The sequence below is a fragment of the Melopsittacus undulatus genome, chromosome 1 (genome assembly GCF_012275295.1).
Source record: "Melopsittacus undulatus isolate bMelUnd1 chromosome 1, bMelUnd1.mat.Z, whole genome shotgun sequence".
In the NCBI taxonomy this organism is placed as follows: Eukaryota; Metazoa; Chordata; class Aves; order Psittaciformes; family Psittaculidae; genus Melopsittacus; species Melopsittacus undulatus.
The window spans coordinates 123532754-123595215 of record NC_047527.1 but is presented as its reverse complement, the minus strand read 5'-3'; the positions used below and the strand labels follow the sequence as shown (position 1 = coordinate 123595215).

The 62462-nt window shown below is 47.8% G+C and overlaps 2 protein-coding genes across 2 annotated transcripts; one reads left to right on the top strand and one right to left on the bottom strand.

The window, feature by feature from the left end:
• Positions 1 to 14849: 14849 nt before the first annotated feature.
• DLX5 (distal-less homeobox 5) lies at positions 14850 to 17658 on the top strand. Its single transcript, XM_034070167.1, has 3 exons — positions 14850 to 15392; positions 16536 to 16720; positions 16951 to 17658. The coding sequence occupies exons 1-3, from the start codon at positions 15038 to 15040 to the stop codon at positions 17281 to 17283; spliced, it is 873 nt and encodes a 290-aa protein (XP_033926058.1). The 5' UTR covers positions 14850 to 15037; the 3' UTR covers positions 17284 to 17658.
• Positions 17659 to 25066: 7408 nt separating this feature from the next.
• On the bottom strand, positions 25067 to 29493 carry DLX6 (distal-less homeobox 6). The gene is made up of 3 exons (XM_034063919.1): positions 29097 to 29493; positions 28012 to 28205; positions 25067 to 26207 (listed from the first exon to the last, which is right to left on the bottom strand). The coding sequence occupies exons 1-3, from the start codon at positions 29455 to 29457 to the stop codon at positions 25956 to 25958; spliced, it is 807 nt and encodes a 268-aa protein (XP_033919810.1). The 5' UTR covers positions 29458 to 29493; the 3' UTR covers positions 25067 to 25955.
• Between the last annotated feature and the right edge of the window lie 32969 nt (positions 29494 to 62462).

Below are 62462 nucleotides of genomic sequence, written 5' to 3'. Positions count from 1 at the left end.
TAAGTAACCAGTTTGCTTTGCTGTGAGGTAATCTGCTCTTCAGTACTCAAAGAGACAGGATTGAGGATTTACACTCCTGAACTGTTTAGGCCTTTGGAGTGTAATTAAAGCTGTGGCTGTAGCTTGTTATTTTTCAGCTATTTTATCCTGGAGTATGTTAACAGCTTCCTAATTTGCATGATATAATAATATTTGTGATGTAATTAGAAAGTTCCATTTGAGGTCAAAATATGGTAGCAATAGAGAAGCAAACACTTGGCAGTAATCCCAGAGGTAGGGCTTTCCAGAAAGTCTGACATATTTTTTATCAGCAAAAACTCAAGAGACATCATTTTAAGTTTTATTTTTAACCATGGTTTCATAAACCTAATGAATGTAAACCGACTTTAATATCTAAAAAGCTACATTCTTAGTTACAGCTCATTTCCCAAGCTAAAGAAGAAGCACAAGATGAACGGAGGGTGAAGTCAGCTTGCAACATCCACACTGGAAATGGCACACAGAGCCAAATTCCCCGCTGGCAACAACCAGCGAGGCTCTGCTGGCTCTAAGAACACAGGAGACCCTTGACAGATTCAGCAGAGAACTGGCCTTTTGCAATGTGTTTTGAGTCCCAGGGGCCGGCCACAAAACTGAGTGAAGTCAATGGAAATCTTTTGCTTGCTGGCAATGGGCTGTGGATGAAGCCATGAATCAGGTTTTCTGGAGGCTGGGTACAGCACATCTGTCTTGGGGTGAGGCAGTTGAAAGGCGCAGGCTTGGATTTGAAAAGGATGAGCTCTATCTTGAGTCTCTGCTCAAGCTTTACTCGCTCAGGAATAACCTGAGATGATGCTGTGATAAACGATGTTCTTCCCATGCAACACCTATGGGAGGTATGATGAGAGTGGCTCATTCTCTTACTTGCTCACAGAAATGTTGAAGCCTCTTCTGGTTTGGGAGACTTTTGCACAGGGAAAAATCAGACTGGTTTTCATTGGAAGGGACCTTTAAAGATTATCATGTTCAGCCCCCCCTGCCATGGGCAGGGACACCTTCCACTGGACCAGGTTTCTCAAAACACTGTCCAGCTTGGTCTTGAACACTGCCAGTGATAGGGCATTCATAGCTCTAGATGGGAACTGTGGCTGTTTCCAAGTTTGGATATGAGGTGTATGCTGTATATACAGCAACCCTATAACTGCAAATAGAGGAACCATCTACAGAGCAGAACTTGTCATTATATTCCAATACCATCCCTTATAATAAAGTAATTTCATGACAAAACAGTTCATCACTATTCATGGTCAGGCTGCAGGTGACATACCCATTTCCCACGCAGCACTCCACACTCATGTTATACATCCTGCTGCTGTTCACTCTTCAAAGCACGCGGAGGAAACTGCCCTACTCAAATGAGACTGGGCTCAGACTGCTGAGCTCCCATTGCTATGCCTCTAGACTTTCACATTTACCTGACATTTCTCATTGGAATAAGATAATTGAGACTTGCTCCCAGGTAACTTTTTTGATCCACATCAGCTGAGCCATAAATATAAAATAAGAAACATGCATCACTGTCTCAAAAAGCTGTATTCCCAGTTGACTGCTTTCCCATCTGATTCCTCAGTCCTGCTCCCTGTCCCACATAGCCTGGGCTTGCTGGCACATTTAGGTGACTAAAAGCACCTCAGGAACTTCTCTCCTTTCAGGTGCATGCTATTTCCAGGCAACCTACCACATCATTACAGTATGATACTGTTAAACATACACTAAATGTAAAGGAGAAGAAAATAGAGCCCTGTTTTTCCATCTGCCTGAGGACATCCACACACAGGTGGAGAGAATGGCATGTACACTGGTGGGATGGATGTGGGAGCTGACTGTAATCTGGACTCCAGCAAGTCTCCTCTGTCTCATTTTTCCCTCTCAGACAGGGGAGGTAATGCTATTCATTATCTCATTTCACCTGAGGAAAAATGTTATCAGGGTTGGTAAGGCACTTACATGCTGCAGAGACTAGAAAATTCCCACTCCTGCAAAAGATCATGAAGAAATTACTGACTCTACTTGTTGTACCAAATGAAGTAGCTAAGGGAGAGGATCGCTAATTTAAAAATTACAGTGAAAGTACTGACCTGTCTCACTTCCTAAGCATGCCCTGGATATCCGCGCCAACACAAATGTGCCAATTAAAACCAAAAAAAATAAAAAGGTGGTTGATGATGTAGTTAGAACCTGTGTTAGAACACACTTCCAGGAGGGAGATGAATGAAGATTTTCTCAATATCATGCATTTGGATGAATCCAAGGTTTGCTGTATTTATAGAAGCCACTACCTTAATATTCCTTAATTTTTCATGTTATTGTGCATGAGCTTGCATCTCTTTCCTTGCTTAGAACAGATCCAAGCATGGGAACAGTCAGATGCAGTGGAAGTTTTGCAGCAGGCCTCAAGGAGCCACACCTTTACCTGTACTGTGAATCACAGAATCATAGAATAGTAGCATGGAAGGGACCTTAAAGCTCATCTAGTTCTAACTCCCCTTCTATGGGCAGGGACACTTTCCCCTAGACCAGGTTGCTCAAAGCCCTGTCCAACCTGGCCAAAATATCAAACTTTGCAACAGCTGAAAATTTAAGCGAGAAAACATGCTCATTTTCATGCATAATGATTACTCTTCAGCAGGGTTATTTTGCAATCGAGTTAATAATCTATTTGTTCTAACTGTTCTTAGTATAGTGTCATCACAAAACTCTCTTGGTGTGCTCACTGTGGAAAGTCAGTTGAGATGCTATAATGATGTCAAAATGAAATGCTGTCAGTGCAATCCATAAAATGACATAATGATGTCAGAAATGAAAGGGAATCATATCAGTGTGTTCCAGCACCACTCAAAAATTTGTGAGAGGAAAGGGTGCCACAATTTGGGGACAATGTTTGTTATGACAGAATCGCTCAAACGGCTTAAAAGAGAAACTGCATTTGCCAGCGCATCACTTTTTAATCCAACAGATTTATCAAGAAGTTGTGCTAATTTCCTCTATAAATGTCTCTATGAGCAGAACGTGCTTTGTGTTGCAGAAAGTGGTTTTTAAGTAGTGGCAACTGCAGGTTTCTTTTCTAAAACAGAATAGGAAGGTTTATTGTATTGTTTGCTTAAATAAACAGTCATTTCTCTTTTGAGAGACAGGAAAACAAAGCACTTCTCATCCAGTTATCCTCCTTAAGGAAGCCCACATCCCCATGTCTGTAATACCTCCTAAAGAAGGGACTCTCTAGGCATCACAGGTAGGACAAATCCCTGTACCTATTTTTCCTACTTTGTAATGCTTGCAAGTGTCTAGAAATTCTTACACCCTTGGAAGAAGGATCTGTATTTTGCTGCTGTTCACCTCCCTACCCTGTAATATCAGGCTCAGCCACAAAACTTGAGCAGAAGAAGAAGGGGTGGGGAGCTGCCTTTCAAGGTTCCCTATGTTCAGCAACTGGCTGGGAATCGGTCTGCCCATGGGAGATGGTGAGTGGTTGCCTTTGCTTTGCTTGCTCTATTTTGACTCTTTCCTTCACCTACTAAACTGCCTTAATCTCAACCCAGGAGTTTTCTTGCTTTTGCTTTTCCTGTTTTTCCCACTGAACCATGGGGGCTCAGGAGAAAAGCTGGCCAGCTGGGTGAAACACAGACCTCCCAGGCTTCAGGAATACTTCGCATTTACCTGATTAAGGCTGTGATACAGGCTTTGCCAAGCTATTTCATAACAAGAACTATTTCTAAATACTTATTTTGAAGTATTAGTTTTAATTTTTAAGTATTTAAAAGTTAAAGTACTTGAATTTTAAGTCCTCATGAAAGCCAAATGCTGCAGGAGATATAGCAAAGGGTGAAATAGCATGCTGCAAGAGCAAGCAGCCAGCCTCACCTGCTGCAGCACACAGATATAAAACTTCAACTATCCCCACCCCATTTGGCAACCAAGCTAAAGCACATCAATGTAAGCTGAGAATTTGCAAAGCCTTGGTGCTGACCTGACTTGGTTTCTGGGGAAGCCTATGATAAATCTCCTTGAGCACCAGTGGAAGCAGCTGGACTCCAAAACAGTTGATTTGCGGGTGGTAATGAATTTGCCATGACCTTCACTATAGTGTCTGAGGCTTAACTTTGTTATTAAAAAGGAGTGGTGTCACTAATGTTCGGAGGGCTCTGACTTCAGCTTCTTCTGGCCCCATACTACACTCGTCTCTGTGTTAGAATACCCATCCATAGTGATAGGAGTGGCAGGAGTGCCAGGGCATGCTCTGGTTACCTACCAGTTTGAGGAGTCAAACATTAAAATCATGGCATATGCACACACACACAGAGCAAAACCACCTTTATCTGCTGGTTCTTGGTGGATCTCCTGGACTACATGCAATTACAGGGCTAAATATTCAGATAGTATTATGGATGGTCTGGAAAGTGCTCTTGAAAGTCAAACTAATACAGCTTGCAGTGCTTATATTAGCATCTACTTGTATCCTAAATACTTGAGTTTGACAGTATTCTTGGTAGAAGCAATAGATCAGGTATGGAGGCACACAGCTGCCTCATAGTGTCTCCCCAGGAGAGAAACATCCATCTTTCTCCACCTCAGCAATAGAGGCTTGAGGGTGCTGGCCTGGAATGGAGGCAAGCTGCAAAGATCATGTTAGTGGAGCTTACAGACCACATTGTGTCTGATGTTCTTGGGTAGACTCTTCAAACAAGACAAAAGAGGTTGCCTAACATTTCAGCTGATGAGAAGAATTCTTCTAAGTGCCTATCTGCCGCAGGGGCTTACATTACATTTGCCAGTGCTTGATTTAAAAAACAAAGTTGGTTCTGATTACTTCTTTTCAGCCAAAGTTGCCTCTTAACAAAAACTGTAAATTGGGTTACTCAGAAATATTCCATTACTTGATTTGAGACGTTTTTATCTTCAACTGCCCATACTGAAAACAAAAGGATAAAAAAAGGCAAAATAGTATAGAAGTCTAAAGGCAACACTGATGTTTTACAACACATTCGGTTTTTGCAATCATGATTGCAAAATTTCTTTCATTTCCTTTGCATAGGACCAAAGACCTTAAAAAAACACTCAAAGCTGAAGTAAAACATTTAATTTCAGGTCAAGAAAAATGTATGTTTTAAATGACCTAAAAAATTTATCAGCACTTCTGATTTCTACAACATTCAGAATAATTATTGAGTGACCATTCAAAATAAGTTTTTAAAAGATCCATCAGACTTTCCACTGAAATAAAATCCTACATAAAATGCCTGGACTTTTTGAAAAGGGGTTACTTCATGTCAGCAATGGCTGAAAATTGGAAAGCAATATTGTTAATTTCAAGGGAAAGGTATTTTTCTGCAATGATTTTCCAGCTCATTTTTGCTGTAGAAATGATAGCAAGAAAAAATTCAACTTCATTTCTAAATAGATATTCAAGCAGATTAAAACTCCTCAGGAAATCTCTGAAGGTGCTGCTGTTTTCAACTAAATAACATTCTTCAGATATTTGCAGTTTTGACAAAATATTTCAATCCAACTAAGAATCATAGCTCATTAGGCTTTCATTTGGGTAAAACACGCTCCTCAAAGTAGTAAAGAAAGTAGAAAATCATGTTTCACATTGTGGTAAAATAAGGATATGTTTTAAAGCTTTTCAATTAAAATTTTGATATCTTCAAGGAAGGTTGAATATTCTTTTTTCCCTGTAAAAACAGGATTTTCACTCAAAAGAACACTCCAAGATCTTCTGTAGATTCACACATTTAAAAAGTAGGTCTATTACTATGTCAAATGTGTCTCACTGGAAAAAGCTATTGACTTTTCCATTCTATTGCTTTAATTTTCCACTACTCTTGTGCATTGGAATACTCCAGGTGGGTGCTGCGTGTGCTTCTGATTATGCTGTGTTACACAGCAGGGAAACCTCTTATCTCAGACTGGTTGCCTGGTTGAGAAAAAAACACATTTAAGGTAGTAAACACAGCTGTGGAAGAAGTATTTTCTATTTCCTTGGTGTTTGTTTTAATGTACTAAAATGACATAATTATGGAAGTTTGCAAAAATGCCAAAATGTAAAAACACAGTAATAATTTGGTCATGTGTTTCTATTATAGTCTATATGTCTTCAGATATAGCTTTAAACAGTCCAAGAAAATCTTTAGAAATGCCTTTTCTGCTTTATGCTCTGGTTTGCCCTGATAAATAAAACACAGAATTTCAGGGAAAAGGAATTTAAAAGTAATCTCGTGGTTACGCTGGTATTAAGAATTGTTCAAATCTTGTTCTTGCTATTTTTCATGCCAGCTTGGAACTCTTGGCTTGAAGATTTGTGTTTCTATTGTTTTCTTTTTGACTCTATGCAAACACTTTAAAGATAGGAAATTTGCAGATCTGTGAAAAGGAAAGGAAAAAAAAACTAAAAAAGAATAGAGGTTTTGTAAATCTAACCACCGCAACTTCATTTGAAGAAAATGAAATCTGAACTCTGAAAGAGGACAATGCCTTTTATTTTTCCTTTTTTTTTTCCCAGCTTGCAAAGAAATAGAGCAATGCAATCCCTTTTATTTCCTATTTAAATGAGACTGAAGCATTTTCATCTGTGGCATGTAAATTCTGCTCTGCAAAGATTCAGTGGACACACATTGTAAATATTTGCCGAGAGCACCAGGCATAAATATTGGTTGGGCAAATAGAGCGATATTGTTACAATTATAGAAACAAAATGTGCAAAAACACGTGACTGTCACTTTTCTGTCTTTCTATTAGTTTCTGAGTCCTAGTTGGTTTTCCCACTAGGGGTTAATGTGAACCCCACTAGGGGTTAAAGTGGGTTAAATGTGAAGTACTCAATAAGGAGCTCAATAAGTTCGAGCTGCAGCTACTCTCCATCGCCTATTATTTTACTAAAAGAACCACATTTTGATAGAAATCCTCAGTCCAAACACTGCCCACAAACACCAGAAGCCATCTCCCCTGAAATCCTATGTAAAGTAACACTAATGATGTCCTGGCCTCTTCGGTCTATGGAAGATTTCGTCTTTCATATCACAACGAGCAAGCCAACAAAGGGCTGCATAAAGTTGTTTTGACTGTGTCTGGAAAGACTTGCACTGGCACCAATACATCTTTGGATCACATTGTACCATCCTTCCACTCCATCCACAACTATTCTTTCGTTGCCCAGAATTGTTGTAATATGACTGCCTCCCTTCATAATCTCTGCATTTTATCTAGCTGCTTTTCCAAAGCCAGAGAGGATAATTGTCATCTCTTGTACAACACAGCAAAAAGGCCGAGGACAGGCTTCGGGATGATAGCTCTCTCTGCCCTCCAGTCTACCCATACCTGCTGTGTAGGTATGTTGAGTCAAAAAGCAACAGCAATCATGACAAGGATTTCTGATCTGCCCAAATTCAGTAACAAACACCAGAGGAAGAAAAGTTTTTTTTCTCCAATGCAACACAGCAAAGTCCTCCAGCAAAGTAAGGAGGGCAGGTGAGAGTATCTAAAGTACGGATATTAAAATGGGTAAACTAAGGCAGAAGCTACAGCTGTGGTTCAGGTATTGAATCTGGAGAGGGAGCATGAGCACACAAAACATCCTCCTACTGAATTCAGAGGGGACCCTTTTTATTTGTTTTAGCAGGATCTGGATCATGGTGGTTTGTAGCAGGTGGGTTCTCCATGGAGATCAGAGAAAAGGAAGAGGGAGCCATGCACACCTCACAGAAAGAGCTCTAGGGTTAACTGCTGGTCCTTCAAGTGATGAAAAGGCCCAAATCTAAACCCAGCCATCATCATACACCCGTTATTTCTAATAAAGAAGAATTCTGGAACCAGTGTGTTGGCATATTAACCATGAGGACTTTATTTGGCAGCATGTGAAAGAAAAAAAAAGTGGTATTTTTTATGAGACTGACAAAAGATTACTGCAAATAAGCAGATCTGAAAGCCAGAAGGGACCACAGCAACCATTTGCTCTGATTTCCTGCACAGCACAAGCCATGCAACTTCATTTGGTCATGTTTGTATCATTCTTTTATTGTCTACTGGATCCAAGGATCTTGCTTGGAAAGGGAGACATCTTCATGAAAAAGTACAAGTCAAGTCATGCAGAAGATGCTGGAGCCCTTTGGTTGGTTTGTTTGATTGATTTTTCCAAAGGTTCATTTACCCTCTTTGAAAGAAAAAAATATATATATAAAAAAAATCTTAGTTTGAATACAAATGTATTTTCAGCTAAATACCTTTCATGATGGTTTTTTTTTTCCTTCTGTAGGTGTTCACCCAGGTGGCATGGTGCTTTACCTCAGAATACATGCCTGCCTCAGTGTCTTAAGAAAATCACCTTATTTCTCATTCCCAAACCAAGGCATTTTCCTAATAATAAAAGCACTACCGGACTTGCAGAAGCAAAAATGATACAGTCCCAGGAGCTATTTTTCAGTCACTGCCTAGAGAACATTGTGATGAAGAAATCTGAGCTGAAGAAGAAAATAACCTCCATTTTTCCAATAAATGAAGATCTTCACAGGAATGTAAAATGAATCTTAAAGCAGAGCATCTTGATGCTCCTTGCAGCAGGGCCTCTTTCAAGGACAAAAATGTAATTCAAACATAGAGACCAGAAAAAGAAGAAAAGTCTTTTCGTCTACACTTATGAATATGACGGTGACCTTACAGAGCCCCTTGAAGAGGCAGCACTGATAACGCAGCCAGTAACATCCAGCTTCCCTGCAGGGCTGCTCACAGCTGCAGACTGGATTGTGAAAGATGAAGGAGCAGAAGGTTCCCCTGCACTGCACAGGAAACTTTTTGGAGACAAAGTTTGGGTTATGGCAGCGTACGTTTTCATGAAGGACATAAAAGCTAAGGCAGAAGATGAAATATAATAATACAGCCATGGAATTGCAATCACGGGGAAAGTCTAGCATATATTTGTTTAAATAATAATGATAATAAGGCCAAGCTGTAACTGAGGAACTGAACATGAAGTGGGTTTTATGATAGATGCAAGTTACTAAGTCACTTATAGACAGTCTACTGCCAGCAAGCATATGTGCTGTCTGTGAGTACATACTGGTCATAGGTGAGGCCAGAGAGACCATGTAATATAATCAATAAGGACAGAACCATATGACAAGAGATGTGCCTTTGCTATTTTGATCTTTAACCTGCAAGGTGTCCTGGTCCCTTGCTCAATGTCACTTCTCATATTCACTGCTCCAGCAGCCTAATTGCTGTGGTTTATTTCTGCATCAATTTGTATGGTTTAATGCTGCCTGATTCGAGCTGATTGCACTGGCATGCCAACCTCGCACTAAACTTAGCATTAGCTAAACAGAAGTTTCCAAGAGTTTCTTCTAAGGCTGCCATCATCTGCAAATCCTTCAAGGTCTAAGTTATAGAAGTTTGGCTGACCTCTGTAGGATAACAAACTATTAGATCATCATTAAAAGAGCAAAAGGGGAATTGTAAGCTTAATGCCTGAGGTCTGTAGGGAAAAACCTTCATGCAGTGCTGCACCACAGCCCCCATGGGCTGGCTTCCCTGAACCCCTCCACCAGCACCACTGCCCTACCCTGCCCTGCCCTGGTCTGCTCTGCTGAAAACACACCAAAGGGTCTGAAGAGCTACGCCCCAAATTCTTTGACTGGTCATCTTTTAACAGGGATGTCAGAGATCTGGGAAAGCATTCCTGCGGCATTGGGATGCAAAGGGATTTATCTCACATCTGAAGTCCTGCAGAGAGGCAGTGACCCTGCCCCTATCTGAGCTGCTGAGAAGTGAGTTACAGCTGAAGGAGATGTGACAGGCGGGAGAGAATAAGCAGAGTGAATGGCTGTGCTGGAGATGAATCAGCCCTCTTCCTTGAGGAGCAACTGCCTTTGGCTACTTGGATCTAAAAGCTACAGTAATAAATTTTAAGGCCTGAAAAGATCATTACAGTCATCCAGCCCAGCTGCACACTCACACAGGACTCTGGATTTCCTGAAGTCATTCCCTCCTGCCCCTCCTGCCTACACAGCCGAGGTCCCTTCCTCCTCTGCTCTCAGTCAGAGGCGCTTCCCAGCGTGCCACTGCCACCACCACTCCGATCCCCATGCCAGACCTCCCCATGGCACCACAGCCAGGCGACTAGCGCATGTATTTTCTCCAGAGTGTTTCTGGCAAAGAGAGCTTTTACATCCCTCTCCCGGGAGGTGCTGGCTCATGCTCTGTATCAGAGCAGTACCTCCAGCAGCAGTTTTGCCCATGCGGCTCCAGGTCCATGCTCGAATGTCTGTTAGGGAAACCTCAGGCAACAGCCGACCCAAACTGCAGATCTGAAGATGGCTTCATGTGGTTTGTGAGTTGTCCTTAGAACCCATTGGGCCTCACATCAAAGTACTTATGCTCCTAGGATAGCAACACCCAGCCACGTGGGGAGCAGGCAGGTAGAACAACTCAGCTGGGAGAAGTTGGGTTTTCTGCCGATGTTTCTCTACTGGTCTCCATTACCTTAGAAAGAGGCCAGTGTTACACTGTGATGGAAGCATGCGGGCCAGAAATGGGAAATAAAAGACTGAAATGGGCTTTTCCTGAAAAATCCTGCCTGGCCCAGAGCAGACTTCCTTGTTTATAAAGATGGGTCACATCCATGCCAAGCCCTGGAATTGAAGAACAGCACAAGTTCTCCATCTGCCCCATGAGCTCATGAGGACAGAGCTCCAAAAAGAAAGGGAATGACTGAGTTCACTGAATATTTCCCATTCTGGAGGGGCAGGCCAAAGCAAGGCCGGGCAAGGGGAAGGTTGTGGTGTATCAAGAAACAGCAAATCACCCCCTCGGTGACCTTGGCAGGCACACCCCAAGAAAGGAGGGAAGGGGAACTTCAGTCTTGTGTCTCCAGGAATCTCTCAACATCATCTTGTCCTGCACACTTGGCTTTGTTTGCTATAGGGAGTCCCAGCTCCTCCCTTCAGTCAGGTCAGTGCAATTTGGGAGAAACAGACGCAAGTGTAAGTTTCTCCTGTCAGCTCCTTGGCAAGTCGAAAACACAGCCACAATTTGCCCTAAAAAGCAAATTCTAATTCTTAACATTGTACGTCATGGTTTCTATGAGCAGTGCAATTTACAGGCCGACAAGCGAGGCTGGTGGAGCCCAGGCTGTGGCCAACCCCAGCACTGAGTCCATCAGCCGTGGAAATGCTGAAGTGACAGGTCCACTTCGTTAACCAGAGGCACAGTGTTTCCTGGGCACCAACAAGCAAGGGAAGAGAAAAGGCTGTTCCAGGGGTGGGGGAGAACCGGAGCCTAGGGAATGCTTGGGGATGAAGGGCAAAAACAGCGCCTGCCCCAGTGCTAGAGACCATGCAGGCTTCGATCCCAAGGTCACATATGCATTGTTCCATCAACATCAGTGGTGACCTTCACAGGAACACAAAACCTGTTTTTTCTGTTGGAGGGACATAAGCTCTCCAAAGCAGTGCATGTCATGCCTAGGTGGAGAAATGCCCATTTTCCTCTCTCCGTACCCAGAGCTGGAGGCTCTGCAGAGAGCTGCTGAAATCTGAACAAAAAGTCCTAGGCTCCTTCCCTGAGTTTGTTGCTGGGTTTATTTCTCCCCCCTGCTCCCAAGTGTTTTCTTCCAAATCCCTTCCTGCATTTTCCCCTTTTATCACTGCCCTGTGAACATCCATCTGGGTAGCTTGCCAGCCCTCCCCACTGGATTCCCACCAGCTTTTGCCCATACTAAACATGACAAGATTATTACTTTGAAGCGGATGTAATGTTTGGTTTTGCTCAGCCTTAGGTGAGAATACAAGGAGTTCCAGTCCCCTTGCCTCTTCATTCTGAAAACACTCCCCTAGGTAAGTAAACAACTCCTAAGCTTAAGAGGATGCACTGGGGTGCCAGGAAAGCCCTCAGCTGTTGAAACTGTTTGGAAATCACCGTTTTCTGATGCTGTAAAACAAGAGTTAATCCATGTTTCCACTGTGGAGGGCTGTTTGCGTTTGGTTTTTGTTGGGGTTTGGTTTTTTGGTTTTTTTTTAAGAAGGGAAAAAAATTCCTTTCATTCTTTGCCAGCAATTTCCATGGAAATAAAGTTTCCAGCAAAAACTCTGTGCCCAAACGAGAATATTTTATCCAGAAAGTGAAAGATTTTTCTCTGAACAATTGCGAGATTTCATCCAAAACTCTTGAACGGCTCCATCCGAAATGTTTCGCTCGTTGGCTGGAGACAAAGCACCGCCGAGCGAGTCCCCCGATCTCCAGGCAGGCCTGGCGCGGGGCTCTCGGCCCGAGGGGGTGCTCCCTCGCCAGGGCCGGGCCAGGGCGAGGCGGGGCGGGCACCGGCCGGGGCTCAGCGCCCCGTCCCGCCGTGGGGCTGGGATGGGGGGGGCAGCTCCCCGGCGCGGGTGGGAACAATCGCGGCGTTGTCCGGCCGCGGCCGCCGGCGCGGCGGCTCCCGCGCCCCGGTCCCCGTGCCCTGCGGGGACAGCGCTGGCGGGGCCGCCCTGCTCCGCGCTCGCCGCCGCCGCTCAGTCTGGCCCCGGCGGCGGGAGGCGGGAGGAGCGGGGGGGTGCGGGTGGCGTGCAGGTAGGGCGGCGGCGCAGCGCGGCCACAGCGTGGCGCTCTTGTCACGGGCATCGCCGTCGCGATGCCTTCGACGTGTCCGCGCCCGCTGCGGACCCGCACCCTTCGCGCAGGGACCGGCAGGGACCGCGACCCTCAACCCCCCCGACAGCATCGCGGATGAGCTGGGTCTGGGCCCGAAAGGGCCGGGGGTGGACGCGGGGGCCCAGGGCAGCCGCTGCGGCGGCGCGGCGGGCATGTGCCGGTAAACAATGACCATATTGTGAAATAGAAAACAGACTCCGGCTCCCTCAGAAAGACTCGCTCCCCACCGGATGTGTTAAATAAAAACCGCTGGGGGAAAAAAAACAGCAGAAAGTCAAGAAAATCGGGTTCGGGCCGGGTAGGACGGGGGCAGGAAACCTGCGAGCGGGCGGGTTTGTGTGCTCGCCTCACTGTAGCCCTCCCACGGACTGCAGCGGCTGCTGTGCCCTCAGAGAACCCAGCGTGGGGTGGACGGGCTGTCCTGACCCATAGATTTCTGCCTTTTTTTAATGTTTTTCTTTTAATATCGAAACTTTTGGGAGGTTTCCCCTGTCTTGCCACTAAATAAAATAAGAGCAAACTTTCCTTGCTGCAGGATCCAGAACCCTTGGTGAGCTGTAAAGCCCAGCCCTGAGGAGGTCGTTTGGGCCGCGACCCGCTCCCATCCGATCGCCCGGTTCCCCTCCTGCGTGCTCCCTTCAAACGGCACCTTCCTGCCCGGACGTGTTGAAGTGCAGCGCCCTGGAATTTATGACACAAATAGGCTTCCCCCCACCATCCCCCTCTCCCCCTCTCCATCCTTTAAAGTATCTACCGTCCCCTCCAACTGGATGTAAATTGGAAGCTTTAATAAACTTGCTTTCTCCCCCCCCCCCCCCCCCCCAGCCGTAAATATATATATGGAATATATGAACGCATAGGAATACTCTCCGGTTTCTCTCTTTAGAGGAAAAAAAAAAAAGGGTAGGGGGGAGATATTTTCAATGGATTTAAGTAAGTAATTCATCTAATGAAATGCTTAGGGATTTGTTTAATATGATTTTATATGAGCTGTGGACATTTCCAAAGCAAACAATAAGTTCAAGTACAACATGCATGGTTGTGTTACAAGTGTTACCCAGCTGGCTGAGAGATCTTCGGTGAGCAAACAGGCTAAATCTGGAGAGTAAACATCTTCAGAAAAATCTACAACTCCAGGTCACTAAAAACAGATTTTTATTTGTTTTCCCTCGTGTCTAGTAACATCTGATCCTTTTTTCTCTCTCTTTTTTCCTGCCACGCGGCTGTAAAATCACCGGGGACGGGCATCGGCATCAGCAGCCCGCGGCTCGCCCCGGCCCGGCCGCACAGCCCATCGCCTGGGACCTGGGTGCATAGACGTGTGTGGAAGACCGGTTGCTGGTGAAGAAAGATGCTGCGGGCAGAGGGGGAAAGAGGGAACAGCACCAGCCTCTTCGGGGGGGTCTGCCACCCGGAAACTGGGCTCCGAGTGGTGCTGCCCACGCGGGAGCATGGTTTGGGCTCCTCTCAGAGGGGCATTAGACCCTGGGCCGGAGCGTGAGCCTGGCCACGGTGCTGTGAGAGCCGCCATCCGTGGGGACGAGCGGTTAGCGGCGTGCCCTGGGGCTTCGTGCTGCAGCCAGGCCGGTGAGGACCCCCAGGCCCCAGTGGCTTCCCGGCACCCCTGTGGCAGAGCGTCTCCGGACAGTGCTGGGGTCCTGGACGTAGGAAATGATGTAACTAAAATTCATAATTTTGGGGAGTTAATACGATTTACGTTAACGTGGAGGTCCTGGACGACGTCCCCCCCGGGAGAGGGAGAACGACCCGGGTGAAACGACCCCGGTTAGACGGCGATGGTTTACTGCCACCAGACCAGAAACCGCGCTGGGAGGCAGAAGCGCCCGGTGCGTAGTTCCCAAGCCATCAGCGTAGCCAGGAGGGACCGGACGGCTGCCGCCTCCGGGGCGCTGCGGGCTGGAGGTGAGGAGCGGCTGTGCCTGCTGAGCCCCCTCCCCGGCTGGGGTGGGGGGAGCCGGAAACCTCCCTATCGCGACTCTCCGGCTCGGAGATTGCTGTTGGTATTCACTTTAAAAGAGCCTGAATGGGACTTCTTCTTTTTTTTTTTTTTTTTTTTTTACTTCCCCCCACTTCTCCTTCTTTTTTTTTTTTAAACCCAAAGCTTTGTTGTGCTAAACTAGTTGGACGAGTTAGGGTGTCGCTGCTCCCGATTGCTCTGGCCAATGGAACCCGATCCACCCTGCTGTGCGTAAGAGCGCAATTAAGGATTTAACCAAGCCTATGCTGCGCCCCAGCCAGCAGTCTGCCGGAGACAGACACAGCGCCGCAGCCTCCTCCCCCAGACATGTCTGCTTAGACCCGAGCAGCCCCACAACCAGCTCCAGCCAGCCGCCGGCTCCGAGCTATGACAGGAGTATTTGACAGAAGGGTCCCCAACATCAGGTCCGGCGACTTCCAGGCTCCTTTCCAGACGGCCGCAGCCATGCACCACCCGTCCCAGGAATCTCCCACTTTACCCGAGTCCTCGGCTACGGATTCCGACTACTACAGCCCGGCTGGGGGAGCCCCGCACGGCTACTGCTCGCCTACCTCGGCTTCCTACGGCAAAGCGCTCAACCCCTACCAGTATCAGTACCACGGTATGAACGGATCTGCTGGGAACTATCCTGCCAAAGCCTACGCCGACTACAGCTACGCCAGCCCCTACCACCAGTACAGCGGGGCTTACAACCGTGTACAGAGCTCCGCCAGCCAGCCAGGTGAGAGTGGGGGGCAGGGGCGTGCGGCAGATCCCAAAGCGAGGGGGGAGCATACGGGACCGGGCCAACGACCCCCGCACATCTCTGCCCGCGGGGAGGCTGCTTGCCCTGAGCCATCGGAGAAGTTCAAAAATAGTAATTAAAAGAAAGAAAGGGAAAAAAAAATAAAAAGAAAAAATCGAAAGAGAAAAAATATAAGAAGGAAAATTACAGGAAAAAAAAAAAAAAGGTGGAAAGCTGTTCGAGTTTTTCTGCCCAGCCCGCAGGATCTACAACACAAATCCTGGGACAGTACTTTAGGGAAGCAACCATCGGCCAGATGCCGCCCGAGCTCCCCAAGCTGCCTCCCTCCTGCTTTCCCCCGCAGGAGGAGCGGGGGAAAATAGCTGAGCCTTGTTGCCTGTCTCAAACTCGGGTTCGCGGTGGCAAAGAAAGTTTCCTTCCCTCTGTGCTGGAGGGGAGAGGAAAGCGGCTGGGAGGGGGAGCCCGGCCGGGGTGAGGCTGCGGAGCCAGGGGGGTGTCCCAGAAAGCACCGAGGTTTTAGAGTTTTCCATTTACTTCTTTGTAAGTTGTTGAGGCGGGGGAAATGTGGGGACAGGGAAGAAAAACCTAACCCAGCCGCAGCCAAGCCAGGCGGCCGGCGCTTGGCTGGGACGGTGCCGCCCCGGCGGCGGTTGGGGACACGCCGGCAGCGCTGTGGACGGCGCGGTTGTGAGGGGAAATCGGCCGGTGCCCCGCGTGGGTCTCGACTCCGCTCAGGGCTGGCCTCTGCCCAGCGGGGCACCGGTCATCCCCCTAATCCCCGCGGCTGCCGCGCATGCCCCGCGCCCCCGTCCGCGCAGCGCTGCGCACCCGCTGGGATGCCCGTGGCGGCTGGGGTGGGCAAGGCCCGGCCCGGAGGGGGCGCGGCCCCCAGCGCTGCACGGCGGGGAGCCGGCGGAGGGTGCGTGGGACCGCGTCCCAGCAGCGGGAGCCCCGGGGGCAGCCGCGGGGGCCCGTCGGGCAGGCGCCTCTGCCCGTCCCGGCCCACGGGCGGGATGCCGGCGGCGCAGGCTGTGCGGGGAGGAGCGGCGCGGAGCGGAGCCGTGTCCCGCGCCTTAACGTCTGCGTCTCTGTCTCTCTCCCGCCCTTGCGCCCGTGCAGAGAAGGAGGTGGCGGAGCCCGAGGTGAGGATGGTGAACGGCAAACCAAAGAAAGTGCGCAAACCCCGGACTATTTATTCCAGCTTTCAGCTGGCGGCGTTGCAGAGGAGGTTTCAGAAGACCCAGTACCTCGCCCTGCCCGAGCGGGCCGAGCTGGCCGCCTCCCTGGGACTCACACAGACACAGGTACCGCACTTGTCTTGTTTCAGCTCGGCTCGGCCCTGCGGGGAGCAGAGCCCTGGGTGTCCGCGGCGCGGAGGGCAGGGCCGAATCGTGCCCCGCGGAGGGGCCGGTAGGGCGGCGGGGGAGAGGGTCCTTCGCAGCCGCGGAGCGCCGTATTGCCGGGCGGGCATTAATGGTGTCGGTTTCCCTCCCCCCTCCTTCTTTCCTCCACTCTCCTCCCGCCCCCCTCCCAGGTGAAAATTTGGTTTCAGAATAAAAGATCCAAGATCAAGAAGATCATGAAGAACGGGGAGATGCCTCCGGAGCACAGCCCCAGCTCCAGCGACCCCATGGCCTGCAACTCTCCACAGTCACCTGCAGTTTGGGAACCTCAGGGCTCGTCCCGCTCCCTCAGCCACCATGCCCACGCACACGCTCACCCTCCAAACTCCAACCCATCCCCTGCATCCAGCTACCTGGAGAGCTCCGCTTCCTGGTACCCCGCTGCCAACTCCATCAACTCCCACCTTCAACCCCACGGCTCCCTACAGCACCCATTAGCGCTGGCCTCTGGGACAATCTATTAGAGTCTGACCCCTATTATTTTATTTTTTAATTATCTTTTTTTTTTTTGTTGTTGTTCCTTGGACTCCCGTGTTTTACTGTTAAGGAGTAATAACGAAAGGAATGCATATGGGGAATTTTTAAAAGGGAAAAGAAACAAACAAAAAGATTAAAATGTGTAAAGCTTGTGCATGTAACTTATTGCATTTCAAAGGAAACCCTTTTTTTATACAATACGGACATTTTTTGGCTCAGCTGTGGACACTATCAATGGTGCCTTGAAATCTATGACCTCAACTTTTCCAGAGACTTTTTTCAATGTTATTTTAACCCTGTAAATAATTGTAGATAGAGGAATTAAACTGTATATTCTGAATAAAATAAAATTATTTCGACCACGAGAAACGTTTCCAAATTACCCCTTTTTCTATTGATAAGAGGGAAAATAACGCTAATAATGACCATAATGCCAATTTGCTTGCAGAGAGTGAGTGAGGAAAGAGGGATTTTTATGGGCCTGATCCTGGGAGCTCCTGTTCAGTCGCCGGGCCAGGTCGGGCTGTGCCAGCGCAGCCCGAATATATCGGCAGGATCTGGTCCTTGTAGATGCCTCCCCAGGGGGAGCCGATGTTCGGCGATGCTCTCTCCCCGCTGGAAAAGGGGCTTTTTCCGGACCACTTACACCTTCTCGCACAATGATTTAAGCTGAAGCAATAGCTGCCCATCCTGAAGGTAGAAAGCAAATATCTCGTCTTAAGCCGCCCTGAATCCTTTCCTGAGAGCAATTAGCGTCGAGAGCTGCACACTCCACAGCCCATCAGTCGCCCGTGTGCGCTCAGCTAATTATACAAATTACGTTTCCGTCAAAGGGAGCCACTAAATGTGAGAAAAGGATAAAATGAGGGTCCCGCTCCCTTCATTCCTGGTAAAAGCGTGCGGCGGCTCCGGCTGAAGGAGGCACGTTGCGAGGTACTTGTATTTGATTTTTTTATTTCTATTTACACGATTTAGGTAAGACCCCAGCGGCGGAGCCATGGCTGGCACTGCCCAGGGCTGGAGCTTCTCTCCCAGCAGAACCCCCAAGTTTTCCCCGGCAACCACCGGGGTCTCCAAGGCGACCCACGTTCCCGCGGGGCTCCCACCTCTCCTCGGCCATCAGGGAATGGCGCTGGGAATTCAGGGCCGCGTGGGGTAAGGCGGCAGCTTGGAACATGCCAAAGGCGTCTCTCGAAGGATCCCCGAGCTTAACCCCCCACCCCGGGCTGCCACCCGAGGGTGGCGGGGCTGGGAGGCGAGGCCTGGAAAGGCGCCTCCTGCTCGGGGGCACACTTACCTGTTTCTAGTCTTCCTCCCTGCTGCCCTCCCCCTCCTTTCTTCTCCCTCCGCTCCCTCCTGCCATGTTTTGTGCGTGTGCGTGAGTGTGCGTGTTTCTCCCCGAAGAAAGAAGCCCGGGGTTGCTGTTTTGTAACAGGTTCGGGGGTTGGTAAATGGCTCGCAGTACAATAGACCAGTTTGTTCGGTAATGCTGCTCCCTGCACACCGGGGAGGGACGCGTGGGTGACGGCGGAGGGCGGCAGGGGACGCGCCGGCTGCCCACCCCTGCCCACTGCCTGGTAGCGGGCCGCTCCCCGCGTCGTCTCCGCAGCTCTGAGGACCGACTCCTGCTCGGTTCACTTGCAAGGCTTCAGGGATTTTCTGCTAGCTGAAAAGCTTGGCTTTGTCTCTTCTGCTAACTTCCACCCCGTGCAAAATAAAGCCCGGCTTTTTCCTCCGTTCTTTTCCTCGTTTCCCTCTAGAAAAGCATTAATATTTCCTTTTCAACCTGCAGTAAGAGATTCTCCCCTCCCCGAGGTCCCTTTCCTTTGCAGAAAGGCTTGGACACCAGAGGTGAAAGTCTGTTTCCCAGATGGGTCCAACCCACCCCTTTCTCTGAGGAGCTGCCGCTGGGCCGGTGGTGACGGTAACCTGCAGGGCCCGGAAGGGCTCGGGTGGACAGCGTAGGAACAGCTCTGGGGAGGCGGGATGCCGGCAAGGCAGGATGCCAGGCAGGGATGGAATTCACACAGAGTTACTGGGCCCTGACATCGCTCCCCTCTTCAGCCAGCCGAGTCAGGTCGGTTCGGTTTCCATGCTGGTCCCTCTCCCTGCTTAAGTTCTCCTCCTCCCACCTCGAGATGCTGTTGGGCAGGTCGAGGAGAGCTCGGCACCTCTTCCCTGGAAAGGGTAGCCAGGCCCAGTTAGGAGATGCCTGGGGTCCCCGTGGCCCCAGTGCCTAATGCGGGGTCTACAGTCGTCCGTCGTTCTTGAGAGCCCCTGGCAGAGCAGGGTGGATGCTTCGGTCCCCCTGTGTCCCCTACACACAGGCACAGCCCTGCGACTCTCACCGCCAGGGCGCAGCCCCGGGGCTCCGGCAGCGGCCGGAGGGATCCTGGCTAGTCAGGGCCTCCCCCCTTGCCTCCCCGGGAAGGGGATGGGATGAACTGTCCTTTGTCTCACGCTGGGTTTGGGCTCGGCGCATTACTGGCTAGGGCTTTCTTTTTTTTTTTTTTTTTTCCCTTTTGACTCCCTCTCCCTTTCCCTCCCTTCTGTTTTCCTGGCGGCCACTTCCATGTGGAGCCGGGGCAGCTCGGGGAGCCGAGAGGAGCCACATTCCTGTGGGTGCCGAGCGGCTCCAGGGCTGAGCCACAGGGCCTGACACACACAGACACACAGGCGCGCAGACAGAGCAGCCTGCAGCCCCGGCTGCCCAGACCCAACGCTCCCGACGCTGCCCGCTCCCCTGGGGCTCTTCCACCCACAGCAGATCCAACATCTCTTGCGCTTACCCCCAGATGGGGCGCACACCCACAGCACCCACACCAGAACCCACGCACCGACACCGGGGCAACACCTTCTCTCGTTCCCCAAAGAGCCCCCGCTGCTCCCTCCCGGCAATCTCCCCCTCCGTCCGGGGGAGCGCCGCTGTCTCCTCGCCAAACCGCTTGGGGTCCGTCCCCCTTCACCCCAGGGAAGAGCACCAACCCATCCGTCCAACCTGTCTCCGCCTCAAGGCAGCCCGGCCCGCTCGCCAGGCGGTTCTGTCGCCCTCGTCTCCCCGCGGTGTCCCCCATAAATTCAGTCCCCCCGGGCGCTGCCCGCTCCGCCGCCGGCAGCGCTCTATCCCGAACGTCCATCGCACATGTGGCATCCATTATAGATTTCTACCACGCAATTTTGCGACTGACAGACTTTAGGTGGTTCGGTTGTGGATTACGGAAAGGAGATGTATTGCTTCAGGAAAATTGGGCCGGGGGGGGGGGGGGGGGGGGGGGGGGGGGATGGAGTGATGGAGGGATGGAGGGGGACAAGCCCCTGTTCTTTCTCTCAGTCATTTGAGCGGCTGCCTGCAGTAACGCAATAACCTGTTTTATAGGTCAGACAAGAGCCGTGAAAATGGGAACCGCGGAGTTTACATTAAGCCTCCCTTTCTCTTTTAGAGAGAATCTATGTTGCATCAAATCAATGTTTCTGTTCTTTGTTCGTCAGTGCGCCTATTTGCATGTGATTTGGGAGGATAAACAATGATTTATCCTCTAGGATAAACCAGGACTACAGACCCGATAAATCCCGACACGCGCACCCACGACCCGAGTGTCTGTGTGAACACCTTCCACGGACACGACCTTCAAAGCCGCAGGAAAAACTCCCAGCCCCCCTCGCTTTCTCACCCTTTAGGTGAGGGCCCGGCCAGGATCCACGACGGCTCCAGCCCTTGGCACGGAGGAGCCTTGAGATGGTTCCTTGCTACCTTCTGCTCCTAGGCAGTCCGGAGAGGTTGCCTAAACCTCAGCCTGGGCTTTGCAGCAGGGATAAGCGAGCCTTGCCGGGCCGGATCCTGACCTGGCTCCATGCTCTGCAGCGGCATCCTCTGCCTGACTGTGGGGCTGTCCCTCCATCCCAGGGAATGCTTACCGTCTCCTCCATATGCATTGTATAAACGGATTCATAGGACTTTCTCCTGGCGGTATCCACTGAGCGTTCTTTTCCCTTTCTTCGCGTTATTTTTATTAATTTTAATATTAACATAATTAATTTTATTAATTCCTGTGCAGGACTGCAGCGGGGGTGGTGCCGGGGGGGGAGGGGGGGGGGGGCAACAAGGGCCTACTCCTGCCTGCTCTCAACCCCCCCCTGCCCTGCGGTACCTGCCGGCGGGGCAGCAACACCACTTTGATGATTTGGGCCATTAAAAATGAAGCGGGTTTGTGCATTTCGTGTCCAGGGTTAATAAAACCTAATCAGGAGTGGAAAGCCAACTAGCCCAGTGAGTTAACCTCGCTAGCTGCAGGTAGTCCTGTTAGCCAGGCTCTTTCGGTTAATTAATTACAATTGAGTCGGTTCTGTGATAATTTCCTCAAGGACCCCTGAGGACTGGTCCAGCGGGAGCGGAAAAGGCCGCGGACTCCGCAGCTTATCGCGGAGGGAGAGCGGCCCCCGTGTCCCGCACCCCGCACCTTCCCCGCCAGGCTACGAGGCTTCCGAGGCTTCTTCCCGCAAGCTGTGGTTCAGGAACCCGAGGGGGAGCAGAGGACAAGGGGAACCCGCTTCCGGGGACGGGTGGGGACCCCGCGGGTACCGGGAGAGGCTGCGGGAAGAGCGGAGCCGGGAGGTGGCCTAGGGCAGGGGGAGCCTGGAGCATCCTCCTCCCCCGCCTGCACATCAGGCTCTCCCTCCTCTGGATTTGGACACGTAACGATTCAGACCACTGATTTGTTATTTTCTTAATTCCCGCTCTTCTCATTCCCTATGAATCAAACAGTCTTTTGTCCTTCAGAGTTTGATTTGATCGCTACTGTTCACATTTCACTTTTGTATTTTTCTCTCCCTATACCATTACTCATTGAGTGCCCCGTGAAATTACAATCGTACATTTTCAACTCAGCAACCCATTTGCAGTGCAAAAATAGGGTCTAAATAATGGCTGAATTAGCCCTACTGGACAGTTTCAGATGTAACACTCTGTAATAATTATATTGCAGGCTGGATTAGGATGCTATTATCATAATCTGGACGTTTACAATTATCTGTAATTTGCAAAGATGCGCCAGGTCTTGATTACAGCAGGTTTTTTTTATCAAGCTAACCATCACTAAACAGTGACAGTAATAACAGCTAATTTTGCTGGCAATATAAGAGGTGCTGGGGTGTGCAAACAATTTCACACCTGGATGTGCTCACTCAACCAAGAATATAGAGAAAGAGCTTCTGCCCTGAGACTCAGAAAAATATTCTCCACTGCTTCTGTTCAGTATAGATTTCTAGACCCCGAGCTTTGCTTAGCAGATTTGCACAGGGGGTAAGTTTTGGGGCTCGCTTGGGTTTGGGGTCGCTTTGTGGCTGCTTCGCGCCTTCCCCCTCGAGGCTCGCTCCGTCCCTGCTCGTTCCCCAGCTCCCGCGGTCACTCTTGCGCCGGTGGTTTCCCTCGACGGGCCGGACCCCGACAGCTCTGCTCCCCTTTTTACCCTTCCGGTGCTGCCGCGGGCAAAGGGACGGGGGGGCTCCCGTCTGAGCATCGGCGCGGGGCTCGCCGTCCAGCGGAGAAATCCCGCCAGCCCCCGCACCAGTCCCGGGGCTGGCTCCTGCTCTCAGCCCTGCAGTGGGGCGGCTGCAGCGCGGCTCTCCGCGGCGCCCATCCCGCGGCCTCAGGGCGGTGGAGCCCTGCTGCGGGAGGGAGGTGGCGGAGCGGCGGCAGGTTGGGGGCTGGCGTGGGGAGCTGCTGCCGCTCCATCCATAGATGACGCTGTTTCACGAGAGTCTCCCGGGGCGGCAGCCGCGAGTGGGAGCCGGCGCTACCGCTGCTGCCATTCGCTCCCAAGCAGCTCTGGGGAAGGCCTGCCCCCCGCACCTTCGCCCACTCTGCGGAGCTAATCCGGCTTTTGTATTATTACGATGATGATAATTTATTTATTTGTTTGTTTGCTTGCTTGCTTGTTGTCTGGGCTTTATTTAAGCCTATCTGAGAAATCACTGGTAGGGAAGGAGGGCACGACGCTCCCACAGGCTTTCCGCGCCGGCACCCACGCTGGCACCGGACTGGCCCCCCGAAAGCTCAAGACAAGCAGCAACCCCCTTCTGGCACCCCCGGGGCAGCAGGCGGAGGTGGGGCGGGTTCGGGACCGCCCGCTGCTCTTCCCAGTCAAGGACTGTAGCGAAAGGGTTAAGGCGCTGTGGGGCCATGGGGGCCGGGAGCAGTCGGGCCGGGCTCTGCTGGAATCGGCTCGGCTGGACCGGGATCCCTGGGCTGCGGAGCTCCCGCAGAGGGGTGTCCGACGCCCTCCGGGGGGGGGGGCGACGGTGAGCCCGCACAGGGGCCTGCCTGGGGCGGGCGGGGAGGGTAAGGCAGGGCTCCCTATAAGATGTACACACACACACAGACGCACAAATGCTGTTGGTTTAACTGTATGGTAGCTTTCTCTCCAGTGTCATTTGAATAATTCAGTGAGCCCCACTACCAGCTGTACTTCTGAAGCCTCTTCCATTCTTTTCAGCATTATAATTTTGGTTAATTTTCAATTTTAGGCCCTACGTCTCTGCAATTTGTGTATGAATAACAGAATAATTTTCCTCTTTTGTTTCGCCTTTCCTGTTCCTGAATCTAAATAAAGATGGCTTTTTAGTATTAAAAGTGGAAGAAAATTACAGGTAATTATCTTTGACGGTAAAAATGCTGTAATCAGCGGGCTACATGAAAAATTACTCTAATTATGGCTGCATTTAAGAGAATGGAAAAAAACCTTCTTGTGGATAAAAACCTTAAATTGTCCCCAATGTCTGCTTCAAATTGGATGGCACTGCAGCTGGAGGCTTTGTTCAGAATTGATCCTGGGGAGCTCTGAACCCAAAGTTTCACAGTGGGAAGGGGAAAAAAAGAAAAGAAAACATTTTTCCTAATGTAACAATACGAATGGTAGAAAATGACAAGACTGATCGGTTTTAAACCACTCTGAAGACTGACTGAGCGTGGAAGTTGCTCAAAAAAAAAAAAAAAACCAAAAACACCCCCCAAAAAACTGGTATGTTGGTAAGTAGTCTTTGCTTTGTGTCTAATTATAGTGACTGTCCTTTTGCACGACTGTATGTAGCTGTCATTATATGGAGCACTCTGAGGATCTCTATTGACTTCTGATAAATGGCTCAGTGGTTTCAAGGTTCATAATTTGAAGGATGCCCAGGTCTCTAGCCATTAATTCTCGCAGTATGGGGCACCCAGCTTGGCTGAGGAAAGGGCTTTTCATTGTCAGGCGTTGCTGTGCTTTCCACAAGCTGGTGCGGCTGGGGCTGGCCGGGCAGCGCGGTGTGTGCCTGGGCACCTTTCAGGGCTCTGCAAAGCATTCCTCCGCTTGCATTGTCTGCTCTGGAAAAACAAAGGAGGGCGCCTCCTTTCTTAAGAATTTGGAGGCTCCGAGCTTTGGGAAGAAAGGCAGGGCTCTGGGCTTTGCCTTGGCGAGAAAGCTCAGCTCAGCTGAGCAGCGGAGCAGGGAAATCGCAGCAGAAATGGCCGGGTGATGGAAAATTTCTTCTAGGCTGATCTTTGCGCTCTCGTTTATTTTCGTGTACTAGTCGTAGCCTTAAACCCTTAAACCAGCTACACCCCTGTCCCCTCGCTCCATCTTTTCTGTCTGTGCTGACAGGTGTATGCTCAGGTGGGGGGGTCCGTGCGTGCAGGCAAGCAGGGGGCAGCGTCCAGCTGCCCTGACTGAACTGGTTTGTGGGGGTACACACCGGTTCAGAGGTGGAGAGAGAATGAGATGCCAGGCGGGCGTTTTGTGGCTTTTACTCTATATATGAAAGGAGACAAAACCATACAAAGTATATGTACAACTAAAATTCAACAATATATACAGAAAGGTTGCTCGGGGGGAAGGTCCCTCTCTCTCAGGGGTGAGGCTGCCGGCGGGCAGCGCTGAACCTTCCTGCCTTGCCGCCGCGGCGAGTCCTGCCGCGGATCCCTCGCTCTGTCCGTCCTGCTCGTCTCCGGGAGTCTGTCCGGCTGTGTGCGGGTGTGTGTGCGCGGGTGAGGGGGCTCTTGGCGGGAGAGACAGTGGTTTCTTCGGAGCCGCAGCCCGTTGCATTTTGAGAAAGCATGCAGGTTTTGCTTCGTGGTAATGTTCTAATCTTACAGTATGTTTTCATTTTTCAACCAGTTATCCTTTCTTCCCTTCTTCATTTTTTTAATCCCTTCTTCTCTCTTTGAATTTTTTTTCCCCCAGTACTGATTTGGTGAATAAAAATGAAGGAGCTTTGACCAGTCCCTCTTTCATCATGTAATGTCTTTAGCTCATTAAACAAGTAAAAACGGCTGCCATGGTAGATTCAGGTTCTTCTTGTGGGCGAAGTCTGTAAAAAGTTTGTTTTGACGTATACTCCACAGAGAAAGAGGCTGGTGCCCTGGAGTCCAAAGGAAAATATCCTAAAGAGAAGTGTCTTCTGTGCGCCAGAATGAAAATTGTGTCTTTCTGTTCGAGATCAATCGCTGAGGTTACTTTAAAAAAAAAAAAGAAAAAGAAAAAAATAAAAGAAAATGAAGCCACTCTGTCTCTTTGCCGCATCTACAAGTTCACACAGAGCCTGTTAGCTGGCACGGCTTGGCAAAGCAGGGGAACTTCTTGCCATGTCGAGACGAGGCGTTCTTGGGAGATTATTTCTCTTGGACAATTCACATCATTTGTGGTCTCTGCATTGTGTCTTGATGTGGAGAAGAATACCAGTGAGAATAGCCAGGCATGTAGCTGCTGGGAGGCATATTGACTCCCTTGGCAGAAGCTGAAACGTCCCAGACCGGAGGCAGAGCCGGAGAGCGCGGGGAGAGGGCGGCGGAGCCGGGCAGGGGGTCGCTCTCGTGGGGGTTGCTGCCCTGCTTCAGCAGCTTCTTGAATTTGGAGCGCTTGTTCTGAAACCAGATCTTCACCTGTAGAGCAAAACGCAGCGGGCATTAGGCTGCCGTCAGCACCCAGGGCACTGCAGGGTAGCCCCTCGGGGCTAAAGATTTCTCTAGAGAAGGTCTGGAGAGCCCACTCCAGTCGGGTGAGGAGTGAGGGATAGGGAGAAGGGAAGGAGGGGTAGCTGCTGCTGCTGCTCTCCGGCTCTGGATGCAGCTTCAGAGAACAGGAGAGGCAGAGCGGAGCTGGAAAGCGTGAGGGATGCAGGTTTTATGCTAGAACGTTATTTTCTCTTGGGCAGGCCAGAGTGATCGAGCTGGAGCAGAGTACGTGCTCCACTGTCCTGCTTGAACGCCTCATTCATAATTTTGGAGGTCATTTGATCATTTAGACAAACTGTTGTCAAACACGGGCAATCATATGATATTGTGCCAGGAGACAGGAGCCAATAAACAAAGGGCATCTTACAAAGAAAACACGCATCCAAAAACATGCACGATCAAGCGGTCCTTGGTGATGTGACGGGGAAGGAGGCGCAATGGAACCAGGACTGTGGCTTTATTTTAGAAGTTGTATTTAAAGAAAGGAAAATGCTCTTTTCTCGGCGAGTAACTGGTTATAGAGATTGATTTGGGTCTCATCCTGCTCCTAATCCAGTAGAGCTCCAGCGGAGGGAGCCTGCACTCCAAGAGATGTGCAAGGATCGGGCCCACTCTGGCATGTCAGAATTGTTATAGGAATTACATATCTATATGTAAAGCATGTATAGATACATACTTCTTAAAATCTCTCAAAGAAAACAACTCTTAAAATCATACAAGGGAAACAACTCCCACATATGTATTTGACCTTGTAAACTTTACAGATGTAATGTTAGGGCACAGGCAGGGGTGCTTGTCTAGCTGCATGCTGAGGATCGGGCCCCTAAAATCAAATCTCTGAGTAAGAGAGAGCAAGCGAGACAGCAGTGAGGCAGAGTGTGCATGGTAAGGATGCTAAAATCCCATTTGGAAAAACCATCAGGTCTATTCCCATGATTAATGTTTGCTGAGTACTTAAAAATCGCTGGCTGGAAGAGACTGTTATCAACGACAATGATAAAATCCTGAAGTTGTTTGTTAAGCTCATAAATTCCCATGATTACATTTTACCCGAATTGATCCCATCTATCCATGCACTTCCCAGCAAACCCCAGCCTGGGAAGCCTGTAATGCCTCATGTGTCTTTCAAGCTTAAATTAGTCGAATGGCACAGCTACTCCAACCACACTTAACTATGGCTTAACCTGCTATAATTTCGTACACGGCTGTCTTTGATCTTCAGATCTATTATCACCTTTCGTACATTTTGCCCAAGGGTAACCGCTGCGTTTGCGTTAGTCATCCCGGGTGAATTAACTATTGATTTTACAGGTATTTTCTAACCTGTTCCTGTCTCCCCTCTGCCTAGAAGTTGCTACGAGGCAGCTTTGCCTTGTTCTCAACTCTACCTCAGGCCCAGCGATCCCTCGCCTTTGTTTTGTTCTCCTTTTCACAGCTGGGCAGCTGCATCTCGGTGGCTGGGATGATCCGAAAAGACAGGCAGTTTTAAAATGTTATGTGCGGCATTGAAAGGGAGCGCTTGCTCGCCAGACGGCCGAATTCCGCTCCCTCTGCGGCAGATCGGTCTCTCTGTCGTGCATTAGATAAATCCTGTCACGCATAGATGGGGACCGTGTGCGATACCTTCGCTACCGCTCCCGCACAGAGGCCAAAACATTTGGGGAGCATCGCACTGTGCTTGGCCTTTATTGCTCGAGCAGGATTTCAGTGATTTGGGATTCCCAGTAATTACCTGTGTCTGGGTAAGTCCTAATGAAGCTGCCAGCTCAGCTCTCTCTGGAAGTGCCAGGTACTGAGTCTGCTGAAAGCGGTGGTTTAAAGCCTGGAGTTGTAGACTAGAGTAAATGGTTCGAGGTTTCCGAATCTTTTTCCCTTTTCCATTGAATCTGATTTCACCGTTTTCAATCACTGTGGTTTTCTGCTGATCTGCAAGCGAAATAACATAGCTGAAACATCACCCATTTTCCCAGTTTAAAGCAGGCGTTTTGGCTACCCCACTGCTCCCCTAAACGCTGCAGCCTACCCTGGTGCCAGTGAAACATCACCGCGGGCACAGTGGCTGCTGCTGGGGAGATGCCGGGCGGGGGGGGAAGGAAACAACCATCCGGGCAGGGTGGGCACGCTGCCCTTCCTCGAGGGAGAAAAAATAATAGTATTTGAACAGATACATAGGAAAACAAATTGCAGGGTTGGATTCGTGGAGGGATGCCCGGTTCCAGGGCCATCCAGATTTTACCCAGCTAACTGACTTCGCGCCGCCGGTTTGGTGGGCAGTGAATCACCAGTCCGAGACTGTTAACAATGTTCCCCCCCCCCTCCCCTGCCGTGCCCCTCTGGATGAATACATACAAACAAGCGGCTCCCTGCAAAAAATAATACATAAATCAGGCGGCCCCCGAGCGGAATGCGACCCGCTCGCCTGGAAACTTTCACTCCTCAGGTGTTAGCAGGAATTTTGCCTAAAGCTGGTCCCGCAGTAACAAAGGGGCGCCGAGCTCAGCTCCTGCCCGCCGGCTGCGGGGCGAGCGGGGAGGCGCCGGTACCCAGCGCAGCAGTCCCGCCGGCAGCTGCCACCGGCTCTGTCGGGGGAAGCACGGCGGCCACGCCGCCGGGCACGACAAGCAGTAGGCCCTCGGGGGCGAGCAACTCCCGCTTCTCTCCCCGCCGCCCCGCGCACCCCAGTGTCGGCATCACCCGGCGGGAGCGGGGGGCACGGCGGGGGTCGCTGTGCAGGCGGTCGGAATGAGGCCCGGGGATGGTGGGGAGAAGGACAAAGGGGGGGGCTGGCGGCGGGTCGGGGAAGCGGTGCCGGCTCACCTGAGTCGTCTGCCCGCGTCTGGCTGGCCGCGCTGCTGTTGTGGTAGGACTGGAGGTACGGGCTGTGCTGCGAGTGGCTCACGTAGGGGTAGGCGGCCAGCGAACGGTGGTTGTAGGAGCCGGCGGTGCCGGAGTAGGGCGAGCTGTGGTGGTGATGCTGGTGGTGCGGATGCGAGCCGGCGGCGGAGTGCAGGCAGTGCAGCGGGTAGTGGGCGCCGGCCATGGCCGGCGAGCTCTGCTGGGAGTGGGGCGGCGGCGGCGGCTGCGGCGGCGGCGGCTGCTGCTGCCCGAACTCCATGAAGGCGGATTTCGAGGAGTCTTGCGCGTCCAGCCCGTCAGCCATCGTAGTCATGGTCATCATCAAAGTTTGGGAGGGAGAGCGCGGCGCTCCCCGGCTCGCCCCCCGCGCTCTGCCTCCTCTCTGCCCAGCCACCGCCGCTCCCCTTACCCGCCGCGGCACCGCTGGAGAGGCGGCGGGGATTTAATTTAATTTCTTTTCTTTTTTTTTTTTTTATCCCCCCCCCTTTTTTTTTCTCTCCTTCTTTTCCGCCTTTTTTTTTTCTCCTTCCCCCCCTTCCTCTCCAAGGAGTCGTTGTGCGAGGGGCCTCGTTCACTGAGGGAGGGGAGGAAGGGGAGGGCGGTGTGCGGGGTGTGTGGAGGGGGAGGGCGGGCTACTCCAGCCGCTTTTTTGCGCCGCTCTTTTCCTTCATCCCCCCGGCGCGTGGGGTGGGTTGTGTTGGGGTTTTTTTTTTTGGTGGGGGGGTGTGTGGGAAGAGAGCGAGAGAGGAGGGCCGGGAATACGGGAGGAAGAAGAAGGAGGGAGGCTGGGGGGGGGGGGGGGCTGGGAAAGTTGTGGGGCTCCGCGCTTCGACTTGAAGGGCAGGGACGCGCATAAGTCGAATGGTTCGTCTCCGGAGGGCAGCGCCTCCCTCATTGGTCACTCAACCCCCTGACGTCACCTCCCCGGCAGCGCGCGCGCTTCCCGCCCCCCTTTCTTCCCCCCCCTCCTTCACCCCTCGTCTTTTCCCCACCCGTGCGCGGGGCGCGGAGAGCGCATCGTGAGCGCTCCGCACCCCGCACACGGGTGGGGAAAGGGGAGCGCCTGCCCCTGTCTCCCCCCATCACGCTTTCCCCGCCAAAATCAAGCATCCCCCTCCATTCTCCCCTTCCATTACCCCCCTTTTCTCTCTCCCCTCTCCTTGCGCGGTATTTTCGGTGCGGCAAAGTGTCGCGCAGAGCGTTTTCAACACACACGCCCCCCCCCCCACGTTGAAAAGCGGCGGCGGCAGCAGCTCCCCATAATGGCTTTCAAATATATGCAAATGGCTACGTGCGGTTGGCGGTTTTGGCAAAAGCTTGATTAGGATATAAACGACCCGAGGAAAAAAAAAAAAAGAGAAAAAAAAAAGAGAGAAAAAAAGTGCCTGCTCCCTAAATTTGTCTTTAGATTACAATTCCAGTTGATTTTATTTTATTGTCAACATTGTTAATGATAAAAATAGAGTCGTTTTACGGTTATTTTTACTTTCTGGAAGGAGGCAATTAGACTTCTAATCAGGAATACACAAAAATCTCCCATGATTAACTGCAGTACTTTGTTCAAATTGCTGCTATAAAATTCAGAACAATTTGCCTGTAATGATTATGGACTGGGTTTATTTTGGGAGGTGGAATAAAAGTGGATATAGCATAAATTATCCTCTAATTATACACCAGTGTCGCCTCAATTATCCTCTTATCAAAATGGTTGTCTAACTGCCGCATTTAGTTTCAATTCTCTCCTTTTTTCTATAAAAAGAACTTCATACCTTGTTATTATTAATCCATTTATTATTTGCAAGGGGATTTATATCCGAACATCCAGGTGGTATTACCACTTCTCTTTCAAAGATGGACTAGGGAAAGACATTAAGTTTGATCCGGCACGGCGGAGGATCTCTCTCCTCTCTCTCCCCTCTCCTTTCTCTCCCCCCTCTCTCCCTCACTCCCTCTCTCTTTTCTTCCCCCTTTCCCTCGCTTAAATCTCCTGGCGTCCAGCTAAGCATGAACTCCGGAGACAGACCCCACCGCAGAGGACTGAGGTAGGAAGGACCCGGCGGAGCTCTCTAAGCCTAGAGAAATCCCGAACTCGCTCTAGACGGGGAAATGGGCTGGAGGCTCCGGGCTTGGAAAACCAACACAGGCATCGGCAGCTGCCGCTTGTAGCGTCCCGAGACCCCCCCAGCCCGAGCGCGGGTCCTGACACTACCTCTCCCGGCCACATCGCCTGGAGATCCGCGTCTAGATTTTCCAGATTTTTTTTTTAACGCTTCGCTTTTGGAAATATTCGGAGTGGGGTTTTATTTCTTTCCTGGATTTTTCCCCCTTTCCCTTTCTTCGTTTGTTTTGGGAATTTATCTCTCCGCAGCCCGGTTATTACCCCCGGGGAGCCGAGGGATGCGAGCCCCCGTTTGCATACCGCACCGTCCGCGGGGGGAGGGCGGAGGGGAAGGGGGTGTGAAGCGGTGCTCCATCGGTGGCAGGGCATAACCCACAGCCTCTCGGTGCTTATAGTTCAGCTGGCTTATTTCAGGAGGGGGAGGAGGGGGGTGTCTTTTCTCCTGGGCGGCTGGTATGTTTGGAGCCCCCTTACCCACCCTCTCATCGTTGTTTCACTTCTTGAGCCCTTGGAGCCGGTTCAGTAACTCTGAATGCAGTTGTAAGTGTCTTGCCTTGTTCTCCTGCTTTTAACAAGAGTTCCACTTTAACACGCGAAAGGGTAACCCGATCCAGGCGTTTACAAATCTACAATGAATAAAAATATAGAGAAAGGGGAAGAATTCCTACTGGGACTCTTTATTCATAGGTGTAGGTAATGTACTTAATAGGAACAGGTACATTTGGCAGTTTTATTGCTCTATCTCCGACAGCTTGCTATTAACATCACGAAGGCGTTTTCTCGCAGGTGCACATACTAGCACTTTCTCCAGCAGCAAGAGCGTGCAGAACAAAAGGTGTCAGAAAATAGGCTGGGAAGGGTTTGCAACACGTTGCTTTTTGATCTCGAAATAATTCCTGCCGCATAAGGGGTGCTAACTCGGGAATGAGGGAAAGATAGGCAGGAGAAGAGATCGGTTTGAAATAACACCAAAGTGCCGCCTTGGCGAAGGGAATAAGGCGTTTGAGTTAGGTAACGTGAAACAAAAAGGAGAAGAAGAAAAGGGAGGGAGAGTCTGCAGAAGCTGCTCCATTCCATAGGGAGCAAACGGGATTACATGTGCACCCCTCGCTCAGCCTAGCTGAGAGCGAACTGCGGTGGTGCGAGCGGGTGTCGCACCCGGGGCACCGGCAGCGGCTCCGGGTGCGGGCCGGCGGGAGAGGCGGAGCCGGTGAGGGGGGAAGCGCGGAGCACCCGGCGCTGCTCTTACCCCGCGGTGCTCAGACATCCCCGTCTGTCGGCAGGGCAGTTGGCTCCATCCAGCCTCACGCCGATCATTTCCCCCAGTTTAATTAGGCCCACAGGGGGGGCGGAGGACAAAGGGGACCGGGGGGCAATAGGGGACAGAGCCGTGCCCTGGTAGAGGAGGTTGTTGGAGGGGTATTACTACTCCGAGGGAGGGGCAGACCCCGGCCCGCGCTCTACCGGGAGCTGCCGGGGCGGCAGGGGGTTCGATGCTGCCGGGCACCCGTCCTCTCCGGCTCCAGCTTGCGTGCAGCCGAGTTCAGTGACCGACCTGCCTCCTTCTAAGAAATCAGACCTGTTATCAGTAGCTCTGAACGCACCGGAGCAGTGGAATGCTCATTTCCAGGAGGGTGACTCATGAAAAGGGGGATGGGGGGTTGGCGCACCTCCTAGTCCCCTTGCACTGAAGTGATTCTCGAAGCGAACAGTCACGAGTGGGACATGGAGCTCCAGAGGCGCCTGGCCTCGGCCAAACTCCCCTGGGAGCTGCCACACAGCCGGGTCAGAAGGGGCAAGGTCCGAGTTACGGGGTGGCCTGGGGACAGTCCTGGGGCTGGACATCTCCCCCCCCGGGAGCACATCCCCCGGGAAATTCAGCAGGAGCCCATCGCCTGTGACTCCATTGCCTGGCTTCTCCCAACGATGGAGGCTGCAGACGTGGCCGAGGGTGATAGGGATGCTCCGGACCGCAGGCAACACCGCGTACTGCCCGAGCATCCCCGGCCGGGCTTCTCCTCCTCTCACCCCCCGGTTTGATCTCCCTTGGTGATGAGCTCCGCAAGGCACCCTCGCTTGGCTGGAGGTCAGGGAGGCCTCTGAACCCCGGGAGGTACTATGGCTAGTCCCTGTCCTCGCCCTGGCTGGCGGGGAGCTGCGGGAACAATGCGGCCTCCCTTCCCCCTCTCACTTCCCCCCCCCACCCGGTGCTCCTCCGCTCCGCTGCGGCGGTGACCGGCGAAAAGCGTGGCACGGGGTTCCCTGTGCCTCAGGACTGGGTGACTTCGTGCTACCGGTTCTCGGTGTCACCGCGTCGCTTTAATGATGTTTGTGGCTAATACTTTCGAAAGACCAAACCTTGTCTGCATGGTTTAAAGACACATTTGTGAGTCGAAAGATGTCACACAACAGACACAACAGTTAGAAGGAGCTGACGAACAACAGGAAACGGGGTTCTATTTTTAGGGCATAATAGGAAGTTAATGTAAGCGGCCAGAGGCTTCCTATATGCCTCCGAGCACCTTCTGTTCCATTCATTCATTCATTCGTTCATTCATTCATTCATGCGATCAACAATAACAACAGGGGAAAACAAATATTCCCGTTCCGCTTCTCATCCCCTCCTTCCCGGGAAGTCCCGCTCTGGTGTTTGCACGGGTGGGCTCTGCAAGCGGAGACGCTCTTGGGTTGTTTAGCTGTTTTGTTGGTTTGGGGGAGGTGGGGGGGAGGGGGGCTGATGGCATTCCTCAGGCTTCCCCTAGATGCTCTGACTGGGGGGTTCCCGCCCGCAGAAGGGGTGCGCAGGGGCTCAGGGCTGCTCTCAGGGAGCATGTATCCCCCTCCCTTGTTCACATCAGAGTGCGGGAGAGTGTTTTCTGTCCCACCCCGGACAGGGTGGCTGGAAAGGTCTCATTCCAGGGATCATGCTGTTGTACGTTTTTCCGCGGGATGTCCATGTACATACACGAAGCGGACCCTGCAACAGGGTTTTTAAACAGGGTAGAGAAATGCTGGTGGGGAGAGGCAAGGGTTAGTGCGGGATCCCCTGCTTTTTTAGCAACAGGACGAAATCCACAAAGCAATTGTAAAGCGCTAGAGAGAGAGAGCGGGGCTCTCCTGCTGGGTGGTGGTGGTGAAATCTCGGGAGAAGTGGAAAGCAGGAGAATAATCCCGCTAGCGGGGATCCACTCCAGATGCGTTTTAGCTGAGGGGCTTCCCCCGCAGAGGCACGGGGTTCTCCCCGGTCCCCCTATCCTGCCAGCACAGCTCTGCCCGCGTTACGTACAGCTCCCGGAGAAGTTAGAACAGAATATCGCCCCTTGCATCTGTCGACGGTATTTTTATATCCCCCCCTCCCCCGGCTCTTAAGTCAGTTTACCCCAAAACACATGGCCTCCTCTCTTTCTGCCAGCATGTCATATCGCCATAGTCTTAATGGTAGCTGAGTGGTGAGCAAAGGCTCCCGCAAAAGGAGGTCACCTCCTCAAACTGGACGCTGGCCATTTTAAGGAGAGACACTGGGGAATTTGAGCCCTGCCAGTGCAAGAGCAAGAGCGGAGCGGAGGCTCCTCTGGATTTCAACCCACTAACATTATAACAGACAGGCAGGCGTCAATGGCTTTCCATACCGCGAGTGTGAAGGAAGTGGCAGGGAGGCGGAGGGGGGGGGGGGTAAACCCCAGCCCAGCGTCACAAATGGATCACACACGCCGCTCCCTAGATTGTAGCCTGGGTCAAAATAATGGGAGTCAGAAGGGGAAAGATCCAGTGGGAACCAGCCACTGTCTCTTGTACAGATTTGTAGCGAAGCCTTCGCTGTAATTAAAACCTTACAGCCAGATTCATTTAATGTGTGGCTCCGCAGAGAGTCGGGGCTCGGGCTTTTTGTTTTGTTAATGTTTTATCGTGTTGTCGTTGGTTGTTTTCCCTGATGAGGAAGGGGTCTGGTGGGGCTTTGGAGACTGAGGTGTGGGTATCTGCATTACAATGCAACTGAGCTCCAGGAGACGGGCTCCCCGGCTGGCGACAGGACCTGACGGAGGGCCTGGCCGTCTGCCTCTCCCACACCTGGCCAGGTGTGCATCTCCGCCTCCCTAACCGACAACCGGGGATGCGAGACCCCCATGGGGAGCCGGTGCGGGTGGGTTTGCCTCCGTCCCCCCTCCGCAGGGAGCCTTACGGGGGAGCGGCGGTGGGGGACCTTCCCCTCCGTGGGTTAGGGGGAGCCTCCCCGAAGCAGCCGCAGGTTTGCAGACCTCCGCCTGAGAGGCTTTGGCTTGGCAGGCGTCCCCGCCGCTCGGGAGCTGCTGAAACAGAGATGTTATTTTTAGCGGGTACTTCTGTTGTTTTGTTTTCTTTTCAAATGAAAGAAAAAAACAACAACAATTTTAAAAACACCAAACCCCAACTTCTTCTGGCAGAAGAAGAAGACGCCATCCAATTAAAAGAAACAACCCAACCAACCCACCACCGCTCCTAAGTGTCCGTCTTGGAAGGGCTCAGAGGCGAATGGAAACTCGAGGCTCTTTCAAGTCAGCAGAGAGGCTGCAATTTCTCCTGCGGTAGCGGCCAGTTCCTCCCCTGAGCCAAGCGCCGCGCAGAGCCTCCCTTTACCTCCCTCCCCAGCCGCGGTTCCCTACGGCCACTCTGGTCCTGCCCCGGTGCCACCCGCGGGGACGTGTCAAGCCGGTAGTGCTCGGGAAACCTACGATGCAGGGAGGGACAGAAGAGGCTTGAATTGCTGCAAACGGGCGCGATGTCCTCTCCTTTCAGTGTGTTTCGCCTCCGTTTATTTTTAGTAAACTTCAAATGCCTACACATTTCCCTTGTTGAGATCAGTGCAATTATTTACTCTACCTTTAGGGATGCATTTACCCAAGCATGGAATGGAAATGTAGTAAACACTGCGCAAAGTCAATGCAGTTATTGAGGTTTATGTAATAGGAAAAGAAGTAAATATCTCGGCTTTACTTGATTCTTCAGGCAGCCTCGTTATCTACAGTAGATTGCAAGGAGAGTTCTTCACTCATTCCCATGTAATGAGATTGATTTATATGTTTATCTCGTACCTGTATCTAGCTACAGCCTCTTTTGTCAGGGTCTCAGAGGACTATAAAAACAATCTAAAAGTTAATTTAGAAAGGTAATCCAGAGGGATTCATTATCTGATCTCTCTATAGAAACTCAGCTTGGTGAGGTCCCCGTGTCTGAGGGTGTAAAAAGAAACAGCCAAACAGAGCATCGCCTCCAGCAACGTGAATCCACCATCCGGACCGGGAAAACTCTTGACACGGAGCGCGGTTTCACTGGCGGGTTAAACCGCTTTGCCCCACTAACTGGTCCCAGTCTCACCACGACGCTGTCCTCAACCTCCACCCCGCCGAGAATGACTTCTGTTTTTCGCGAGTGGAGATGACCGCTTTTCTCCACCTGCTTTTCCTGACCCTGCTCCCCCTCCCCGAGCATCCTTAGCAGAGGATACAGCCAGGAGGAAGGGAGGGGGAGGCGGTCAGAGCACATCAAATATCCGCAGCGTGAGACGCAGGAGGTATCTCGGGGTTCTGACAGCTGGATCTGAAACAAATCAGATCTGGATTAACTTGCCTGTTTTGTGAATTGTCTGCGTTTGAGCAAGCAGCCCTCGCCCACTCCGCTGCTGGCAGGTTTTGTTACACGTGCCTCTATAAATATATTATCCAGCTCTCCTCGCTGGAACTCTCTGCTCAACAAAACAGAAACCAGAATGAGGAGAAACGATTTTCTTCTTTAAATGAAGACATTTATAAGTAACCTAATTTCGTATCGTGGAAGTAAATTTCATGCTAGGATATATTTTGCACAACATGTAATCTTTTAGAGCCGGAAAACATTTAATTAAAGCCATATTCGGAGAAGTACAGCTTCAAAGCAGTCATACGACCACATACCTCATTCATATTCAGCATTCGTCCGCGAATTCATATTGTTTTAACGTGGGACATCGCCTTTACGGCATAACTCTGCGAGGCCTGGGCAGCGTGAGGGGAGATAACACAAAGGAGAGCGGCCAAGGCGCAGCACCGGTACTTTACCAGGCGGAGAAGGTCTGTTTAACCTACAGACCCTTACCCTCTGCTTTGCAGCTCTCTCTCGGAGGAGCTCCCAGCAGTGCCCGTGCCGTAGCTGGGGACTGATGTGAGAGAGAAAAGCCCTCCGCGGGCGGGCCGGGGCTGAGCATCCAGAGCTGGGTGCCCTGCTTCGCTCCCCACGCTGCCGCTATCTTCACGCCGCCTTGAGAAACATGCAGAAGGAGGCGAGGTGTGATCGCATCCTTTGCGAAACCCCGGGATAGGGGAGGGGGGCCGCCGGCAACCCTATTACTGGGCCTGTGGCTGGAAACGGATCTCTGGAGGAAAAGAGGATTGCGCCTTGCCGGCATCTTCGCGGGTATCTGGGAACTTCTGCTCGCACCCACTCCGGCTGCATGGAAAACACAATTTCCATTCAAGTGTTTGCCCCATCTCCTGCTCAACCGATTGTTCGAATGTAGATCAGGGACCTACTGAATGGGGAATCAGTAGGGAGTGTAGTGGGGGAAGAGCCCAGCCCCGAGGATGGAGCGGAGCTCCCGACGGGGGTTCAGCAGCCGTCCCGCTGCTGAGGGCTCCGGGGCCGCCTGCCCCGCTCTTGACCGGCTCCGCCAGCGGGACACTCTTCTTTCTTTGACATAACTCGTATAAACTGCCCTGAATTCGGTGCGAGTTTGATCGCCTCTTTCAGCACTCATTCCCTCTATGGTAACTTTTGTCTAAGCGGCTGCTGCTCCCTCCAGCCGTTCTCCCGCCGTCCCCTGACGGCACCCCCGGGGGCATGTGCACCCCGGGGTCCCGTGCACCCCAGGGTCCCGCCAGCAAGTGCTTGTATTTTCGTCTTCTCGAGAAGGATGGCAAAATACTTGCAAAGGCTCGGGGAAAAGCAAACTGAGATAAACCGAAAACAGTTGGTTCTCCCCCCTTAAAGAAGTAACCCCTTTATCCAGCCCGAGCCGAAATGAGCCCACAGCAAAACTATTCCCCCCCCCTCCAGGCGCCCTGCTTGCCGTTAGGTCTGCTCCGCTTCAGAGGGGATAAAATTCAGCGGCCAAATCAAATCAGAAAGGTTCTGGTTAGTTTCCTTGTAGCGGTAATTAAAAGTATTAATTGGTTGTGTCGACAGCTTAAAAAGACAGGTGTTGCTAAAAAAGCCTCATTAATCTTCCCGTCATTACTGGGCGGCAGTGGAACCGGGCTGGGAGAAGGAGACGATTGTTTACAGGGGTCTTTCAAGGTTTAAGAATGGAGATTATAATAACACCACTGCTAATCAGAGGACTTTCTCCATTCTTTTGAAAAATTAAAAAACGGTCTGCCTGCAGCCGTCAGGTAGAACAGGGCAAGAAGTCTTCCGTGGAGTTCGCCGCCTTTAAACTGAACTTTCAAGGGTTTCATTAATTCTACATGCATATGTATGGCTAAATAATAGGAAAATTAATCGGGATATGTGTCTTAGGATAACTTCGGTCAGGTGGCCTGTGGCCCGTGAGTAAAGTAAGTTTTAGACAAGTTTTCAAGACACTGATCCGAACTTGAGGGGTTCTCATTGACCCTGGTCTGGGCTGGCTGTGCTGCCTCCTTCACCTTGCCAAGCAGGAGCCAGCGGTACTGCAGCCCCCGTGTGTGTGAGGACGAGGAGGGGAGCAAATTCAGGCCCCCTCCCTGAGACCCGAACTCAGCTTTTCGAATGGGTGTTGTGTGGGGTGTTTTTATTAGCGTCTTGAGGGATGCTCGGCAGTGCGCAGCCAGCAGAGACCTCCGCGAGTGCCCGAGAGAACTGCCCCAGGGTACTGCCCAGAGAACTGCGGTGCGCACATGGAGGCAGCAGCTGCCCTCTGAAGGCGATGCCCTTCGGCGGCGCTGCCCCCGTGAAGAGAAACTCCCCCCCACCTCGCTGCCACCGGGCTCCTGGGGGCTGAGTGCAGGCAGCGAGGCCGGGCCGAGGCTCCTCCGAAGGGCGGCTCTGCCTGGGCCTGGGCCCAGGCCCACTTCCCGCCGGGCTGGTTGTGGCGGCGGGGCCCGCTCGGGGAGGTGTGCGGGGTGTCCCCGTGCTCCCTCTCCTCACGGCCGGTACCGAGGCCCGCGAGGCACGTGACCGAAGTGCGAGGCATGCGCACGGCGACGGTGGCCCTCAACGTCCCTAACGGCAGATCGCGAGGAGAGGCTGAGGTGGGAGGGGGAGAAGCGCCACGGCTATCTCCGAGGCTGCTCGGCATGGCCGCCTCTCCCCCCTCCTTCCTGTAGCTGTGCAGCACCCCGTGGAGTGTGTTGTCTCACCCCGACGGGGTATCCTGAGCCCGCCCGGTGGGGCTGCACCGACCCACCAACCGCCGGGGTGCCGCCTGAGTGCGGCCGGCTGCTGACCTCGCTCCTTCCTCCTTTCACGGCCCGCTCCCGCTGTCCCCAGTGGCCGTGTCCCGCCCCACCGGCCTGTGACACCTTACGGTGTGTCCGCCCCCCGGCAGGCGGGGGTCTCGCCAGAGCTCCGCACAGCGCAATTTCCCCCTCCCTTAGAATAACCTCTGGCCGTCGAGGATCCTCTCGGACGGAATACTGCTGCAGCTTTATTTATCACCGAGGGTCCTTTCACGGCCACACCAAGTCCGCCCCGGTGCTGGGGCGTCCCTGCTGGGTTTGCCTGGGTGCTCTAGGGCGAGAAGCAGCGGCTCTAGCACGGGAAGGGGCACGGAGGGAACCCCTCTGCCCCAGGGAAGCATCCCTGACAGGCTTATGAAGCGTCCTGGGGCTCACCCCCCCGTGGCACCGCGATAAGAGCACACGCACAGCCTCGTCCGGCTTCCTATCAGTAATGACTCCCCCCTCCCCTTGCTCTAAAACAAAACACAGACTTACCTGAAGTGGTTTTTATTTTCACAACAAGGGATATTCCCTGCGTTACACACACAGAGCGCACGCACACGCACATACACACACATTAACCAATAGAAGAGCAAGATACGAGGGTTTGATGCTCTGCTGTGACATGAATAATTGTTGCATCGTGCAACTTCCTACATCTTGGTTTTAATTTGCAGTGAACCAAACAAAGATATTTGCAATTTTTAAATAAGCACTCTATGTAATAAATGGGAACATTGTGCATGAATGCTGTTTCTTCCCCTTTTCTTCAGAAGACATTATTAGCTCTGACAGCATGCAGCTCAGGTTTGGAGGAGAGGATTTTGTAAAGGGATGATAGACAGAAAGGGCAGCAATCATGGGCTTCTTGGGCTAAAGCTTTTTTTTTTCTTTTCTTTTTTTTTATCAGAATGTTCTGTTCGATGCCATTTATCCTTGATGATAGAAAATTGCTCTGTTGCCAGGACGCTGCTGCTGAAATAGAGGGCAGGAGCCACATTTCCATTTTGCAGCTTGAAAGCTATTCAAATGAATTTGCAGAAAGGGGGAAAAATCTAGAGATAAACAAATGAGAATAAATCGAGTTTCTCTTTTCTCTCCTTCCTTTCTCTTTTTCTCCCTTTCTCTTTTTTGGGGGTGTGTGTGTGTATGTGTGTACGTGAGAGAGAACTATTCCTTTCCTACATCAGGATTTTGGTTCATCAGTGTTTACAGTACCTGGGAAGTGCTCTAAATCAGCGAACGCTTATTTTGCTGCTGTTTCAGCCGCAGAACATCTAAACATATTAGAGAAATTTACGTGTGTGTGCAGATATGCAGCCACCTACGGTTTCCTTACGCCCGTGTGTAGGTACAGGCAGACCCGGGAATGCAGTACTCTGTTTTCCTGCGTGCAGGCGCAGAGGTACTGGGTACACGCACCTCTCAGCGAGCCCGAGCTCTCCCAACGTGGATTTCCCTCTCGGTTCGGGTGAAGCACCTCCTTGCTTGAGAACAATTAAAACCTGAAATACTCAAGCCACAGCACCCTCCTTCCATCACAACTGGCTGAGTAGGAAATCTTCATTTTCCCTCCCCGTCCATTTAGATATTTCCGGAGTCCCAAAGAGAAGTAATAATGCATCTGGCTATAATCCAGCACGTAGCTTGAGGGCTAATTTTTAATCATTATTTTTAAATTAAGCATTGAATAAAATAAAGCCAGAAACATTATTTATAAATCGGAATGAATATAATGACAAGTAATTAGGCTTTTCCTTCGATGGTGATTCAAGGCTCGGCTCAGCTCCTCAGTTCAAATCCAAATAAATGGAACGTGTGAAGCCTGTTAAACACTTCCATTTCATTTACTTGTTCTGCCTCCAGGCTGCTGCTGTGTCAGGCTGGAAATATCGGACATACCTTGACCGGGGCTGTAAAACTCCCAGAGGTGTGACAGCCCGGTTACCACAAAATAACTTGAAAATGAATTCTAACTTCACTTTTCTGAGTAAAAGCTGGTGCCAGTGAGTCACGGGGTTTAGAAGATTATGCAGCGGCCTCTTAAACATAGGATTTTAAGAGACCATAATATATTTGATGACATACTAAATTTGATCAGCTTGGATTTTTTCCCCCTATGTCATTTCAACCGAGTTTTACCTCCTATTAATCTATAATTAGCACGTTGGCTTCAAGCATGATGTGTTTCAAAGTGGCACCTTGTTAGATGTGGCTCCTTTCTGCGAGGAAGAAATTTGTGGAGGTGGAAAAAAACCAAACAGGATAGGGAAAGAAAAAGGAGGATTGATTTATTGGCCTTGGCCAACAGCTTTTCTGTAAGTGTCCGGGCAGCCAGGCATGCGACTTTACTATTGATTTTTAAATCTCCCTTCAGCCGAAAAGATCAGCGCGCAAATAATATAACATCTAATCACTGCTGCTATTAGATTATCCTAAACTCGACGATGCAAGGGGCCAGTGGTGCACAGCTCTCCCACCCTCAGAGAGAAGCGGCCCCGCACCGCTCTTCCCGAGGGGGCATCAGGGGCACCGCGACCTGTCCGCGGCCGGGAGCCCCGGGGTAGCGGACGAGGGTGCCGGACACCCGAGCAGCTCCCGGCCACAGCCCCGCTCCGGGGCCGCGGCCTCGCTTCTCCTTCCGTGCTCAGAAAGCGGCCCGGCCCCCGGCGGGGGCGCGGCGGCTGGAGGCGGGCCGCGGGCGGCAGCGTGGAGCCGGTCCGGTTGCCGAGCCGCCAGGCTGCCGGGGAGTGGGCACGAGTGGCGGCAGGGCCTCGGGGAGCGGCGTACCTGGGGGGGGACTTCCCGGGCCCGCGGGTCTGGCGCCGGGCGGGCGGTGGAAACCCGCCACGCCGGAGAAAGTGACGCCTTCTCCGCCGCCCCGCCTCAGCGAGGCTCCTGCGGCCGGCCCCGGCCCCGCACGGCCCTCCGCGGCCGGCTGCTTTTGGCTGAGGCCTCCTCAGGTCTGTGCGTCCTGCCGCATTACCACAGCCCCCGACCTTAGTGGGCCCAGGTGCAGGTTGTGGGTGCCTTGTGTAGGAATGGGGAATCCCGCGCTGGTGCCTGATGGACCATCCCGGCAGTAGTCGGTTGCCTGGCCAGGGAAATGGGCGCTTCGCAAAGGAGCTCCCTCGGAGGAGCTTGGGCTTCCCTCACCAGGTGCCTCACTGGCTATAGAAAGGGATAAATTATTATTGGAGTGGCGAGATTAAAGGCGCTCCGGCCCCATCGCCTGCTATTATCTTGGAGATGAGAGCCTCTGTCAGGGCTCCCCACCCCCCGCCATCCTTAATGTGGTGACTTGACTTGGGCTCAAGGAAGCCAACGCCTGCACATTGAAGTGATTGTAGAAGTCAAACCAAATGTCTGTAATACCCACCACGGTTCAGAGGGTGCTAGTGTATTTTCAGGCTGCAGATGATTAGAGTCAGAACAATTATTTGGGGTCATTTTGTTTAAAGAAAACTTCAGGCCTTGATGAGTCTACTGTTGCTTACAAGATAGTGACTACTTTGTTTGGAGGGCTAGAAAAGCAAAGATAACTAGATCTGGGTATAAAGTTTCAAAGACACAAGGCTGAACAAAGAAATATTTAGAGGAGAGGTGACAAAAGCCACGGAACTGCCAGCAAATGCCCAGAAGAACCAAAAATCCCCAACAGAAACCAACCAACCACCCCAACTTTGTCAGTACTGTACTTTTAATGTGAACCAGATTGCTACAGAAAACAAAATGGGTCATAGGCTAGGGAGCAACCTTGGCTGAAGTCTGCCTCTTTTTGTCAGCGATTCCCTTGATGGTGTGAGGCATGCCACACTGCTGCAGTCCTAGTTTGCTACCTCCCCTTCTCTCTTACTCCTCACATGTCTGTGCAGGAGGTAACTGGCTCAGGGAGGGAAGGAACATGGCATCGGGGCACTTCACAGCCTCCCACTTCCACCGTTGCGGGCAGAGCTGGGTTGCTTCACCCGTGTCTTGCCATGCAGGCCTGGTAACTGTGTCTTTAGTCAGAACTGTCCAGTACAGCACATGATACTACTCTTTGCTCCTCTAATAAGTCAAGCTTGCACTGTTTTTGTCCTGTGGAAGAAGTGTGTGTGTGACCACGTGATTAAAGCATGTCTAATCATGACCTCACATAAGGAACTGTGTTTGGGTTGCATATGTAGCTTCATTTCTGGAACTCTAACTTTTGAGTGACTAACCCCACAGTCTTACTGTTCTTTTAGCTTCAAGGAGTGCGTGTGTGAGAAAAATCTTTATGTGGACCAAAGCAAAATAAGCAAACTCGACATTTTTATAAAGGTGGTGGTTGTTTTTTTTTTTAATTGAAGGTTGTCCATAAGTTGGATTAGTGCCCTGAGAGCAGAAGCCTGCCTGCTGTTTGAATTCTATCAGGCACAGTACCTAAGAAATCTCTCCAATTTGGTGTCAAATGCAGCCAAAGTCTCATGAGAATAGCTTGAGACACAGTCTGGTTATCACTTGATCTTGTCGCCTTCTCTTCCCCACAAGAGAATTAGAATGCCTCTTTTCTGATTACACTCATTTAAGAGATTAGGTGTTGGAACATTAAAGAGATAAGCATTTGAATATGCAACTGTCTCCTTATTACCAATTTCAAATGGCTGGGTTTTAATGGTGTACAGGAATGTACAGCTTAAAACTGTAAAGTTTTTTGCTGTATAACAGTCTTTTAAACAGACTGACATTGTTCCTGCAAGAGGTTAGGAATCCATGAAATCTTTAGTTTACAAAGCCCACAAACCCTGTGAGGCTTCTGTCACTGAGAAAAATATGGACATGTTTGGTTCAACCTATAGTACTACTGGCTTGAGCAAGATGGATTTTAGTATCTCAACAGGTTCTTTTCCCTTTTCAAATCCCAAGCAATTCTAGAGTCAAGCAATACTAGTTTGTTGCAGCTCCTTCTCAACATCTTTGCAGCTCCCTCTGAGCATCTTCTTCCCCAGGCAGTAGGAATGCTTGTGGGATCAACTCTTAGCATCAGAGTAAGAGCAAGGGCAGGTGCATTCAGCCTCGTGAGCTTGAAGGACATTCTGGATCCATCAGATACACAGTTTTTACTTCTGCTAGAACCAGATTCATAAGGTCATCTTTGCAGAAGGCCTGTTCTATGAATTTGCTATTGTTACACAAACGGTAAAGCTCCTGGTCTGTAAATGTATCTGTTTTATACTGAGTGGTTCCAGACAACTTTATAAGGTGCTTTTATAGCTGCCCATCACTTACCTTTCCAAACACAGTTCTGTGGTAATCAGTGGCATGTAAAGACTCATTTTTTTACAGTCAAGTCATGTGTGGTTCAGATGGACCTTAAGCAAGGTCAGACAACAAAGAAAATTTCATAATAGTTTTATTTGAAAGCATCTGTGGCAGAAAGTCGTCAGATTGGCTGCTTCCAGACAGTCCAAGGTCAGGCCCATGTTTCCCAACTATTTAAAAACTGCAGAGTTAAAGAAAATTAACCTAGAGTTTGCATTGAAAACTGTTTTTTCTTCTGTCTGGGTTACCCAGTAACTCAGTAAGCTAAGTCATTTTCCCTATCCTGTGAATGAGAAACTCTCCTCAACCAGCATATGAAAATAACCAATTTTACTCATATTACATAGGAAAAAGCCTATGGGTACATTTTGCAAAGGCTGATTGCAACATTGAACAGAGTTACTGTACCAGCTACACAAAAGTGACAGCTCCTTGTATGCAAGGTTAAAATTCCGATAACTTTTATCACTTGACTCAAAGGGAAGATTCCTCTGCTGAAGACAGCAGGAAAACCTTATGTTGCCTGTACAGATTTTTTCAGATGCTTCCAGATGATTGAACAGTTCCTACCCCACTGCTTAATGTTCCTACCCCTTGGTGAAGAAGCATTCACTCATCATCCACCATCCACAGCATCCTTTTCTGTTGCAAATGTGAAGAAAAGTGTGAGGTGGCTTTGCTTAAGCCAAACATTGTTGACTACTGGAGGATTAATTACATCTGTTCATTCTACTGATATTATAAATTAGATACAAATTGTAATAATTATGCTTAATTGCTACTTAATTACTGATTAAAAGAAACCTTTTTATGTCTCTTTATTACAAACCCATGCATGCTTTTTTCCAAGGATGTTTAATCAGGCAGACGTTCTGAAGAACAGCCACAAATCATATTTTAGTGGAAGGATTAGAAAGACAGTATTCCATACACCATTTTGAATAAGAGTATTTGCATATGACCGAAACTTCAGTTCATTTTTGTCCAAGTGTTGCCAAAAGCATGCAGCCTCTCAAAACAAAGACGTTTTAGATGGGCAGAGCATGCTAGTACATTAAATTGGCAATGGATTTTCTCCTGCCCTGTATCGTAGCCCTTTGTTAAGCACATAAACATGCAGACAGTAAAGAGAGAAAAGAAAATGACTTTTAAAATACACCTGGGATTTTTACTCTTTGCAGTACAGTCCTTACATCAATGCAGAAAGAGGAAGAGTTGGAGAAATCTTTTTGTGCTCTTTTGTAGAGAAGGGAAGATAGATGGAGGTTTTGTAGAGACACAGAATGACAGTCTACTTGAATAAAAAGAAGAGCCAGGTGAATCATTAATCAAGATCATGCCCAGATTTTTGTCTGAAAGGCAACAGCAGGGTTGACCCTACATTTATGTCTTTGAGAGAATAGCTCATGGATATCAAAATAATTTTGACTGTGCAGCAAGTGCTGGTGTGGGCTAATTCTATATGTGAGTTGAGTATCCTTTTTGAAGTCACTGCAGATATGCTGGTAACAGCTGCTGAGATCTGACCCTTAGTATTTACAATCTAAAAATCCTATTTTGTAGATATAAAGTCTATTTAAAATAATTTTCCAAGCGTTAGAGCGACCAACTGCTGGTAGCATTTTAGAGGGTTGGAGTAATTATGCCCGTTGCACTGCACAATATAAAACACTTATGACTGCTATATGGATTGTTTTACTGGGGGGCCTCATCATTTGGAAAGGAAAAATAAGCACCTATTCTCCTCTTTCTTTGCTTATTACAAAGCCCATTGAAGTCAATGGGAGTGTTGCCATTGATTTGTGTGGGCTTTCGTCAGGCCCTGTATATGCTTACTGTAAACTGGAGGGGGAAAAAGAGTGTGATTAAAAGGGAGAGAAGCAAGAGGGGAGGAGTTAAAGGCCGGTGAAGAATAGAGCCCTTTGTCTATTAATTAGGGTTTACGTGGCTTGTGGAAGGCAGTGCTCCTCCAGCACTGGATCACTCTGCCCCACTCTTTCAGTTTTACATCTCCCATGCCAGTTGCTTTTCAGACCAGTGTAATGCCAATAAACTACACACTGCACAGCACTAACCATAGCACTCTGCCACTCCGGTGCACAGGGGAGGAAGGCATTGAGTTGAACAAGCTTCTTGAGGACCAAAAATGCTTTTTGTTTCTGCAGCTGATGCCCTGAAATGTCTTGTCTGGCAGCAACACCTTCACATATCAGAAGAACTTTTCTCTCTGAGTTACTCAACAATATCCAATTGTTTGTCGTCTTTGGAGGGATGGGATCTGGTGGAACCATGTTTTCCTGATGAAGCCTTGCCAACACACCTCAGCTGAAACTGAAAGGACTCACTGGACTGTCCCAGTTCATCCCATGTCAATTTTCCCCTGGTTACACCCACCAGAAGACTGTGACAATTGGTCACAATTAGAGAAGGAAAAGTGCCATTGCATTTGACACTAGGCTGGAATCAGGAGATGTTGTTCAGTCACTGGGTGTGTCTCAAACTGCTGGGTGACCTCGGATAAGCCATTTGGGACTCAAACTTATGATCAGTTTATGACAATTTAACAAGCTATTGTGTCTCAGTTGAACAGCAGTGACTGTCCTTGTGTGCACTCTTACCCAGGGCAAAACAGAGGCTGATGTGATACAAAGTGTAGTTATATGATCAAACTAAGCCAGTGCAACCATGCTGCCATGAGGCTATATCCTTGAGAAGGCAACTAATTTGGTTTAAAATATAGAACTTTTTTGTTTGAGTGTTTGTTTTGCCTTTTTTTCTGCATTATTTTTAATCTTCCACAGTGCAGGTTACTCTGCAGGAATAATTTTTTTTTGTTACCAGTGTTTGGCATACAATGGCAGTGCTGATTTAATGTGTAGTAAAACAGGTCTTTACCCTTACTGTGCAGTAAGAGGATGTTCATAGAAAGAGCAGGTCAGATGGCGCTTGAAGATATTTGAATGTGGTAAGGAGTCTCCCCTATTAGATCCAAATCAGCAAAACAGCTAAGTAACTCTGTGGATAATAGAATTTTTTTCCCATGTGAAAAGGGAAGAACCTTTACCTCCCTCTTTCTCCTCATTTGTCCAGATTGTAAACTGTATAGTGGAGATGCTCTCACTGCATGTTGGTAGAGTCCAACATTATGATAGACTGATCTTGTCTGAGCCTGTGTACAAGTAAAAGTCAACTGCAAGACTAAGAGGGAGAAGTGTGCTCATCTGTTGGTGGAGAAAAGCAGAAGGCTGTGATCAGCCTCTGGGTTCGTAAACTTTGTTATCTGCCAATTAGGTCTAACCTCAGATAAAGGTATTTCCTGAGCCTCTTTTTATTAGGGAATTTCCCTCAGTAGGACTTATTTTTGTCTTGAGTGTTTTTTTAATAAAGTAATGATTTTGGTAGGGAAACATTCTTAATAGTACAGTAACATGTGAGTTACTTCACACTACACACACACTGCCTATTGTTAGGGCAGTGTTTTAGTCCAGTTTTCTATGTCTTTTGGTGATCAGACAAAATAACATATGTATTTGTCTGTGTGAGTGAAGGATGATGTAAGACCTACTTGAGATGACTGAAGAAGGATGAAGTCAAAGAATAGGTCATGGAGCAGAAAACAGGTATTGGCTACCACAGAAAGGAGCCTGCCCCTCAGGAGTTGCAAGGTTGTGTTGCAGAGAATGAGGAAGATAGAGCCCAGGTTGTGTTAATAAACTGCTTCTTGCAGAAGAGGTTGTACATCAGTTTTACTACATAAGTTTAACTTCATGTCTGTAAGTCTGCTGAATTGATATGCATTGGCTCTAGAAAAATTGTTCTTTGCTCAGCTGGTTTGCACTCAGGAGTATTTACAGTTTGTTCTTAACTCCTGAGTGATTGCATTTTACTGTGACAGAAAATATTGGAGATGAAAATAATGTGCGAAGAGAAGGTTCTGGATGGGTCACAGGCAGGCTGCTGCCCAACTTCTCTAACAAGGGCTTCACACCAGCTTGTTCCAGGTCTCTGAAATGATTTTCCTTCTAATGTAATAGCTACTAACTGGCAATTAAATTTCTGTCTATAGAAAATGAGTCCAGCTGGCTCTGCTTCCTCTCCCTTGAGAAACTCTCCAAAGTTCTAGGTTCCCACAGCGAGGCTTCCATAGCTTCAAAGGCGTAATTTGGCACATGCCCACTGGGCATGCGTTTGTCAAAGTACACATACAAAATTTCACTGTTGAAGATTTGTGCCCCAGGGAAACTTCCACTCTGAGGTGAAATTACTTCTTTCCAAATGCTGTACTTGAACTATGTAAGCATACACCCTTTAACATAATAATAGTGACTTCCAAATGCAAAGACATAGCCTCAGATTTATAGCAAGCATACCCACCGCAGATTACCTCTTAAGATATCTGAAGGCAAAATATTATAGCAAGAGCTATTTACCCTAGATTCTGCCTCATTACAAATTATCCTTGTACGTTATGCTGAAGGAACAATAAACCAACCTTCTATTACCCTTACAGAGTGGCAGACAGATCAAAATGCTCTTGTTTCTTACTACTCCTCATTCAGACAGACATGGTGCTCAAGTCTAACCTCCTAAACAAGCCACATCTTTTTGAGACAACACAAGTACTATGTTGCTTTTTTTCCCACCAAACACAACTCATTGTGAGGGAGGAATATTGAATGACAAGTAGTGCTCCTTCATGGAAAGAAACCATGTGAGGTTTGTTCATCAGGTGAGATGCCCAAGCAGCCTGCCCAGTGGCTGTATCCCCTGAGAGCTCTTGTCAGATCTTCTATTCTCATAAGCTTACTCCATTTAACAGTGTCATTTTTGACACACATAAGAATAGTTAATGTGAGAAACCACAGATACCCTTGAGAAAGATTTGGCAATATACCATATCTGATACACAAGAAGTAATGTTTGTGCCACTTTGCTGCTGTCCCAAAGTAATGTGTTCAGACTGACTCAATTGTCTATCTCCCACTTCAGTGAAGGGGAAAGGTGGGCTATACTAATTTAGAGATACCTGATTTAGATTTCTTTGGATACAGCAACATGTTTCTGGAAGTGAAGGTCTGCCTCCACAGCTATAAAGGAGGCATAAGACAACTGCCTTATCCCAGATGCCAGATTCTTAGACAGCTAAATATAAAGAGGTGGACATCATCCAAGCAGATGCAGCCAGATGCCTAGAGAACAGCTATATAGGGAAAGCAAAGATATGCAAAAAAATTCCAACTGTGACTGGGTGTTTGGCATCCTACAGATTTTTTTCTGTGCCTGGTTTATGAAGGATCAGAATAACTCCAAATCAGACCAATTTTGCTTTTTATTCACAGTTGTGGAAGTGCAGTACAGTTTTAGCACTAGAGATCCCAATTAACTGCTGATCAGGAGGGTGACATAAACTGCTGTGATGCCACAGAACAGCAGAACATGTATGCTTCAGGTTACTGTAGAGGTCATCCCTGTGCTCACCTCTCCAACTAGTTTTCATCTCATGTGACATATTCAGCAGAAAGGCTTGTGCAGGCAGGGCTGAAACCAGCAAAATAGGTAGACCTGTCTGCCATTTATCTACCATTTGGTACATAAAATCTGGTTTCATTGATTGTTTCAGGGCAAGGAGGGGATGGGACCATAGGCACCTAATTAGGGCTTAGTTGTCAAAGCCAGCTTTGAGGAGGAGGCCTAAGCGCCTAGGTACTGAGCCCAGAGGGACTTTTCTTTCAGAGAAGGACACTGCTCTAGAACTCACTTCCCACTTTGGTCTCACCAAACCTGCACCTCTTGTCCTGAAGAACACCACTGTTTTTTCAGTCTCAATCCTGAGGGGTGGTTTAAGCTTCAGGAAAGTTTATTTCAGTGAAAAATGGCTAGTGTCAATGGTGCTATCTGTTAAAGCATTTTTTGTATTTGTATTAATATGTATCATGTGGCTTTTGATTAATTAAAGCAAGTTTTAATTTATTAGAACATACTTATCTTTCACAGGACAGTGAGGGTTTGTCTGTAGACTTCCCTTCAGCCTGTTTTGTTACCTATAATATTAATTCTTTTGACACAGATGGTCACAAACCAGAGCTTGTTCTGGTTAGGAAGGTAAACCACTGATGGAGTTAGGACTTTCTTGGATGTGGTTCTATGTATTTACAAAGAACATGCAAGCTCTCTTTTCTCTGACAGCAGATGCATTCAGACCACCAAAGACAGTATCTTTGCTTATGGCATCACATTTATTTTTGTTCAGTACCCCCGATAAGCTGTCCCTTTTAGCTGCTGTGTTCAGAACTTATTTCTGTGTCAGCCAGCTTGTTTTCTGGTGCATGCATACACACAACTACAACCTTACCCAAAGCAATAACCAGCAGTACCATCTGCCCACATTATTAAGGATTTAGGGTGTAGTTTTGCCTTGTCTTAGAAACCTGTATAACCTCATCAAAGAGCTTGGCTCTGTTATCTCAAATGGAGGGTGGTGGTTACTTTCGTCACCTTCAATGACTCTTCTCCCATTTTTCAACAGTAATGCATCACGTTCATCCTGCTTTTGCCCTTACAGGGTTTTCTACTTGCTTATCTTTCATTTATCCCTGTATTATTTTATTTGGTATTAAAATACAGAATGGAGGTGCTGGGGCTAGATTCCTCTCCCACTGACACAGTTCTGCTGTCTTCTATATCCACAAATACTAGACAGTGCAGGTACTTTTGATGCACATATAAATGAAAGAAGAGATAGAATATTGGTTTTTCATTACTTTTGTCAACTCCAGCTTTTTTTTTTTGTTTTGTAGTCTTTTTTTTTGTTTGTTTCTCTGATACCTCAGCTTTTTTTAGTTGACTTTTTATGAGAACTGGTAACTTTAAGCAGCACTAAGGAAGAAGACAGAGCTATCTAAGGACTGCAAGGAGATTACATCTAAATTAAGAGAATAGAGGTTAAAGCCAGGTTTTTATCTGTCAAACAATCATCTCTGGAATTAGGCAAATAATGCTCTCACAGTTAGGAAGATATTAACTGCTAAAGCTTTTAGATGCTCCCCTTGTCAAACAACAGCCGATGGCCAACAGCCATGCTGACAGGGATTCACTTATGTCATAGATTTTCTTTGGGGAGAAATACAAAGAAACGTATGGGTCAGCATGACCCACCCCTTCATTACAACTGTGGAAAATGCAGTTTTTTACAACAGAATAACATCTCTGTGATACCTTGGTTGTCAAAAACCACAATTATAGTCATTGTTTATGCATTAGGGAAACCTCATCCTAAATCTGGCACCATATGGGGGTGAAAAGAGCAGCTGCTGACATTTCAGGATAATCATTATGATCTAGCTGCAGATATGACTCAGCATGATGAGCCTGACAACAAGGGGAAAAAAAGCAAAGCAGCATGGGTAAGTTTCAAATGTCCCTTCAAGGCACTAGCCCAAATGATTTTCAAGGGGAGAGACTTTCAACACACGGAGTGAGACAGCTCCTTACGAGCTCCACATGGAAAGACTGGACAGGACTCCAGACCAACATAACCAAAAGGGTTGTTGATGTTTGTGTGTGTTGCAATCCAAGGGAGAATAATAATTAATAACTGCCTGGCAAGAGTTTTGGAATATTGTTTTTCCCCTCATTTTTGTGAATGATGAAACTATGCCAAGCAAAACTATGCAAGCAGCCCCACCTCCCTGTTTTCAACCCCTCTCTGAAGCACTAGCGCATCATTTTTCAGTAAGTTTGTAGTTCGATTGATTCTTTTTGATCAGGAAATAACAGAGGCTGCTTCTATGGTATTATTGAGCATCCCTAAATTCTTACAACATGCCACTACCTTCTCCACTTTCAGTGTACCCACTTCTTTCATATGTTATTTGCAGAAAAACTCACTCCTGATGAGTTTCTGAATGTTTTACTCTCTGGGCCTCCTTTTGCCCCTCTGTTTGTGGAGTGTTGATTTCCTAAGACAGGGATGCTCTTTTTCTGCATACATATGAAACATGGGTATGTTTTCACTGTCAGTGGGTGAGTCATTGTGACAGAAAGACACTGCTCACAACTTCAGGAAAATACTAGACTGTTGCTACATATGAAGTTATGGTGCATTAGATCTGGCAACAAATAGTAGTTGTCTTTATGCCATAAATATGTACTCTACACACCTTGTGTCAATCTCAGCCTTTTGGCCTGAAAGATTGTGCCATTTTAAAAGAAAAAATCATATACTCTAACCTTTGACTTAGGTCAGAGGCATGTCCATTAGAAAATCAATCTGCAAGTGCTTCCTTTAGAAAACGCTCATTTTGGCAATAGATGAGGAGGTTCAAGAAGTACCTGTTTCAAGGCTGAGGTTCCCTCATGCTTTCATCACAGGGCTGTTTGCATCACCTATTCATCTTGTGCTGGGCACATGCCTGAATTAGGATGGATGCAATTCCTGGTTTGTAATGGTATAGAGGCCCCAGGGCCTTGGGCAAAAATGATGCTAAGACCAAGCTTCTGGCCACCTTTTTGCCAATTTAGCAGTTTGCAGTTCATTGCTTCCCTGTGACTAAGGGCCTCAGTGAAGGATGTGACAGCAAAGTGTGCCTAATGGTTGGATAAGTTATTCTGGCCTTTGGAAGCTGGCCTGGAGGCTAAAGGTTAGGCACTTCTCTTTCATAAAATAAAAAAAAAAAAGAAAAAAGTATGTAGAGAATCAATAGAATAGTAAATTGAGCTCCCCTCCCCATTGATTTGTAGGTAGATGCTAAGGTTTTCAGAACACTGCAGGAAATTTAAATGTGTGTCACAATCTTTCCTGCCCTGTTTTAAAAGAAAGTCTCTATCGTTTTGGCTATTTTCGTAGATTCTTCCACATCTCAAATATTCTATATATCAATTCTCAGATACATGTTCAGAGTGCAGCTCCCCAAATTCCTGTCATGCCAGTTCAAGAAGGTAACATTTACCAGCTAATAAATATATTTAAATAATTTTCCTGCCTACTTTTTGCTGTGTAGGAGGGAAATGAAGCTGAAGAGTCTATGACCTGTGCTCTTATAGCAGACAACTGAATATTTATGTGTTTATAATGGATATATGTTCAAGGTTCAGCATTGCTGTCTGTTCCTATTATTACTGTTGTGCTATTATTTTGCACTGCGGTATAGATATCACTAAAGATCAAAGTCCTTTTGTATTAGACTCTGCATGAAGAAAATGAGAGACCCTATTCCCGTGCTGATCACCTCTGCTCATGCTTCAGCTGCACAAGCATTTCACTTATGAAATAGCCTCTGAATATGTAATGTTGGTCATCAAGGATGGAAGGTACATATCAGCTGAAGCTCTGTCATACTGTTCACGAAGTTCTTCAGAGGGTATGGCTATGGCTACATCTGCACAGATGCATGGCTACATCTGTATTTGTGTAATTTGGCTTTATTGATCAAATTGATCAATATTGATCACTCTACTGGTGGCTCTTTGGTGACTTAGACATTTTGACTTATGTATTCTTGCACAACACTGAGATCCTGTCTCTGTAAAGTCTAACTATCAGATGACTTGCTGTTCTGGAGAGAGTTCTCTGCACTTTATGACAAGCAATATGATTGTCTGATTGGTACTGAAAGTTTAGAGCTATATGGATATGGAGGGGTTTCATCCTCTGTGGTGTACTGGAACGAGCTGGTGCCTCAGTGTTCTTCTGGAGAACTGTGATGCTAATACTTTTGGTACATAATTACAACAAATATAATAATTCTTGCAGAGAAGCAATATATGAGTCTAATTTAACATGGATAATTCCACTACACAATTCCTCTCTTATTACTATTTAAAAACTAATATATGCCCTTCACAGTAAGATGGCATCCATCATGCAGTCAAATGACTATTACTTACTGGAAAGACCATTTAGATAAAGCTGTGGCATGCACTGTAGAACTACTAACTAGGGACAGAAACACATTTATGGCTGAGGTGTCAAGAATAACTGTCTGTTAACAGTATTGTCTGTTCAGGAGTTTTATTGCTTCAGATTTTTCATGTTTTTCCTATTTTTAGTGTGATCTTTTATAATCAGGAAAGTTACAAGTCATTAGTTAAAACCCCCATATATTTATAACACAGGCAAGATCTAGCATTATGTCTGGATAACACACTCTGTCAGACCTGTGAGACTGATGAGATTAATACATAAGACTTTTTGCTCACTTTCAACAACACTGCCAAAACTGATGCAGTGTCTTAACAAAACCTTCTTTCTCAATGTGCTGTTGACTCTGCAGCCTACAGTGGGAGAACTGTGTTCACAGCAGCCACAGTTAGAAGAGACAGCTGTTTTTCCAGCTGCAGTGTTGCAACCCTGATTTAGATACCAAAGCAGAAAAAGTTTTTTTAAACCAACAATGGTAGCAAAAACTGTCCTTCTAACAAATGTATGGTATTATTCCTCAATTCATTTTTAAGGCATTATGTTTCTCTTCCTACGTAACAGTATACAGAAGGAAACAATAAAACTTGCATCACAGATCTGAAGAGTAGTTTTTGGGCTGTGTCCTCATGCTGGTCTAGAGGAAAATAAGAAGCAGGAGGCTAAGCCAAGAACATGTGTGGAGACTGGCACCATGAGAATACTCCAAATTCCTGGTCCGATCCCCTCTGCTTTTTGTATGCCCATTCTAGGCAATGTGACAATGTGTTTGCTTACTGGTTATATCACCACTGGAGACAGAATGTCCTCAGGGGCTCCTCCAATGGAAGGATGATTTGTTGGTTTAGCAATCATTAACTCATCCCTATTTTTTTTAACACAAATTAAAGTCGGCAGTAGAGTAGGCTCATGCTGCTCAGTGGCAGCTCCTTGGAAGCTCCTTATGCTCTCTGGTTATGTCCCCTATGCCAGTCAACACATGGAACTTCTGCAATTGTTTGGAGTGCTTCAGCTGGCTTGCAATCAGACATGTTTTCCCAGAGATATACTGGCAGCTAACTGAAAGACTTCTCAGAAAACATCTAGGATTTTCATTAAAACCAGTAACGTATATATTAGCTAAGTTATTTACAATTGGAAGTAAGAAGCTGGACACCATGTGCGCATGTGTTTCATCATCTAGTAAAACAAGAATTTTAGGTTACTGAGCAGTTAGAATGAGAGTATTTAGGTACATGCAAATAATTTCAGTTTAGAATGAAGTCAGTACTCTCCACTGATTTCTGAGGCATTGATGGGTAAGTATCTGTAGCATTTAAAAGGCTGCTGACGGCATCAATCAAAACCTATTATATGACATGTTATTTGCCTGGAGATCTGCTGTATTAAGATGCCATATGGTTGGAATCAGATAATTTTAATTGTTATCATATGTAATTGTCAGCCACATAATAGTGTCTGACCAATCTTTAACAGTGTTTGTTTTTCAGACTTCTTTGCTGAGGCCCGAGCTCTTTGTAGATTACTTCAGTGGTCTTTTTAATATCAAAAGAAAAACTAGTTTTCAGAGGCTGGACATCACAGTGATCCTACATCTGAACAATAGAGTGTCTGATGTTAAACCAACATTGTAATCTGACTTTCCCAAAAATTTCAGAGCTCATTACAAAATGCTATTTAGCTGTGAAACCTTTTGTTCAAAACATGCAAAAGCAAACAGACAGATTCTGCTTTTAGTCACATTGTTCTGAATGGATTTACTCTTTGTTTTTGGTAAAGTATCTGGCTCAGCAAGTTTCCGGAAGATATAATATGCTGCAAAATGGGAGATGCAGGAGGAGGATGCTAAAGTTATAATTAGTTATTATTATTTGATAGAAGCTGGAAGTATCAGAAGATATACTGTGTTTCTAATTATTTCAAGAATAACACTAAGACACACATGTGGTTCAAAGCATATGCAGTGACAGTATTTTCATGATTAGTCTGTTAATACTTACTAAAATGAGTTCCATTTCTTCATTGCATTTTACTTCAGATTTGTGTCTAACAAATAAGGGCTGTTCTCTCCAGCAACTTCTAGTACTGCAGGACAAGTTGTACTGTAGAAATTGCTTACTAAATGTTTGATAAACTTTTTCTTTCATAATATCCCTTAAGGTAAGATTAAACAATGATAATCCACCTCTTTATAAGATGGTTCTTAATAAGCAATTTTCTTAATGGGGCATACCACAGACAGATGAGGGAATGTTGGCTTTGGTAAATTTGCATACATTTATACTCAAAATATGATCATTTTGTCTGCTTGTATGTCTTCACACTATCTCCAGTCATTATTATGTTAAAAAAAAACCCTCTAGTTTTAGTTAAAGCATGTCTTCCTCGTGGCCTTAAGGGATCATAGAATGTATCTAGGATATCCTTGGAAAGCTTTTTCCAACAGATACGCATCTTTATTGTTAAAAATGCACCTTACTTTCAATCTGTCTGGCTTAAGTCTCCAGCCCACAGTTCTCCTGCTAGATGGAAGAGTCCTTTCTTACTTGGAATTTCCATCCTGTGAATTACTTATGTGAACAGTTCACCTCTTTCCATCTGCCTTCAGATTAACTAAGCAGATGGAACTGTTTAGCTTTTAGTTTTTGGTTTGTTTGTTTGTTTGCTTACTGAAACGAATACCTTTGTGATTCTTTCCTGTAACATTCCCAATTTCTGATTGACTGCCTAGCCTTCGGCACCATAGACCAATCTGCCAAACTCATGTCATTCACAGATTGTACTTAGGGATGTGTTTACATGACCATTGGTGAAATTGCTAAAGAATATTGAGCCTTATACAGAACTCAAGGGAACATCAGGAACATTCATTCAATTGCAAATCCCCGCTGATGCCTAGTTTTTTGAGATCTGTCAGCCAGTTTTTAATCGGTTTGATACATGTTTTGCTGCTATTACACAATGCTAAAATCATAATAGTACGTCAATTTCTGTGGATATTAATTTAACCCTTCCTTTCTCCTGGTTCCTTCTCTTCTGTACTACTGCAGTAGCTGAGTGCCTTCCACACAGAATAAACACTGTTAAAGAATTCACATTGAAGAGACTTCATAGTATACCTGGCACTTCCCCTACATCAGGATTTAACAGCAAATAGTTTATTTGACTGTTGTGCACATTTTGCAACTGGTTGAATACCTACTTGACTAAGCTGATATCAATAGAGTATCTGGCAGTGTAAAAGCTTAAATGCATATATTAATTGCAAGCTACCTTCCAGTCTTCACTTTGATTTGAACAAAATATTATTGTATACACCCAGGAAGTATAAAAAGAAAAGCCATTAATGAGACACACAAACAAAGACAACATTACATTTAATTTTGTGGTTCCAAATTTCAAAACACAACGAGTTTAGTTTCTCATGCTAAAAGCTGATCCATTGTAAGTGCTAAAACCAGCATATGTACTATTGAAATCAGGAACCTATGTCGCTGGTATTCTTCAAGTTACATAATTGAATGAGATGTGCGTAACCAATTTAACTATAATGCGGTGACAAGGAAATTAGCTTCTACAAGCTTTGACTATTCAGTATGTTTAATGTACCTAGAGCACCCAAATACATGTATTTATTACCAAACCCTGTGGATAAACAGAAGTAAATCGGCCCTGAGAAAACCTGCTGATAATAATATTCTGTAGTTGGCATTCAAAGATGTAGTTTTCAGTGCAGCTGCTGTAGAGCATTTGTACCTACAGTCTGAAAGACATTAAATAAGAGACTAAGTAATGCAAAAAACTCAGTCCTTTAGCTAATATATAACACTAACAGCATGTATAACATAAATATGCCTAAATGCAGCGTAACTGATATGTACTTAGTATAACAGTGTTAAGTAAGCTCAAAAGGAGCTGAGAAGGGTTAGATATAGACAAGGTAAAGGTCCGTGTATCTCCATGACCTTCCTGAGGCTATCACAGGTTTTCTGACCTCCACATTTTGCGGAGAAGGTGAGAAATCCTTATGGTGTCTCCAAGAGCAAGACTTGTTTATTTGCATCAGGTTTGATTTGCTGGACAAGGAGAGGAGGATTTTTTAATTTATTAACATGCATATCTCTAGCAGCTCCTCTCTAGTTACCCGTCTGAAGGAGACACTGAAATACATGAGTTCATCCAAAATAATGAGGTACATCAGGACAAAGTCTAGGAAAAACGGTGCTTTAGCCTAGAAGGAATTTTGGCTGTGGACAAACATCTTAATTCTTCCCAATAATAAATTCTTTTTTGACTGCAGCAACCTCAGAAGTGGACATCAGGCAGATCAAATGACTCATGAACTTTGGAGGGCATTGGTGCTCTTAAGTAGACATATTGTTGCACTAACTTGGGATATTGACTATGAATCACACTGTGGCTCTTGATAATTGTCTTCCAGATCATTAGTATGAAAGGGGATTCCTAAAACAGAAACACTTCACCTCCCTTGAATAGTACTAAAAAAACCAGCAGTGTAAACAAGGAGTTGGCTAAATTCAGTGTTCACATATATGCACCATTTCGCGCTTGTAATCAATGAGAAGCTTCTGTATATGCCCCAGGGCAAAACCTGGCTCATCATATGTAACACTTTAACATTAAGTTAGGATGATTAATGACCAAGTCAGTAGCTGTGTAATATTTGTGAATTCTATTCTACCACTGCTTAACTTTATATTATTTTTAAATTTACAGCTGCCATGGAAAATGACCAGAAATCTACAATCTGAGAAAACCCATCCATCATCTTCAGGCAGTCTTCCAATCTGTTAACTTTAGCTGCTACTAATAAGTGTCTGAGTCCAGGAAAAGCAATTATTACGATGTTTCACAGAATAGCTTCCAGATAGCATATGATGTAAACTGCTCTTGGGCAACATTTCTTCTAAGGAAGCAGCCCTTTTTTTTCTTCAGTAAGCAACTTCACCAACGCAAGTGTGATTAAAACAGAGGTAAAGAGGAAGAGCTGTTGAAAATTGGGGTTGACTGTAGCTGCTGTGGCCATTTACACCTTCCAAAGACTTGGGTCACGATGCTTTGTAAAGCCCTTGTTACAGGTTTGATCAGCGTGCAGACCTTTTCAGTAGGTATTTCAGAGCATATTCAGAGAGATATTCAGGTATATTCAGATATATTCAGGTATATTCAGAGAGATATTACATGTGATCGAGATGTCATCACTAACATGTCACATTACATAAGGCCAAATCAGGCATCCTGTTTGACTGCCTGTTCACATCCAGCAAGCGATATTTCACCTACTGTATAACATACATAGCCAGCAATGCAGAACAAGCCCAAACTCAGTGCATTATCATCTCTATTTTTTATTATTGCTGCTTTGAGGCCCATAATAAAAGTGCAGCATCACTGCAGGCTGCAGTCAGTGCCCTGATCAGTATGCTTGCATGCATCAATCACTTGCATTTTTTTCAATAGTATGCCACCACAACATGTGGACATAGTGTAGCGGCAAAGGGACCTGACACTGGGGAATGTTGCTGTTAAGGTGTTGGCTGGCCTGGAAAGATGGAGGCCTTTCCAAGCTAATAATGGACCATTGTTAGGTGACTTAGGCGGATATCCTGCAGATGTGGGCAGCCAGTGGATGAGCTCAACTGAGCTCCAAATACAGACAGATGCTTCTTAGAAAAGGAGAAACCAAAAGAGAAGAGGGTCAAAAGAGCAGTGTATGTTTTATCTAGAACTACCTTCACGGCAGCCTGATTTCTGTAACGAGGGACCTCTGGTGAGAGACTGGGGAGGAGAAGCTGGCAACTCATCTGTGACAACAAATATACATCATTAAAGCTCTACTTTAGGCTCTTAGAGCCAATGCATTTAGGATTAGTCAGACAATCATATGGTGGCATCTCACCAAACCTCTCTGATAGTTTTGGGCACTGGATAATATCACACCTCTTTATTTAAAGTTGCTCACTACTAGTTCCTGGTTGTTCTTCACACATCCTTGTAAGCAGAAATTAGCTCATGAGTAACTTTGGAATCAATTCAGTCTGCCCCACTAGACTCCTTGATCTTGATGGCTGTTGTTAGCAGGTGACATTCAGCATGCTTCCAGACACCCATCTACCTCATCAGACTGAATGACTTGTCTTTTCAATTCCACTTCTGTAGCATAGTATAGATTGTCTTGACGTGTTTGGATTTTTGATTGCAGACTTGCTTTCTGATCCTTGAAGAATTTGACACTAAGAGTAAAGCATGGTCTGGATTAATTCTGAAAATTTCAGATTAATGTGCTAGATCTTTCTTCATAATATGCAAACCAAATCCAGATACCCATATACCTCCCAAGCAAAATTTTGGTCTTCAATATTATCGTTGTTTGATAGGAGAAATGAGATCAACGGGACCATGGTACACATGTAATTTTTGTCTGGCTTAAAAGCACCTGTTCACTATATCAAGGCATTTGCTTTAAATCATCAAAGCTGTTTTGGCCAGCAGATGTGCATCCATACAAACATATATGTATATATTCTTTAAATATGTGTAGGTATTCAGCCTAACATATATATATCTGTGTGTGTGTTCCTTATATATATTACTTGGATATAATTTGTACATTAATTCTACCTAATAAATATATATAGACATACACATACATATATACATATTCCTCCTCAGTATGGCCTCTTGCCCCTAATTATTGAAGACTGATAGATACCAGCAAACAATTTGGGTTTGATGCCTAATAAGAGGGTAAATTACTTTGCTGAAAGGTCAGCAATTGCTGTTTGGGAATTGTTGGCTCTCTGGACACCTTGCAAATAAGTGCCTGGAAAGTCTAATCTTATGTACAGCATGAGAGCTGATCAGAGTTTGGATACAGGAAGGTCTATGCTTTGTGCGGGTCATAGGCAGTTTAAAATACTCATCGCCTTAGTTACATGTCCTTTGTTCTCCTGGGTAGTAGTTCTGTTATTGTGAGATGGAAGATGTTAAAACTAACCATTTTCCCTGGACAGGGGGAATGAGAAATGCTGCCTTACCAGGTTTTTTTCTTTTGCTTCATGTGAATTGTTTTTGGGCATAAGTGATGTATTAAAATGTAATAATGAAATTGTGAGCAGGAAACCTGCTTGGTTCCTGACAGCATTATGCTACCTGTAATGATGAGAAAGGTGAAAATAAAAATTGCATTTCCTACATGACAGCTGCTCTGTAGAACTAACAGAAAGTCCAAGAATTAGATGATTTCAAGGCTAGAAATTATTATAAGCCTAGTGAACTGAAAAAGTGTTACTTCCTACTGTCTATTATAGAAGAGTCTTTTAATTTAATATGCAAATTAAGATGTGTATGAGCAACAAATATCAATTTAAAGTCATGCTTTGCCATTAATTTGAAACCAGAAATCATCACTGCTGTCCCAGAGACACTAATTTTCAGTGAGAGCAACTCTGGTCTCTGTGGCATGACTCTGTTATGTTATTTTACAGCAATGTGCTCAGCCTGTAAAGTACAAACTATTTATGAGTATAAATTTTTTCATCCTGATGTTCATTTTC

Bases quoted from the DNA above. Each gene is read 5' to 3' on its own strand.
- DLX5 (XM_034070167.1), top strand. From the start codon at position 15,038: ATGACAGGAGTATTTGACAGAAGGGTCCCCAACATCAGGTCCGGCGAC. The intron at 15,393-16,535 runs GTGAGAGTGGGG...GCGCCCGTGCAG, and splicing joins GAGCTCCGCCAGCCAGCCAG to AGAAGGAGGTGGCGGAGCCC. The intron at 16,721-16,950 runs GTACCGCACTTG...CCCCCCTCCCAG, and splicing joins TGGGACTCACACAGACACAG to GTGAAAATTTGGTTTCAGAA.
- DLX6 (XM_034063919.1), bottom strand. From the start codon at position 29,457: ATGATGACCATGACTACGATGGCTGACGGGCTGGACGCGCAAGACTCC. The intron at 28,206-29,096 runs GTGAGCCGGCAC...TTTCGCTTGCAG, and splicing joins GACGCGGGCAGACGACTCAG to ATCAGCAGAAAACCACAGTG. The intron at 26,208-28,011 runs GTAATTACTGGG...TTTGCTCTACAG, and splicing joins TAGGACTTACCCAGACACAG to GTGAAGATCTGGTTTCAGAA.